Below are 69,472 nucleotides of genomic sequence, written 5' to 3'. Positions count from 1 at the left end.
GCCTCGCGTGGCCCCCCCCGCCGTGCAGGCCCCCGGCTGCCGGCTTCCCTTTCTGACCTGTGCCCGGGCCGTGGCGGCGGACTGGCCGTGAACAGAGGAGGAGGGGCAGCGGGAGCCCACGCGGCCAGGCGGAGGTCCCGGGGAGGAGACGGCCGCCCCCCCCCCCCTCCCCCGTCTCCCTGGCACTCAGGTGCGGCTCCCAGGGACAGCAGGGGCCGGCGGAGGCCCAGGCACGGCCCAGGGAAGCGCAGGACGCGGGGCCCCGCACACCACCGGGCCTCCTGCCTCTCAGCAAACCCCGTCGGTGAGTCCCCAGCTCCGGGCAGGCCGGGCTGGACTCAGATGGTCACACCGTGTGCCCCCGGACTCAGATGGTCACACCGTGTGCCCGGGGCCTCCGTCCCCAGTGGGCTGGACTCCGATGCGCACACCGTGTGCCCGGGGCCCTCCATCCCCAGTGGGCTGGACTCCGATGGTCACACCGTGTGCCCGGGGCCTCCGTCCCCCAGTGGGCTGGACTCCGATGGTCACACCGTGTGCCCGGGGCCTCCGTCCCCAGTGGGGCTGGACTCAGGTGCTCACACCGTGTGCCCGGGGCCTCCGTCCCCAGTGGGCTGGACTCCGATGGTCACACCGTGTGCCCGGGGCCCTCCGTCCCCAGTGGGCTGGACTCCCGATGCGCACACCGTGTGCCCGGGGCCTCCGTCCCCGGTGGGCTGGACTCCGATGGTCACACCGTGTGCCCGGAGTGGGGTCTCCTCCGTCCCCAGTGGGCTGGGACTCAGGTGCTCACACCGTGTGCCCGGGGGCCTCCGTCCCCAGTGGGCTGGGACTTCCGATGGTCACACCGTGTGCCCGGGGCCTCCGTCCCCAGTGGGCTGGACTCAGGTGCTCACCACCGTGTGCCCGGGGCCTCCGTCCCCAGTGGGCTGGACTCCGATGGTCCACACCGTGTGCCCGGGGCCTCCGTCCCCAGTGGGCTGGACTCCGATGCGCACACCGTGTGCCCGGGGCCTCCGTCCCCGGTGGGCTGGACTCCGATGGTCACACCGTGTGCCCGGGGCCTCCGTCCCCAGTGGGCTGGACTCCGAGGTGCTCACACCGTGTGCCCGGGGCCTCCGTCCCCAGTGGGCTGGACTCCGATGGTCACACCGTGTGCCCGGGGCCTCCGTCCCCAGTGGGCTGGACTCCGATGGTCACACCGTGTGCCCGGGGCCTCCGTCCCCAGTGGGCTGGACTCCGATGGTCCACACCGTGTGCCCGGGGCCTCCGTCCCCAGTGGGCTGGACTCCGATGGTCACACCGTGTGCCCGGGGCCTCCGTCCCCAGTGGGCTGGACTCCGATGGTCACACCGTGTGCCCGGGGCCTCCGTCCCCAGTGGGCTGGACTCCGATGCGCACACCGTGTGCCCGGGGCCTCCGTCCCCGTGGGCTGGACTCCGATGGCTCCAACACACCGTGTGCCCGGGGCCTCCGTCCCCTGGGGAGCCCGCTTGTCGCCCTGTGTGCCCAGGGCGCGGCCCAGACTCCAGGGTGTGGCCAGCTGCGCGGCTGGGCCTGTGGGTGGCCGGGCCAGGCCCCGCCCCCATCTGTCTGACCCCAGGCCCTGCCTCCTGGCCACCGTGCTGCGCGGTCCCCGCCCTGCCGCCCCCCACCTTGCCTCACACCCCCTCCTGGCCTGCCCCCCCCCCATCCGCCGTGCCGCGGAGGTGAGCCCTGGGGTGCTCGCACAAGGCACCATTCATCCAGGCGGCTGCTGATGAAAACCATGTGTGGTGGGGCCGGCCAAGGGGTGGGGGCTCCGGAAGCCAGGCCGAGCCGGGCGAGGACGCGGGGGGGGGGGCTGCGGAGGGGGGGCTGACCCGAAGGCCTTCCAGGCTGGGGAGCTCTGGAGCTAGACTGAGGCCAGGGAGACGAGGCCCTTCCCGGTTCCTGGCAGGCTCTCTGGGAAGGGCAGGCGCTGCCCCCAGGGCTGCGTGTGAGGAGGAGGCGCGTCTGTCTGTCTGTCTGTGTGGGAGCTGAAATCTGCTCAGCCCTAAGCCCTTCACTCCCAATCCCTTCAGGCCTCCGAGGGAGGCTCACAGGGTGCGGGGCTCACGCCAGCCACAGCAAGGGGAGGCCGGGGCCACGCGGTACGGTGCCAGCCTAGCAAGCGTGAGGCTCTGAATTCAAACTCCCCGTGCCACCCGCAACGTGGCCACCGTCCTCACAGTTCCTGAGCTTTGCAGGTGTCCGATAAAGAGACTGACTTCCTTCTTTCTCGTTGTTTTCCCTCCTGTTGCCACTTGTCCTTGCTCCTCCTCTCTTCCCCCCCTCTCACGGGCGGGAGGAAGAAGGAAGGGAAGCAGAAGAACGTGAGAGGAGAGGGGACCCGGGTGGCTCATGCCCGTAACCCTAACTACTCAGAGGGATTGAGGTTCAACAAGTCCACAAGACTCTCGGCTCCAATTCACCGAGAAAACGCCGGAAATGGAGGGGTGACCCGGGGGGTGGGGTGCCGGCCTTGAGAGAAGAAGCCGAAGGGAAGTTCAGAGACCTGAGTTCAAGCCTCATTATTGGCACAGGCCACACACGCGCGCGCGTGCACACACGCACACAGCCACACCCATGCCACCCACACTCACGGGAGGGATGAGGGGCCTGCAGACAAGGCTGCCTGCTCTTTGTGTTGTTGTTGATATTCATGGGACTTGAACCCAGGGCCCAGGGCGCTGTCCCTGAGCTTTTCTGCTCAAGGCTAGTGCCCTACCACTTGGGCCACACAGCTCCACTTCCAGTCTTTCTGGTGGTTCACTGGAGATAGGAGTCTCAGGCTGGCTTTGAGCGTCTATCCTCAGATCTCAGCCTCCTGAGTAGCTGGGATTACAGGCGTGAGCCACCAGTGCGAGAGGGTGTTCACTCGAGTTTCTTCTACTCAGCATTGTGCCGGGGATCTACTCAGGGCCATTAGGCAAGAAGAAGGAAAACCATTCAAGTTGAAAAGGAAGTAGCTAAACTCTACTCACAGATGACACGATCTTACATATAAAAAGCCCTGAGTAACCCCTACATAACTATTAAAAAATTCAGCAAGATTGCAGGGTCCAGGATCAATGTATTTTTTTTATACTTACATAGTGAACAATCCATGATTAAATTAAGAAAAACATTATTCACAATAGCAAAAAGAATAAAATACACAGAAATTTAACAAAAGATTTAGAACTCAGAAAATTACAGCTGTAGAAAGAAGTGAAAAGATTTAAATAAGTGGAAAAACATCATATATTCATGAACTGGAAGAGATACGTTAGCGTAGTTAACATTCAAGTACTCCTGACACTGGTCTAGAGTTGACACAATCCCTATCAAAATTCCAGATGATTTCTTTGTTCAAACCGGCCAGCTGATTTTAAAATTCAGGTGGAATTCCAAGAGATCCAGAATCGCAAAAACAATCCTGAAAAGGAAGATTCAAGTAGAAGGACTCACTCCCAGATTTCAAAACTTACTACCAAGTAATAGTATTCAAAACAGTGTGGTAGTAGAACAAGGCTAGATCTATAGGTCAATTGCGAGTCCAGAAACAAATCCTGGGCAACAGATTGTCAATCACGGGGCCAAGACCATTCCATAAGAACAACCTTTTAAATAAATAAGACAGAGGAGCAAGGAAAGAACTTGGGTCTGGGATCAGGAAAACTTTGATTCTGCCTCGGTGTGACTGAGCCGATGGCTTCACATAGAGATCAAGTTTTCTCATTTGTTAACACAAAGAGAGAGCTCTGCTCGTGAGCCTAGACGCAGAAATCGCCTTCTATGACGCCCTCACGGGGCCAGGGCCTGGGGCATGGCCAGTGGGGCAGGGCCTGGGGCATGTCTACAGGCCAGAGCCCTCACGGGGCCAGGGGCCTTGAGGGTCCTGGAGCTTTAGGGTCTGGGGGTCTCGTATGCCCCTCCCCAGCCCTGGAGGGTGACGCCTTCTTCCGGAAGAGGTCGGGTTGGGGCTCGAGTCTGCAGACGGGGCTTGGCGGAGCCCTGTGGGCTGGTAATAAACGAACAGGAAAGGAGGCTCCATTACGCAGGAATGTCTGCGGCGGGGGGGGGGGGGGGGGGGCGGGGGGTGTGCGGGGAGGCGTGGCAGCCCTGCAGCCTCGGGCCTGGCAGGAGGGGGGCCCCTCGCTCACCCCTCCTGGAGTGGGGCCAGTAGCCAGATGTTCCTGGCCCCTGGGGAGGAGCGTGGGGGTGGGGAGGAGCAGCCTCCCAGATGCTGGGCCTCCCCAGCGCCTCCTCCCAGCTGGGCTCAGGTGGCTCCCATTCCTCCGCGCCCCCCGGGGACCGTGGGTTCCGCTCACCCTGTCCCGCCGGATGCCGCCATTGGCGTTCTGTGTGAACCCAGTGCGAGCCCCTCCGCGGCGGCCAGGTGAGGGCCGCGTCCTCCGCCTTGGATGGGGGACACTGGGGGGCAGTCTCGATGTCCCCCTCCTCTGCCCCCCCCGCCTGGCGGGAGGGAGCGTGGCGCACCGTGACAGCGCCCCGTCATGTGCGTTTGCCCAGGCTCAGACGTGGGGAGACCCGGGGAGAGTGACAGCCGGCAGCTAAAGGAGACCCCCACTCTCCTCCTTGGAGAAAGGCCATGTGACAAGGCCGCGCAAGGGGTGGCCCTCGTGGGAGGCTGGGGGAGGGGCCCCACCATGAGGGGGAAGCCAAGCCCGCAGCCAGCTGCATGGAGCCAGCGACCCCACTGACATCCAATCGTACACACGCTCCCTGTATACAAGCCCAGCTGCTCTGCGGCTCCTGCAGTGTGCGCTACACACACACACACACACGCATGCACACACACACACAAACCCAGCTGCTCTGCGGCTCCTGCAGTGTCTGCTACACACACACGCATGCACACACATGCACACACATACAAACCCAGCTGCTCTGCGGCTCCTGCAGTGTCTGCTACACACACACACACACACGCATGCACACACACACAAACCCAGCTGCTCTGCGACTCCTGCAGTGTCTGCTACACACACACACACACACGCATGCACACACACACACAAACCCAGCTGCTCTGCGACTCCTGCAGTGTCTGCTACACACACACACACACACGCATGCACACACATACAAACCCAGCTGCTCTGCGGCTCCTGCAGTGTCTGCTACACACCACACACACACACGCATGCACACACATACAAACCCAGCTGCTCTGCGGCTCCTGCAGTGTCTGCTACACACACACACACGCATGCACACACATACAAACCCAGCTGCTCTGCGGCTCCTGCAGTGTCTGCTACACACACACACACACACACACACACACATGCACACACACACAAACCCAGCTGCTCTGCGACTCCTGCAGTGTCTATTATGCACACATACACATACATACATGCACAATACATGTACACACATACACGTGCACACATATCCACATACACATATCCCCCCCACACATACATATACACATATGCGTCTACACACACTAATAATAGAACAGTGCCACTAATGACACGCTCGCTGATTCACTGAGTATTCACGAAGTGCCAGGCCCTTCTGAGGCGTTGTTTGGTCATTCCACTGTTTCCATCAGGAGGTGACGTTACTTGCCTGGGGTCACAGATACACTGAGTCGAGGAGCCCTGCCCGGACCCGGCCTGCCCTCTGCCCCTTGCAGACACCCCGTGCCCTGCCCCCCTCCCTGCCTGCGGGCTGAGTCGGAGGCTCACCACAGAAACCCTCTGCCTCGCCTCGCCCTTGGTCCACAGTCCCACAGACCTGGCTTGTCCAGGTTCCGGCTATAAACCATCCTCTTAGCTCCTTGGGTAGACACAGTTGTTCCCAAAACAGGGCTTTTTAACTGGAAGGGGCAGCGGCCAAACCCATTCTGAGTCACTGAGTTCTCGACCCTCCAGGCCTCTGCCTTCTCTCTCCCCCCTGGCCCCTCAAGCCAGCCCCGAGGACCTGCCTGACAGTGCGCCTGGCCCTGGGTTGGCACTGGGGCCGGGGTGGGGGGAGCAGAGCTGGGCTTCCATCCTCTGAGATCTGGTAGCTTATCCCGAGGCTCAGAAAGGAGAGGCTTCCTTGCAGACACAGGAGGGCCGAAGGGCAGGGCAGAGTTAAGTCTCCTTGTGCCTGGGCAGGGTTTTGTCTGGGAAGCCAGAGGTCTGAGCATTGCGTGCTGCCTTTCAGATCCTAGCTGATGGGAGATGCCGAGTCCAGAGCTGTTCCAACATGGCGCGAGGAGCGTGTAAGTGCGGCACACTTTCCCTGTGCATTCTCTCCCTTACTCTCCTGATGGTCTGACAAGTAGGTGCCATTTTCCACATTTCCCCTAAAATCAGGAACAAGACAAGGAGGCCCACTCTCTTCACTCCTATGCAATATAGTTCTGGAATTCTTAGCCAGGGAAATAGGACAAGAAAAGGACATTAAAGGGATCCACACAGAGAAAGAAGAAATTAAACTATCCCTGTTTCCAGATGACATGATCCTATACCTAAAGGACTGAAAAACTCCACCCCAAAACTCCTAGAGCTAACCAACCATGTTGGCAAATAGCAGGATACAAAATTAACCCACAAAAACCAGTACCCTTTCTTTATGCCAACAGTGTACAAGCAGAAAGGGAAATCATGGAAAGAACCCCATTTGCAAGAGCCTCAAAAAGAATAAAGTACCTAGGAATTGACCTAATCAAAGATGTAAAAGGATCTATTTAGTGAAAACTACAAAAATCTAAAGAGAGAAATCAAAGTGGAAACCAGGAAATGGAAAGACTTTCCATGCTCATAGATAGGTAGAATCAATATTTTAAAATGGCTATATTGTCAAAAAATAATATATAAATTTAATGCAATCCCCAAGAAAATCCCAATAACATTCTTTACTGAAATAGAAAAAGCAATACAAAATTTCATATGGAACAACAAAAGACCTAGAATAGCCAAAGCAACTCTAGGCAAAATAAGCAGTGCAGGAGGTATCACAATACCAAATTTCAAGCTTTATTACAGAGCCATAATAACAAAAACAGCCTGATACTGGCACAGAAAGAGACATGAAGATCAATGGAATAGGTTAGAAGACCCAGAAATAAAAACACATACTTACAGTCAGCTGATATTTGACAAAGGAGCCAAAGACATACAATGGAATAAACAGAGCCTCTTCAACTATTGGTGCCAGGAAAACTGGGCAGCCACATACAGAAATCTCAAAGTGGATCCCAGCCTGTTACTATGCACTAACATCAACTCAAAATGGACTAAAGACCTCAACATCAGACCTAACACTCTGACTCTATTGCAAGATAGAGTGGGAGAGACACTAGAACTTATAGGCACAGGCAGGAACTTCCTGAACAAAGTCCCAGGGGCACAACAGATAGGAGAGACTGGAAAAATGAGACTCCATCAAAATAAAACATTTCTGCACAGCTAAAGACATAGCTACTAAACTAGAAAAACAGCCAACCATTTGGGAAAAGATCTTCACCAGCAATGCAACAGACAAAGGCCTAATATATCCATCATATACCGGGAGCCCAAGAAACTAATGTCTCCGAAATCTAATAAACCAATCACAAAATGAGCAAGGGAGCTAACGAGAGAGTTCTCAGAACTAGAAATAAAAATGGTACAGAAACACACGAGCAAATGCTCACCATCCCTGGCCGTAAAGGAAATGCAAATGAAAACAACCTTGAGATACTACCATACCTCAGTCAGAATGGCCTATATTCTGAATTCAGACAACAACAAATGCTGGCAGGGGTGCAGAGGAAGAGGAACCCCACTGCACTGAGCTGCTGGTGGGAACGTAAACTCGTACAACCACTCTGGGAAGTCCAGAGGTTCCTCAAAACACTAACCACAGAGCTTCCCTACCACCCAGCCATACCGCTCCTGGGCATCCACCCTGAACATCATGACCCCAGACATGACAAGGACACCTGCACGTCCATGTTCAATGTCACAGTGTTCTCAATAGCCAAGGTATGGAAACAACCCAGATGCCCCACAATAGATGAGTGGATCCAAACAATGTGGTACCTGTATACAATGGAATTTTACACTGGCATTCGAAGGATAAAAGAATAGCATGCACAGGGAAGTGGATGGAAGTAGAATGAGTCATGTTGAGCAAGATAAGCCAAGAGCAGAGAGACAAATGGTGCGTGGCTCTTTACCTCATACATGGAATATACGGGCGCATCTGAGGGAAGCTGGGAGGAGGGTGCAGAACGAGTGGAACGCGGGTGACAAAATACAGCAGGGAGCCCATCATCGCAACGGACAGTGATGAGCGTGAACTAAGCCACTCAAGGACGGAGATGCAAGGGAGGCAATGAGAGAGAAAGAGGGAGCCGACGATGCTAAACAAAAGGAAAGAAATGCACATGCCGCCCGATCCGGAATAAATGGTTTTATTGTTAACGTTCATAGACTTCATAAGCTTTGTACAGTACAACGGTGATTTTCATCATTGTGAAGGTTAAAATGTGTACTGTGAAATGTATGTAGTTACTTAATCTCAATTAAAAAAAAAAAGAAAAATTCTGGGAGAGTGCCCAAGCCCTGAGTTCAAGTCCCTTTACGGACACTAAACCAATAAAAAAAAATTTTTAAAACCTCATACTGTTCATTTTTTTTAATTTACAAAAGCTGAGCATCCGCTCAGGGCAGGCCTGTCATTGTAATCCTCGCTACTCAGAAGTCTGAGATCTGAGGACTGAAGTCTGAAGTACCCTGGGCAGAAAGGTCCAAGAGACTGGCCTGCGCACGGATGGCGTCGGCGTGGCCGTCGGCATGACCGCCGGGCCTGCTTCCGCGGGCGCCCCTGCAGTGACCCCATCCCGGTGGGCCCGTTGAGGAGCGCATGGTCTGCGCCCCTGCAGTGTCCCCATCCCGGTGGGCCCGTTGAGGAGCGCGTGGTCTGCGCCCCTGCAGTAACCCCACCCCGGTGGGCCCGTTGAGGAGCGCGTGGTCTGCGCCCCTGCAGTAACCCCACCCCGGTGGGCCCGTTGAGGAGCGCGTGGTCTGCGCCCTGCAGTGACCCCACCCCGGTGGGCCCGTTGAGGAGCGCGTGGTCTGCGCCGTGTGCTGGGTAACTTCTTAGAGCTGGGGATTCAGAGGGAGTGTGCCCCCCATTCAGTAGACAGCACCCAGTTGTCACCTGCGGGCTCTGGATAATGGCTTCTGATTCACTTGGCAGGGGGTGGGGAAGCAGCTACTGGGTGATGAGCCGCACAGCCTCACTCCCCCCCCCCCGCGATGGGCGGTGTGGGGAGGCTGCCGTCTGCCCGTCAGGCATAGTTTCCAGGGCGAGCATCTTCAAAGGAGCTCATTCTGAGTTCCTTCTTGAGTCCGGGCCAGGGCGTCCCGGTGGCTAGGTTTCTTTGCGCGTAGAAGAGGCCCCTGTTTTCTTGGTCACGAGAGGACCCCGCTCTCCCCGAAGCGGCTGCGAACCACCTAGCGGGGAGAGGATGGGCAGCGGTGCGCGCGGCTGGGTTCAGCCAAAGCCCGCACGGAAGGCTGCCGGGAGGGTCTCCTCCTCCTCCTTCCAGGCCTCGGTGTCGTCCTCCTGTTTCCCATTACTCCACGCGGCTCCCTTCAAAGCGCCAGCCGCACGGGCCCTTTGATGTCTGGCCGGGGTCTGCCTCTGCCCCTGCCCTGTGGAGACATATCTCTGCTGAGGACCGGGGATGGAGGCCTGGGGGGTCCCCAGGCCTCTACCTGATAGGTGACCCCCGCCCCCCCCTCACTGCAGCCAGGACTGCAGGCTCGGGTGTGTGTGTGTGTGTGTGTGTGTGTGTGTGTGTGTGTGTGTGTGGAGGGATCATCAGAGCCTGGCCAAGGGGAAAGACCCAGTGATGGAGCCCTGCAAAGCGCCTAGGATAGGCCCAGAGAGAGCAGGGCCGCCCCTGGCCACAGGGGAGGCTGGTGGGGCGCCATCCTCCCGGACCACACTGAGCCTGCAGTCTTTGTTCTGCTTGAGTTTCTGGAACTGAGCGGCGCAGCCGAGGGTGGGGGCCGGGTGGGGGTGTCTGGAGTCACCCTGCCTAATCCTGGGCTCTGGCCCTTGTGCGACTCTAGGCAACTTGACGTAAGTCCCGGACACAGCTCGCTTCTCAACCTGTGTCTCCCGAAGAAAGCATGGCGGTGTCCGCATCTGAAGAGGTCCGGGAGTGAAATCAGGGCTCGTAAGCGTGGCGCGCCGGTGAGTGGCTTGTTCGTGGTTAACTGGGGAGAAGAATCTCGCTGGACTTTCCTGCCCCAGCTGGCTTCAACCCCCAGCCCTCGGGTCTCAGGCTTCGGAGGAGCTGGGATTTCAGATGTGGCCACCTCGCCTGCCTAACGCATCGGTACTGTTGATGATGATTAAAAAAAAAAAAAAGAGCGAAGGGGCGCGGCTGTGCGCCTCGCGAATGCACCTCCCAGGAGGGACCAGGGCTTCCACGCAATCCGAGAATGAGCCCCTCAGCCCCCCCCCCCGCCCCGCCCCGATCTCCTGCCTGTAATCCCAAGGCCCCTCCTGGGCACAGGGTGGGTCAGGCCCTGGGCGGGAGGAGGGCCCGGCAAGGGGACGGGAACCTGAGGGGTGAGGCCTTGCAGCCCCATCTCTGGGAGGCAGCCAGACTGGAGGGGAGGGGGGATGGTTTCCTGGCAAAGCAGAAAGGGCTTCGATTTTACTTGAAAACACATGGAGAAGTCCCTGGCGGCGGCCTCCTCAGAAACAGCCTCTCTGAAGTCGAGCCCGGGCCGGGGAGGCTGTTTTGCAGAAAGGGTCTCCAGGGAGCTGGGGGACGGGGAACGGGCTGAGACCATGCTCCTGCCGTTGCTGCGCCTGCAACCCGGCGTCCGGCATTTCCTGCCGTCCTGCCAGGCCCGGAGACTGCGTGCCCGCTACGTGGGGTCAGGGGACTAGGACCGAAGAAGGGACCCCCGCCCAGACGGCCGCCCGAGGGACAGCCCAGGCCTTGGCCTTTGGGCTCTACCTGCCCAGCTTTCCTTGGGCTTTTTTTTTGGTGTGTCATGTCTCTGGAGATAACACCCAGGACAAGAACGTTTTCTCTCCAAATGGAATCATTTGAAACATCTTGAACACACTTATTTCCAAAGGAACTTGTATTGCTACTGTAAATGGAAGCCTGGTAGTACTTCTTCAGCCTAGTAACCATACAAGTAAAATGCAACAAAAATGGAACAATGTTAAATTTTACTTAGCTGCTTGGGATTCCTGCTCTCCAGGACTGAGGAGAACATTAACAAATGGGTGCACCTGGCTAAAGACCATCCAGCCCCCGCCCCCACCAAGACTTTCCCATTGGATTCGCTAGATACATGAAAAGATGCCCAGGGAAACGTGATGATCAGTAACAAGAAACAATTTTTAGTGTAACTGCACCCCAAACATTGCATACTTAGGCTATACTTAGAAGAACAAAAATATTTACCTAAAATTCTAATTTCACAGGGCATCTATATTTTTGTTTGCTAACTCTGACCACTTTACTCTTGATGGATGAAAGCAAGCTTTTAAAGGAATGCTTCTCTTGGTGCTAAGAGACGGGAAGTGTCCACGGGCTATCCCTACACTACCGAAAATAAGGTTGAGAAGGCCTTTTCTGATTCAGTGGCATGGTTTGGAGGCAGGAAGGTCCTTCCGAAAAGCTCCATGGAGAAGCCGGCCGCCCCAGGCTGACCTTGCTCCGGGAAGACAGGCGGCTTGTGTTGAAGAGATTGCCCCAACCCGCCCCTCTCAGGCCGGAAAAGGATTGGGGGCGACCTTTCTACTGCTTTGGCCTCCCCCAGCATAAGGAGAAGAGGAGGAGGAATCTCAAGTCCCAAGTCTCCTCCCTCCCCCCTGAGTCTCTGGGGGTGGGAAGTTCTTCCCTGGGCTGCGTCTCACTGGGAGGCCCCCTCCCCGTCCCCCGGGCCAGGGCCGTCCTTGACAGTTGCCAGCTCTGCTGGTGGCTCCAATGGCGAGAAGAGACCCAGTCCTTGGAGCCGTGTCTCGGGATGAGGGCTGAGTGACCCTGACTTGACCGGGACATTCTGGGAGCCAGGCTGGGACAGAACCCACACAGGGCGGGCAGGCCCTTCCTGGGCGCCCAGTCTGCTGGTGTTGTAGGGGGAGCCCTGGAAGCATGGGTCGGGTGTGCTGTTCAGTTCCTGATTTGCTCTGTGGCAGCCATTTCTGAGCCTTCGCTCTGTGTTACGTGCTGTGAGAGGCTTAGCCTTCTTGCTGTGGATAAAACGTGAGTTCCGACTGGCTAGCGCTGGCGGGTGTCTATGGCGGGCAGGGTTCGGAGGCGGCATCTTCCACCAGAGGGAAACAGGCAGCGTGCACGGCAGGGAAGGCAGCTCGCAGCTGACCAAGCACCCGTGGTGGTGGGATGGTGCTGCTGGCTTTGGCAGCGTCTGGCTCTGCAATGAGACAACGGGACAAATGGGACACGTGGGCTGGTCGGCAAGCCGGGCACCAGTGACGCACACGAGATTCTCATCCTAGATTCTAGATTCTCAGGAGGCTGAAATCTGAGGATTGCACTTTGAAGACACTCTGCAAGAAAGTCTGTGAGACTCTTATCTCCAATTACCCAGCAAAAAGCTGGAAATGGAGGTGTGGCTCAAGTGGTAGAGGGCTAGCCTTGAGTGAAAAAGTGAAGGAACACTTTGTGTTTTGGCCCTGAGTTCAAGCCCCAATACTGGCACATCAAGAAGAAAAAGGAGAGAGAAAGAGGGAGGGGGAGGGGAGAGGAGAGGAGAGGAGAGGAGAGGAGAGGAGGAGGACCAACTCATGTATAGTCAAATGGTCCCCAGAGACCCTTACAGACCCCAAGTTCTCCATCCGCTGTATAAACACCCAGGTTTACAGAGCACCTGCTTTCCTTTGACTTGACAGAGTAATTATATATATTCATGAGGGACAGTGCCTGTGTACAAAGTGTGATGATCAGATCAGGGTAATTGGCATATCCATTGCCTCAAGCGCTATTATTCCTTTGTGTAGGAAGTATTCAAAATCTCCTCTGCCAGCTACGTGGAAGTATGCAATTAGTTGTTGTCAACCACAGTTCCCTATTCACCCTTTCCTGTTTACTTTCCTACTGTTCGCTCAACAACCTAGGTGGGCAGGTGGGCGTGGGGGGCACTATTCTTACAACTTTTTTCAGGTGCTAAAATCTTGGTGGGGCACACCTGTAATCTCAGCACTGGTGAAGAGGAGGCAGGAAGAGGAATGTTTCAGGTCAATCTGGGGTTGCATGGTGAGTTCGCGGCAGCCTGAGCCACATAGGAAACTGTTTCAAATAAACAAAATTAAAAACAACAACAACCAATAAGCAAGTCAAGCATCAGTGGCTCAAGCCTGTAATCCTCGCTACTCAGGAGGCTGAGATGGAGGTTCGAAGCTAGCTTGGGCAGGAAAGTCCATGAGTTATCTCCAATTAGCTCTTATCACCAAAAGGCTGGAAGTGGAGATGTGGCTCAAATGGTAGAATGCCAGCCTAGATCAAAAAAGCTAAGGGAGCACACTAGGCCCTCAGTTTAAGCCCCAGGACTGATACAAATAAAATAAAATAAGCAAATAGAAGATAGTGAAATTTAAGTTTTCCAGACCTCAATCCTCTGCCTAGAAGTTTGCAAAAAGATTCAGAGAGAGTCAAGATACTGTAGAGGTGGGTTGGGGCAGATATAATTGCTTTGCTCACCTACTTTCTGTATGATTTCCATGTAGGATGTATGTTGAGGAAAAAGCATTTGTGTGCTGACCAGGTGTTGGTAGCTCACACCTGTAATTCCTGCTAATTAGAAAGCTGAGGTCTGAGGATTGGGATTTCAAGCCAGCCTAAGCAGGAAAGCCTGTGAGATGCTTACCTCCAATTAACCACCCAAATGTCAGAACAGAGCTGTGGCTCAAGTGGCAGAGCAGTAGCCTTGAGCTAGAAACTAAATGTCCAGTCCATGACTTCTAGCTGTAGTACTAACACACACACACACACACACACACACACACACGTATATAAAAATCTTTTTTTTTTCTTTTTCTGCCAGTCCTGGGCCTTGGACTCAGGGCCTGAGCACTGTGTTCCTGGCTTCTTTTTGCTCCAGGCTAGCACTCTGCCACTTGAGCCACAGCGCCACTTCTGGCTTTTTCTACATATGTGGTGCTGAGGAATCGAACCCAGGGCTTCATGTATATGAGGCAAGCACTCTACCACTAGGCCATATTCCCAGCCCCTGTGTGTAAAAACTTGGGCTGGAAATGTGGCTTATGGTAGAGCGCTTGCCTAGCATGCATGAAGCCCTGCCTGGGTTCGATTCCCCAGCACCCCATACACAGAAAAAGCCAGAGGTGGCGTTGTGGCTCAAGTGGCGGAGTGTAGGCCTGGAGCAAAAAGAAGCCAGGGACAGTGCTCAGGCCCTGAGTTCAAGCCTCAGAACTGGAATGCTGGAGAGATCTCTAGGTACCATCCCATCCCTCCTTCCCTCCCTTCCTGCCCTCTCATGAAGAGAAACTGAGGCCTGAAGGAGAGGGGGAGGCGTCGGGCTTAGGTCCCATGACATCAGTGGCAGAGTCGAGAGGCGGTTAGCCCCCGGCCTTCCCTGCTGGCCTTGGGGCAGGCCGCCTCAGGGGGAGGCCGTGGGGGGGGGGTGGAGGGCAGGGGGGAGGCTGTGCTGGGGCAGAGGTATGCGGGCCCCGCTGCCGGCTGATAAGGGACCCCCAGTGCCATTCCGGAGGGATATTTTATCAAGATGTAATTCTTCTCGGGGCAGACACTATTTTCTTTCTGGTGGAGCCGGGGCTGGCCGTTATGATAAGGCCTCCAGACATGTTCACACCGCGGCAGCCAAAACATGAGGCAGGAGGCAAAAATTCCCTCCTCGGTCTCCCCCACTCCAGCCCACTCCCCCCTCGTTTCCTCTCATTCTCTCCAAGTTCTCATGCCCCTCCCCCCCCGCCCCACAAGCTGGCTGGCCTCTTCCTGCCTTCCAGTAAGTCGGCCCAAAGGAGCCGGGAAGGTATGTGGTCCATTAGAGGTCAAAGGAGAGAGACGCAGAGGGGCCTCCCCAGGGAGAAGAGGTGCGGGGGGGGGGGGGGGGCAGGCCGTCTGTGACATTGTGACTGGGAGAGCAGAGGTTGCAGCCCTGCCCCTGGAGCCGCCTTGACTGTGCGTGTGCAGGCGCGGACACACACACACACGCACACACACACACACAGAATCCAGAGCAGGCGTTCCTTTGGGGCGTCAGCTGGAGGTGATTAGCCCTCCCCAGCCGCAGAGGCTCTGCTTCCTGAGCCCCTCCCCACCCCCGTCCCCGGCTCCATCGGCACTCGGTGGCAGGGGAGGGGGCTGGCCCTACCCCCACCCAGCCCAAGCCCCCGGCTGGGGACAGCGGGACAGACACAGATCTGGGGTCCTGACCCAACCCGTCACCGTGGAGCTGTCTTTTCTGTTCTCTAGGCCTCCATTTCCCCCTCTGCCCACGCAGGGGGTGGAACTCAGAGCTCTCAGCCTGGAGTCTCCTCTGGCTGCTCCAGAAGATAATGTTCTTTCCCAGGTTTCCTGGACACTTGGCACGCTGGCCACGCGGTCCCCCGGCTCAGTGCCCGGCCCCGCTCGGCTCAGGCAGTCTACCCCCTGCACATCTGGATGGAATTTACCCCCAAAGCAGCTGCACCGCTGCAAGCTGATCAGGACGGCTCGTGTGTCAGAGGGGCCCTGGTAAAGGCTCTGCCGGAGAGGACTTCCTGCCTGGGACCTAACGTCTCCGGCCCCCGTGGGTGCCCGTGGTGGCTGGGGAGACAAGGTGGCAGGGCCCTCCACCTCTGCGTGCACTCGGGCAGAGCCCCGTGTTGAGGGAGGGGGGGAGGTGTGCAAGCGTCGCACACCCCGGCTCTGCCAGGTGCCCGGCCCGCAGGGGCTCTCGAGCAACGCCCTTCCTGCCTTCATTCACCCAGGCACTGCCAGCGAGCCTTCACGGTCTGCTTTATGCTTGCGAGGGGGTGACCGTGAGGAGTTAGGGACTTGGTGCTGTTCCCCACTATGCTTTGGGGGGAAGCAGGATAATTTCGACTGTCTTCCTGTGGCTTCTGCTAAGTTGGCTTGTGGGGGGACAGAGGACTTTGGGGATTTCTGCTGTTTAGCATCTCCATTTATTTTTTGATTGTTACTATGAAGGTGATGTACAGGGAAGTTACAATTACACAAGTCAGGTGAAGAATGTATTTCTTTTTTAAACATATATTTGCTGTACAGGTGGTGAGCAGGGAGGTTACAGCTCCATAAGTCAGGCAACGAGTACGTTCATTTTGAACACTGTTACCCCCTCCCTCCTTTTCTCCCGCGTTCCCCTCCCCACGCCCTTTCCCCCTAAGCTGTATAGTTCATTTCCGACATAGTGTCTAGTGAGTATCATCGCTGCATGAATTCATCCTTTCGTCCTGGCTTGTATACAAGACAGAGGGTACAGGAAACGAAAGCAAAAAACAACTAGAAATAACTGCAAACAACATAATAAGAACCTCTCGTTTCCAATTCCTGGAGTTCTTTCTGATGCGTTTCCTCTCCAGTCCCATAGCATCTTCCTCTAACGACTGAATTCTTAGCCCATTGCCAGAGGGCTGCTTTCCACTGAACCCCTGGTGCTCAGCCCCGCCCCTCCCCCTCAACTCACGGGCAGCACTCAAGGCCGCGAGTTCAAGACCCGTGCACCGTACCGGCCAGGCATTCCACCAAATGTGGCACCTCTTGCCTAAGTAGTCCTGAACTGGCTTGGGTCAGACACAAGGCAGAACCTCTCGTTTCAGCCGTAGTGGATGCCCGCTGTCCAGGTGACAGCGCGCCGTCTGGGCTCCCTCGGGCCGGAAGGGGCTCAGCAGGCCCCACCTCCCCCCTCTACCTCAGAACCCCGCAGCCGGGCCCACTGCAGTGGGGAGCTGGGCGCGTATTCACCAAGGCCGGCGCAGGGCAAAGCACTGTGCTCAGCCACACTCCCCGGGGCAAAGACAACAATCCCAGGCCCAGCCTCGCTCGACAGATAACCACGCCGTCCCTGGGACCCGAGCCCGGCTACGCAGCCGTTCAGAACCCACGCCGCGGTCCGCGGCCACGCGTGGGTGCCGGCTCCGCCGGGGCGGGCTGCGGAACCTCGGGGGAGCCTTCAGCCCGCTCCCTGCTTCAGGCGGTTGTCAGGAGAGAGAACAACACGGGCAGAAAGCCCTTCACAGGGCGCTGGCAGCCAGCGCCCCACTCACGGCCGGGCCACGACCCTTCTCACAAAACGGTAACGAGGGAGGCGACTCCGCTCGCCCGAGCACTTCCCGACGCTTCCAGCGGGGACTTAGAGGGAGCCCTTTCCAGAAGGGCGCCTGGGCTTCGCGAGCAGAAGTCCAGCGTTCTCTCGGCAAGAGAGCTGAGGACTGAAAGGGGTGGACAAAGGGGGAGGGTGATGGGGGTGGAGGGAGAGGCTGAGATGGGGTCTGTGTCCACAGGGTCCTGCGAGTTCCATCACTCGGCCCGGCGGGTGGGTGTTGTAGGTTTGCTGTGGGGTGTCTAGACGGAAGGGCTTCTTCAGTGGGGTCAGGACACCTGGAGGGCCAGCCATGGGCACGGAGGCCCGTCAGGGCCGAACGCCAGCACCTAGCACATCCCAGCCTTCCCGACGGGGAAATCGCCGCGCAGGGGGAGAGGCCCCTCTCCCCGGCTTGGGAAGAGGGCGCTCGCTCCTTGTCGGGGAGGAGAATCACATCCTCGGAGAAGGGAGCTTTTGTAGCTCTGGAGGAGGCTAAGCAGCCAGGTGTCCGGCTTCCTTTCTCGGGGAAGCTCTGGGGATCGGGCCGGGAGGAGGAGAGTCAGTGCTGCTGAAAGATGTTCTGGGTGGTAACAAGGCTCTGCCCCACCCCCCCCCCCGCCTGGAGCCAGGGCCCGGCGTGAGGGCTGAGAGAGGATCATAGTGCGAAACCAGCCCAAGCAGGAAAGTCCGCCAGACTGTCTATCCCTGGCTAGCAAGAGGCTGGGAGTGAATACGGCTTGGTGGTAGCGTGTCAGCCTTGAGAGCAAAAGGCAAGCGAGAGAGCAAGGCCCTGGGTTCAAGCCCCAGTGCACGCACACACACACACACACACTTGCTGTGAGCACAAGAGGGCAAGCACTGAGCTATCGATCAGCTGAGTAGGTGCTCAGACAAGCTGATGAGAAGACTGGGTTCCAGCACGAGCGGGAGTCCAGGCCATCAGCGGAGCAGAGCTAGCCACCGGGGGCGCGGCGCAGACCAGGAGGGACGGGGCTGAGCGCAGGAGGCTGGAGCTGGAGGCGGGCTGGCCATGCCGCACAGGCTCTGGTTCCGTCCTGGGCCCTGCGATCCTCTCCCTGCCTGACTTGGCCGAGGCCTGGCCGGCTCTGGGCCTCTGTTTTTCTTCCCGGAGGGCAGACAGTGCCCGGGAGGCGGGGAGCTGGGCTGTCGGGGAGAGGCACGCTCACACCTGAGGCCCCCAGGCCTGTCGGGATCTGCCGGCCTGCAGGGGATTTCCTGGGGCCGGCCGGTTCCCAGCCCCGCTGACGTCACCCTTGGATGGGTGCCCGGGGTTGCTGAGGGGGTGGGTGCCCGGCCCCGCGCGCCAGTGGGAAGGGCAGGCGGGCACGCTCTCGGCCCACACGCTAGCCCTCCCTCCCTCCCTCCCTCGGAGCCCCTGAGGTGAGGAAGGAGGGGATCCCTTTGGTTGAAAGCAGCAGCGGCGATACCCCCTCGGCCCAGGATCCTGGTTGGTTTGCTGTGTGACTTCAGGCAAGTTCCTGTCTCTTTCTGGGCTTTGGCCTCTGTTTCTGCAATGTGTGGAGGGCAGAGATCTCCGAGCTCCTGGGGACGGCTGGGGGGGTGGGGGGTGCCCTGGAGGGAGAATTAGGATGGGGATGGGATTCTAGGGGCGCGCTGCTAGGGAGCAGCAGGCAGGGTGAACGTAGGAGGGGTGAGTTGTAGGCACGGGGTGGGGGGGCAATGGAGCCCCCAAGCCTCCAGGCGGCTTCAAGAGGGGGTTGGCCAGCCCGAGTGGGCTTGGAAATATGTATGAAGTGTCTTGTGTCACTGAGACTTTTTCTTGGGGGTTTGAAGTGCTCCAGCAATCCGCCCTCTGCGTGTGTGTTTGTGTGTGCACGCGCACGTGTGTGTGTGTGTGTGTGTGTTTGCTGAGCAGAATATGGGCTGTATTTATTCATCCTTTAGCCCGAGCTCTTAAAAATATAGACGGCTAATGTCTTCAGTATGTATGAAATATCCCATATGCCGGGGAACAAAAGGGGCTCTGTTATTAAAGTTTCGTTTCCACACGCCCCCTCCCCTCCCTCCCGCCCGCCCCTGACACCCTGCCCTCCTCCCATCCTGTTCAGCCTGCGGGAGACAGCCAGAGCCAGGAGGCTGGCGGGCAGGCGGCGGGCAGGCGGCGGGCCGTGGACGGAGGCCGGGCATAGCGGGTCCCGCCGCGGCGCGTGCCGAGTCCCGCTCCAGGTGAGAGGGCGATGGTGGGGAAGGACGGCAGGGCCCTCGGGGTGGGGGGGGGGGTGGATGAGCATCGGCGCCTCCGGGATGGCCACGGGGGAGCGCGGGCCAGGAGAGCCCTTCTTGTGGGCTCCGGTGGGTCTGGGCCCGCGGCGGGCTCCGCTGTCTGGGACGGAAATGCCCTCTCTGCTGCTAACTGAAACCACATGTGTTTCCCAGGCAGCGAGCGGGGCAAGGACGCCGCCAAGCCTGGGGCTCGGGACCGGGAGGACAGAGCCGTGGGCCCCGGGGTGGGCGAGGGGCTGCGCGGGAAGGCTGAGGGGGGTCCGCCCGCGCGTGCGTGTGCGTGTGCGTGTGCGTGTGCGCGCGTCTGCAGGTCTGAGTGAGTCGCCATTCCCAGGGCTGAGGGGCTCCCTCTCGGCCTCCCGCGGCCCAAGGCTGGCGCAGACACCTTTCCCGTCGTCCTCTGCTGGCTGACCCTTGGCAGAGCCGTCTCTGCCGCGGGGACCGGGGTCTCACTGCGCGGACTCTTCCGCTCCCTGTCCTCCCCTGTGCCTCTCACTGCAGCCTTCTCATACCTGCACGCCCACCACCCGTGTCCCAGAGGGCAAAGCCGAGAAGTAGAACGAGGGGTGATCGCAGGTCCCCCTTCACATCTGCTTTCCTGTGCTTCAGAGCCATCCCTTCCCCATCCCGCAGTCCTGGAAGGTGAGGAGACCCGGCACCGGCCAGGGGACAGCTTGTCATCGGGGAGGCCACGGGGAGGGGGCTGTCCCGGCCCAGCCCCGAGGTCTGGGGATTCCTGGGGAGCCCCTGGGGGAACTTGGGCTGTGCTCTCTCCAGTTCTGCGGCCAGTGGGAAGGTCAGAGTCCCCCTGAAGCTGCGCCTTGCTTGCTGGCTCTCGCGGTGGCCTTGCCCCTGCCTCACCGAGGCGGCGAAGACGCCTTCCTCGTCGTGCCTCAGTTTCCCTGTCCCGAGGATGGAATTCCAAAGCCTGGTTCATATACCTGCCTAGCGTGTGCCACCGTGCCCCGCGATCTACCTGTGTCGCTCTAACCGGGAATGTGCTTATTTGACCAACACTGGGGAAAATGTTTGAATAGTATAGCAAATTAATGAAGAGATTAAACAATCACAGTGTAAGCAAGTGAATTAGAATGGGGGGTCAGTAGAACCCCCCCCTCGGGGACTTGCATTTAAGCAGTGGAGTGGGCTCGACACTGCTACCGTTGCACATGCGCTCAAGTGTGCTGGTTCGGTCTAGAGCCAGACAATGTGATCTGCTGTGTAGCCCATCTTTTGGTCCCCACCAGTTAGCAGCCCTATAATTCTGTGATTACGGAGTAGAAAGCCCAGTTGCTACCGTGTGTGTGTGTGTGTGTGTGTGCGTGTGTGTGTGCGTGTATGTGCGTGCGTGTGCATGCGTGTGTGTGTGTGCGTGCGTGTGCACACACTCTGTGAGGAGGGGCAGGTGGTGTTGTGAGTAGCGCCGAGGGGAAGATCAGCTTATCCTGGATGGAAGTTGGAGTCCCAAGCGGAAGGGTTCAGGTGAGAACGTGAAGAACGTCAAGTTCTTCAGCGCGCCTCCGCTGGCTGGGAGCTGCCGGACTGGAAGGCCAGCTACGAGGCTACTGTGGCTTCCGCCTTTACTCCCTTAGGTTCCAGCCTCCTGGCTACCCCACTGCCATTTTCCTGACCACACAGGACTGGTCCCCAGGGGAGGCCTCCAGGAGGGTGCCGGCGTTGTGAGGGACCCTGAGGCGTACCCCCGTCACTCCGTCTACTTGACCTTGCTTTCTCCTTGCTGCTCTCTCGTGATCCCAAGCCCCCCAATACCCTGCTGCAGGAAGGACAACTTTTGGGCACCTTCTTTTTTTCTGTGTGTCAGTCCTGGGGCTTGAACTGAGCTTCTTTTGCTCAAGGCTAGTGATCTACCCCTTGAGCCACAGTGCCACTTCCAGCCTTTTCTGAGTAGTTGATTGGAGATAAGAGGCTCATGGACTTTACTGCCCTGGCTGGCTGAGAATGTTGATCCTCAGATCTCAGCCTCCTGCGTAGCTAGGATGACAGGTGTGAGCCATTGCTACCCAGCCCGGGCACATTCTTTCTCTGTCCTATCCTGTAGCAGGCAGAGGGGACCAAACTATGGCTCAAATACAGGCCTTGGCAGGGGTGGGGGGTGGGGGGAGGGCCAAGGGAAATAACAGTTAGAAGGAAGGAGCCCAGGGCTAGATCCGCCCCAACCTTGTCACTAATAGGTGGTAGGGTCCTGGAGAAGCTCTTGGCCCACTGTGGCCCTTCTCTCCTCATTGTCCTCGGAGCTGAGGTAATTCTCTCGCTCTGCCCTGGGTGGAGGAATGGCTGACTTGTAGGGGACTCTGGTAGGGAAGGGTGCTTTGCCTCCAGGACAGCCCTGTGAGCTTTCGGGTTGGGCTCCCTGAAGCGAGGACGAGCGATCGCATTCTTTAGGTCCAGCTTTCTTGGTGCGGGGTGGCCCTGCTAGCTCAGGGGCTTCAGAGAGTCCCATTCTCCTCATCTACACACTGGCAGGCTCGGCCTCCCCCAGGGGTGGCCGGGGTGACTGAACTCCCGCGGCTCCTGGCTTACAGTGCGAGTGAGGCTCAGAGGGCTCCTCCTTCCCACTGCCCCCCTTCCACGGTCCCGTGTGAGGCTCCTGGTGGAGTCCCATTTGCTGTAGGCAACCCTGTGAGCCATCCAGCAAGGTTCTGCCTTGAGCCTCCGGGGGGCAGGAGAGTTGAGTGGAGCCTTCTTTACCTGGAAGGCAGGGCGGGAATGTGGGCTGGGTTCACACCTGGAGGATGCTAAGAGTGAGCAGAAGACTCAGAGCTGGGGCTCCGGAAGGGAGGAGCTTGGGGGGGAGGGTCCCTCCCTCCCAGGACCTCCCTCCCAGCCCCAGTGGAAGCCGGGGGGGAAGAGAGCCAGCAAGGAGAGGAAGAATGCAAGCAGTCAGGACGGAGCCCGGGTCCAGACTCGCTGCAGTTGTTTGGTCTGGCTAAGCCACCTCCTGGGCCGCTCCCAGGCTCCGCAGGCCGACTGCACCCCGCCACGCGTGCTTGCACATGTGCACACACACCCACTCCCACAAACGTGTACACTCAACACCAGCATGTCACATGCAGAGACCTCCCAAGGCTCGCTCGCACACACAGACACCTGAGGAAAACAGTTACGCAGATACACACATGCACACAGAGACATAGATACAGTGTGCACATACATTGTGTGTATACTCAGGTAGACGGATGCAAAGACAGACAGACAGACACACCAGCACAGACACAGCACAGAAGAGCCACCTGGGAGGATGGGTCTGGCCTAGAAGGTTTGTGTGGCATGCATGGGCACCAGGACTGGGGCTTGAACTCAGAGCCTGGGTGTTATCCCTTAGGTCTTTGGCTCAAGGCAGGTGCTCTTACCACTGAAGCCACAGTTGTACTTCTGGCCTTTTGAAGATAAGAGTCTCGTGGCTGTCTCTGCCCAGCTTGGCTTCAGTGATCCTCAGATTTCAGCCCCCTGAGTCGCTAGGATGACGGGGTGAGCCCCAGTGCCCAGCTGTCCTGGAGGGCTTTTGTACTCCTCTCTTGGGCCCTGACAACTGACGCCAGATGAGCCCCTCACAGTGCCGGTGGCAGCGCACGCCGCGTTGGGGAGCACGCCCCAGACGCTCTGCTGTGAGCGCCTTCCTTCGGTGAGTCCGCTAGCCCGTTGCGAGGCGGGCGCTCGGGGCTCTGCCCTGCTTTGCAGGTGGGGAGGCAGGTTTGGACGGTTCGGGAACTTGCCTCAGTTGCAGGTGGTTTAGCGGCTACTTCCAAGCAGGCCACGGCAGTCAGCGCTGTTGGCTGACTTTGCCCCAACTCCCCCGCCCCCCCCCCCACCCCCAGTGCCGGGCTCTTGCTCTGGGCCAGGCTGGGTGGGGATGGGCTCTTCACCTCTGCGCTAGCCCGGCCTGGTCCAGCAGAGACAGGAGTCCGCCTTTCTCAGGCCCAGGGAGGGGAGTTCTGTGACCTAGCCATGGAATCCTCACAGAGAGGAGCAGTTCTGGGACTCTGGCGACAACAGAGCAGGGGCCAGCTGGCTCAGCCGCCAGGCTGAATCTACGCCTCTCTCCTCCAGACCCCACGCGCCCACCCAGTAGCTCGTACTCCAGACTCTGCCTTGACAAGTATGTCCTGGGCTCATGGAACCACAGTCTGGGGTAGCAAGCTGTTGACAAAACGTGTTTCCCTCCCATTATCTTTCTTTCAGCCTTCATGTGCGGTAGAGAGGGGCTTGTTATCATACTTTTGTGTGCCGGTACTAGGGCTTGAACTCAGGGCCTGGGCACTGTCCCTCAGCTTTTTTGCCCAAATCTGGTGTTCTACCACTTGAGCCACAGCTCCACTTCCAGCATTTTGCTGGTTAGTTGACAATAAAAGTCTCACAGACTTTCCTGCCAGGACTGATTTCAAACTAAAATCCCCAGATCTTTAGGCTAGGGATATGGCTTAGTGGTAGCGTGTTTGCCTAGCATGCATGAAGGCCTGAGTTTGATTCCTCAGTACTGCATAAACAGAAAAATCTAGAAGTTTTGCTGTGGCTCAAATGGTAGAGCACTAGCCTTGAGCACAAAGAGGCTCAGGGACAAAGCCCAGGCCCTGAGTTCCAGCCCCAGGACTGGCAAAAAACAAATCCTCAGATCTCAGCCTCCAAGAAGCTAGGATTACAGGGGTGAGCCACAGGTGCCCAGGTCTGCTTTTGAAGGACTGACTCTGCCCTTTGCTGCCAGCAGGCTAAGTTGCTAAAATATTTTCTAGACCCTCCATTGGCAAAAGAATGCCAACTGCACAGGTATGGAAAAGAGGGAGATGGCATAAAAGTTGCAGATGTATAGTGAGGTCTTTTTGAAAGTTAAACATGATAAGATCTAGCAGAACTGTTGAAAGAAAGGAAAAAAACTGGCTCAATATAGTGGCTCCCACTTGTAATCCCAATACAGAAGGCAGAGGAAACCAGGGAGTCTGAGAGGTGAGACTCCAGGCAAACAGTTTCTATCTCAACTAATAAGGCTGCACATGCTGGCACAAGGCCCCTGAGTTCAAATCCCAGTATCACCCTCCCCCCCCCAGAAAAAGCAAAACCACCAACACAAACAGCAGAACTCGCCTTTCAAGGGTTTCCCGTGAGTATCTTGGTGCATAGGAAGAATCTGATGAATGTTAGCTGTTGGTCCAGGGAGGAGCGGGACTGGGGCCTCAAGTCTTTGGCTGTTCCTAATCCTGTAAGCCCTGAGCTCAGTGTATCCCGTGCTCACCGCCGCTGTGAACCTCCGGCCTGGAGGTTAAGGAGAGCTAGTTTGCTCTCCTGGGAGAGGGGGAGAGAATGGCGGAGGCCCCTCCGTTCCCCTGGGTGGCCAGATGGGCACCACATGACGTGAGGCCTCCTGGGGCTTTCTGAGGCCCATCTGTCCCGGGATGTGTGTGTGTGTGGGGGGGGGGTCCACAGAGGCGGAGGAGAGGAAAAAGCCCTCCCCTACCAGGTCCCCGCGGGCGCTGGGCCGGCCGGGCTCCTGACTGGAGCCCACAGGCAGAGCCCGCCATCCTCAACACCTCTTCCCCCGTGGAGGTCCAGGAATGAACAGAGCCGAGACGGAGGTCCCCCCCGCTCTCCTCCTCCGTGGTCCGTGGGCAGCCGGGGAGGGCTGGCCAAGAGGCAGCCGCTCTCCAGCCCATCGGTGCACAGGCACCGCTGTGAGACCCGGGGCCTGCTCTCAGAGGCCGTGATTTAATTCGGCGTGGGGGTGGGTGGGTCTGGGGAAGATTCTAGTATGTGGACATGTTTGGGAATCGTGTGTCACCCCGCCAGGGGCTCAGTCACCCTTCACGAGCACGGTGAAGACACCCACTACTCAGGACAGAAGTGGAGCTTCATGATATAAAGGAGCCAACCCGGGTTCGGCCGCTGGGACACGGTGCGGCAGGGATTGGCTAGGCCTGGGCTTGAGCTAGTGGTGTGCTGACCAGAGCGGGCCAACTGGCGCTCTGTGTGTCTGTGGCCCACGTCGCGCTGCCAGCTGAAGTCCCTGGGTGCCGAGGTGGGAAGAGATGAATACCTTGGCTGTGCAAATGGTTTGGCCAACTCTTGCTCGTGGCCGCAGCTCTGGGTGGTGGGGGGGGGGGGTGGACTTCTGAGTGTTTCCTTTCTTCTATAAACTTAAATCACACTGGAATGTCCCAGCGTGCCCTGGGTTCCTCCTGCTTGTGCCCTTGGGGCAGGGCAAGGGCCTGGCCTTGGGTAAACCTCTCCCCACCTGGGCCTCTGTGTTTTCATGTGGCCAGGAGGAAGCTGCTGTAGGTGAAGGACCCCAGGGTGCGGCCTCGAAGGCTGGCCTTGGATCTGCCGCCCTGGGTCCCGTGCCAACCAGCCTTGACCTTTGTATTTATAGCCGTGACTCCAGTCTCGCTCCAGTTCTGCAGGAGCCAGCTCCCGGCCCACATATTTGTCCACCCAGCAGGGCAGAAATAGATGTGACGTACAGGGGACTTAGCTGATTTTGTGAGTAGGCTCGATTAGGTGAGTCCGTTTGGAACCGGCTTCGGTCCCCCAGAGTCCTGGGCTCCATAGGCAAGCCAGAGCTGGAGGGGGGCTGAGACCTTAAGCCAGCCCTCTGATCAGGCAGTGGGGAGGGGTGACGGTTGTCACTGAGGGAGGGAGGTGATCAAGGTCATGGAAAGCACAGCAGAGTCAGGACCAAAGGGAAGGGCTCGTTGTACTCTCTCCAGACCTGTCAGGTCACAGCTTGGTCATTTCCCTTCTCTGGGACTCACCCCCCTGGAGCCTCCATTTCTTTATTTGTTTGTTGGGAACAGTACAGGGTGCTGGTCTCCTAGTGTCGTTTGAGGAATAAACACAGTCGCAGTGAACACAGTGGACCAATGCCTGTCATGCACGCTGTCAATGTTCAATACGGGGTAGCTTTTTTTCTTTGTTTTTATTTGTCGTGATGATCCAGGGGCTTGAACTGGGGGTTTGGGCATTGTCCTCGAGCTTTTTTTCAGGGATAGTACTCTACCACTCGAGGCATAGCTCCACTTCTGGCTTTTTGGTGGTTAATTGGCAACAAGAGTCTCACAGACTTTCCTGCCCAAGCTGCCCTAGGCACTGTCCCACTGTCCCTTAGCTTTTCCACGCAGGGCTAGTGCTCTACCACTTGAACCACACCTTCACTTTCAGCTTTTTGCTGGTTAATTGGAGATAAGATTCTCATGGACTTTCCTGCCCAGGCTGGCTTTGAACTAGGATTCTTAGATCTCAGTGTCCTGAGTAACGAGGATTACAGGCGTGAACCACCAGCACTGGGCCCTTATTATGTCTTCATACAACCCTCCCAAAAAAGATCTGTAATAAAATAATACTGTGCAGGTTACCTTATGCAATCCTTCCAACCATATGATGTCATTACTATTATTGTCACCACAGCACATAGCATGTGCTTTACACGGAAGAGCTGCCTTATTAATTCAGTGAGCCTGGGACACAATGTTCACAAAGCGTGAACTGCAGGACTCACCCACTTCTGGCTTTCTTGCTTACAGCCAGCTCTCTACCACTTGGCCCACACCTCCAGCCCAGCCTTTTACTGGTTAATTAGAAGTAGAGTCTCAGGGCTGGGAATGTGGCTTAGCGGTAGAGTGCTTGCCTAGCATGCATGAGGCTCTGGGTTCAATTCCTCAGCACCACATAAACAGGAAAAGCCGGAAGTGGCGCTGTGGCTCCAGAGGTACAATGCTAGCCTCGAGCAAAAAGACACCAGGGACAGTGCTCAGGCCCTGAGTCCAAGCCTTGGGACTGGCAAAAACAACAACAACAAAAAGAAATAGTCTCATGAACTTTTCTGCCCAGCTAGTTTCAAACTTCAATATCCTCCAGATCTCAGCCATCTGAGAAGGCAGGACTAAACGATCGTGGGTGCACAGCTGATACCGGCATTTATTTACAGATTGCAAAAAATATTCTGTCCTAAATGATAGGCATACTCATAATGGAATAAGAAAGTTCTAAAATGCTTCGCTATTGACTCATCAGTGACTCAGCATAAGAAATATATCTCCCAGGGATTTTCCAGGCCTTTGTTTCCGAGTTTGCCAACTAATGCTGATTTTATGTTTTTTATAATTGCGTATGAGGATTTGATACAATGGCGAACTTGAAATACACATGCCCTATAAAGCACTGCCTAGAATCCGCTAAGGTTTCTCCCCGTTTTCTCTTTCTCAACAACCCAGCCTCGACAGTCCTCTTTTCATTCCATTTAGCACCATCTGATATGGTTATTTATTTATTTATTTATTACCCACCCACCCCCACTCACATGTGAGCTTCATGTGGGCAGGGTTTCTCTTTTGTTCCCTGTGTCCCAGCCAGCGCTTAAAATAGCCACGGCCCACAGCAGACGCTCAGCGAGTGCGTCCAGTGAACCGCTGAACCGGTGCGTGACCGCGTCTCCCGCCTGCCGGGAGGGCCCCCGTAACTCAGTGAGCCGATGGGACTCATCCGAAGCCACTCAGGGCAGGCCGGCCTTCAGTGCTTCGCCACCACCCGTCTCCCCACGGCTCTGTCCACTCCTAGGGGTCCCTCCAGATTCCCACCCCCCACCCCGTCCATGGGCTCAGCAGCAGGGATGAGAAAGAAGGGCAGGGGAGTGGCGTGGGAGAAAGAGCAGGGGTCCCCCGCAGGCCAGGCTGCTCCCCAGGGCTGGCGGCTGCTGGCGGGGAGGGGCTTCAGTGGGTCCTACAGAGCTTGGGCTCAGGAACGTGGGGTCACGCTGCACTTCCCCCCGGGGCTGACGGCACCCACTGGACAGAAAGGGGCGGAGAGGCTGAGGAGGGTCCACGTGGCATTAGTCCAGGCTGCTGGGGCTGCCCGCTCCTGCCCGCTGGCCAGACAGCCCAAGGCCGGGAGAGCGGGGAGAGACGGGACTCCCACCGGGCCCCCTTCCCGCCAGCACTTCCAGGACCTCGGGAGGCCCTGCTCTGGAGCCCCCTCCTCCGCGCCCATCCTCACTTGGGAAGCTCCACGCGGGGCAGGCTGAGGCTGAGGGCGGCCACCCGGGACTGAGCGCACGTGCTGCGTCTGAGTCCTGGCTTTCCCCTTCCCCAGGGCAAACCGTCCGCCTGGGCCGCGCCATCATTCGCTTAATAAATAGGCACGGGATGCCTTCAGGGCCAGGCAATAGGCTGGAAGGAATTCTTCATGCTTCATTCATCTGTTCAGTCTACTTATACTACGGAGACAGCGTGGCTTCGTGGACGGGTGTGGGTTTTGGTGCTAGACTGTCTCGACATGAACCCTGCCTCCTTGCTAGTGGGTCACACCTGTAATCCTAGCTGCTCAGAAGGCTGGGCTCTGAGGACTGTGGTTCAAACACGGCGTGGACAGTCAAATCAGAGAGATGCCTCCCATTAACTACCAAAAAGCCACAAGCAGATCTGTGGTTCAAGTGGTAAAGCACAAGCCCTGGGTGAAAACAACTAAGAGACAGCACGGCACTCAGACTCTGAGTTCAAGCCCCAGTACACTCTCTGTCTGTCTGTCTGTCTGTCTCTCTCTCTCACACGCACGCACACACACACACACACACACGAACTCTGACTCAGCCACTTGCTGGTGGTGTGAGCTGGGCGGAGCGAGCGCCACTTCCGCGTCTGCACAATAGGGATGGGAACCGTGCCCTCCTCCCAGGCTGGCGCGGAAGACCCGTGAGGTGCTGCGTGTGAAGTGTCTGGAACCGCACCTGGCATGATCAACACTCCATGACCCTCAGCTAGCATCATGGTCACTGTTTCGTGTGCCTGGCCCTGTGCTGGGAGCTGAGGAACTCGCTCCGGAACGTTCTTGCCCCGGGGCTCTCCACACCCCAGTCCTTTGGGTCTCCTGTCTCCGGCCCGGCCAGGCTGCCCTCCGCCCCGGCGGGGGTCCCCCTCCCCCACAGGGCTGAATCCCAGAATTTGGGAGGTAGAAGCAGGGCCCCGGGTCCCGGAGAGCAGGGTGCCCGCAGAGCCCCGGGGGAGACCCCCCTCCTGGGCGCCCCTCAGGCCCTGCAGGCTGAAGCGGGGAACCCCTGGGCTTTCTGTGCAGTCCCCCCAACCACCCTGAGAAGCAGGTTCTGTTTCAAGCCCGGTTTGGCATTGACACGGAAGCTCAGCAAAACAGAGACTTGCCTTGCCTAAGCCATCCAGAGGGGCGAGGGCGGGAAGCAAAGTTGGAGTTCGAATCTGGACCTGACTCCGAGACGGCGCCTTTCCTTGATTACGTACGGAGCTGCAGAGGGAGGTGGAGGCCGGCGACCTGGGCCTCTCGCTCGCTGGAGGCAGTGACAGCACGAGTCCAGCTGGGATGGGCTTTCGTGTCACGGGACAGCTGGTTGTTTCCTATGTTAGCTCTGGGGCTTGAACTCAGGGCCTGGGCACTGTCCCTTAGCTGGTGAACCACACCTTCACTCCTAGCTTTTTGCTGGTTCCTTGGAGGTAAGCTTCCCATGGACCTTCCTGCCCAGGCTGGCTTTGAACTAACATCCTCAGCGCTCAGCCTCCTGAGGAGCTGGGGTTACAGGCGTGAGCCCCCAGCACCTGCCCTTATCTGGCCTCTTCCATGGGAGCTGGTGAGTCTGGGAACCTGGCCTCCCCGGGTGGGCTGTCCCACAATGCAGGCCCAGAGCTGGCCCCTGGGACGGGGAGGCCCTGCCGGCCGCGGCTCAGTGCCTTCGGCCAGATTGGGGTGAGGGGCTGTGTGAATGTGGGTGGAAATGGAAGCAGAGCTCTAGGGCTGCCTTCCCCACAGATGGCTCTGCCAGCTGAACTCCGCACCCCCAGAGGCCGCGGAGTCCCTGGAGGTGAGGCCGCAGCTGCCACCAGCCAGGAAGAGGAGCGCAGACCCCGTGCCTCAGTCCCCCTCCCCCCCCCCCCGCGTCCCCATGGTGACAGTGGGGGGTGCTCAGTCTCCGAGCCTGGTCTCCCGTCCCCAGGCTGGCCCCCTAACCCACCTCACTGCAGTGCTTCCTGGGCCGTGGCCCCGCCCGGCATGGCGAGTAACCCAGCCCGCCCTGGGGCAGCTACTGCTGCCCTCCCAGGCCCCAGGCCTGCCCAGGCCCCTGGCTGGGGGGGGGGGTCCTCTCTGCCCGGGAGGGAGCCTTCACGGGGAGTGCTCCCGACAGCCCTTCCTTCCTCACTTGGCAACCTAAAGGCCAGCCGCCAGCCAAGAATATTTGTGTGGGTGGCGGAAAGTTAACTTTTCCGCCTCTCTCCTCTTTCCTGGAAACCGTGGCCACTGTCAAATACAGAAAAACAGAAGCAGGACGAAAGCGAGGCGAGCTCCCCCTCTCCCCCCCCCACCGGGAGTCAGAGCCCGCTCCCTCCCCACGCCCACTCCCGAGGCCTCCTGCCATCTGCCTGTGGGGGGGTGGGGTGGGGTGGGGGGGTGGGGTGGGGTGGGGGGGTCCAGGGGTCCCTTCCCTACCGTCTGCCTCACCTTGACAGCAGAGGGCAGGGCACGCCTGCCCAAGGCCACTTGCACAGCCGGATGGCCAGATCGATTAAAAATCCCACCGGCCCTCGGGGAGACCCCAAGATCTTTGAAATCCAGGGACAGAATTCTGGCTGGAGAACACGGGGGGAGGGGGGAGGCCTGGCACAGACCCCCAAGTGTCCCTGGGTCCAGCCTCATGACCGAGACGTCTGGACTGGGTTCAGATCCCAGTTCTGTCACTTAGTAGCTGCATTGTGACGTGTCCCAGTGGGGCCTCATTTCGGAGAGGGGATCATCCAAAGGACCTAGGGTCTCCTAGGGTGGCTGTGAGAGTCGACAGCAGTACCTAAGGGCACCCCAGGATGGAGTGGGGGGCTCAATATCGGCGCTTAGTACTGAGGCGCACACTAGCTTCTTCCTCCTAATGCCCCTCCTCTGCAGGGGACTCTAACAGGTGCTCGGCTATCTTTCTGCCTGCCCTGTGTGTTTTCCTTTCCCCTGATCGGCTCTGGGGGGCCCCGGGTCCTGCGGACGTGCTTATCTCTCTGCCTGCCTACCACCCTCTTCCTGGCACGGCCTCAGCCACAAGCCAGCGCCGCGTTCAGCCCACAGGCCCCCTGCCCGCGGTGAAGATGTGACCGCGGCCGCCACAGTCCGTCCGGGCCCCGAGCGCACGCCTGTCCACGGACCCCACGCTCCCAGGACCCTTCCTGGCTGTGAGCACCGTGCGACAGCGTACCTCTCTCTCATTCGCACCGGAATTTGTGAGGCTGAGGAAGTTCACCCAGCTCAGCGGTGGTGGAATCGAGTCTTTAAACCAGATCCGTCCAGTCCAAGCTTTTCTCCCAAGGGTACTTGGCCCTAGGTCCTCAATGCTACCACGCAACCCTGGAGAGCCTGCCTCGCTCACTCTGTCTCTGCATTTTCCAAGCCTTTGTCCCCAGCCTGGAACGTTCCCCTGCTCCACAGGCCCCCCACCTGGCACGGGCCTGTCCCTCGCTCGTCTCCCGCCCTTGGAAATCCAAAAATCCAACACCCTCCCCTCCCTCCCAATGACTCCCGATCAGTCACCGACAGGATCCTTCTGTCACCAGAGCCGGGAGCCTGCGCGGGGCTCCAGACTCCTCCCCCCTCCACACCCACGCACCATCTGCCTCCCAGCCCCGCAGTCCTTCCGCCCGCCCGAGGCGCTCTCCCCCCAGCCCCTGCCGTCTCCTAGAGGAAGCCTCCGCCCTCCCCTGACCATGTACGACATGTATAAATAGTCGTACTATTATTACGGCTCTCATTATCATTCACAGCTCTTCTCATCAGATTTTAAGGTTTCATGAGCCACGGTATCTTTATCCTCACTACATCCCCTCTAATTTTTTTTTATGGTATCCAAAATAGAATCAGCTCTTTTTGTGTATGGAATGAGAGAGTAGCCAGCGCGTACTAAGTTGGGGCTCAGGCGTCGTTGGCAGGCCTCGCGTCCTCTTCTCCTGTCATCTTCAGTGCGGTGCTTTGTCGGCGTTGATTGTCCCTTATCTGGTATGCCTGGGATCAGAAGTGTTCCAGACTTGAGGGTTTTTCAGACGTTGGAATATTCACATGTGCGTAATGAAATATCTCTGGGATGGGGCCCAAGTCTAAATCATACACACACACACACACACACACACACACACACACACACACACACACACCCTCAGTGTAACTTTACCCCGTGTTTTTTGTGTGTCTCCCTATTAGCTGTGGCCTCTGGGAGAGAGGTGGACTTGGGGCTCATCATGTTGGTGCCAAGAAGTTCTGGGGTTTGGAGTGCTTTGGGTTCCCGTTAGGGAGGCTCGTTTTATAGATGAGGAGCTGGGGGTTCAGAGTCCGCCATGCAAGAGGCAGGGCTGGGCTTCTCGGGCAGAGCCTGCGCAGGGACCCGCGCCGGGGCCCCGGCTCACGGCGTCCGCAGGGGAGGCCGAGCCCGGCTGTCCTCCATCTCACCCGCCTGTGGTCCCTGTGGTGTTTGTGCCTTTGGTGGAATGTGAGAGGATTCGCTCAAACAGATACTTTCTTAATGTGCGTTGGGAGGAAAGCGACTTAACACAATACGCTTGTGGGCTTCTTGCCGTTACTGTTTCAAGTAATTAGTCTCAAGTAATAAAAGTAAGTTATTTGAAGTGGCTTGAAGGACAATGCTAAGTAAGCGCCGGGTAGCTTAAGGACAAGCACCAGCCATTTAGGAGGTTGTGTGGCTGAGCCCGGAGAAGTACTTCCCCGCGGAAGTGTGGGATTTCCTTCCCAGTCTCAGCTGGTTCTCAGAGCCACAGGCTGGCAGGTCACGGCCCTGAGCCCTCGGTGAGTTCCCTGGGCTTTCTCTTCTGTCTGTACAGAGGGAGCACCGCGACGGGACCGCACACAGTAGAGGCTGAGAAGAGGCCCGGGCTCCACTACTCCACCCAGCCCCCAAAGGACTCATTTTGCCCTGCAGTGGCCCTCGCGTCCCCTCCACCCTGAATCAGCGGAGGAGGGTGGATCTTCAGAGCGCCGGAGGAGGTCCCCGCGGGGGGCGGAGCGCGTGCCCAGAGCGTGCCCCAGTCCCCCCTCCGCCATGCTGGGCCCTCACTTCCCTCCCCCACCCCTCCGGCCCAGCGGGGGGAAGCCTGCCCTCTGCACCTTCCAGATCCCCGACGGCAGCTACAGGTGTCTGGCTCTGGAGGCCGAGGAGAGCAGCGGTGAGGAAGGCCTGCAGGGCGAGGCCGGAGGGGGCCTCGTGGATCTGGAGGACGACGAAGTGGCCCGAAGAAGCCAGGACAACGCTGCCTGCGGAACCGTCCAAGGGGAGCCACCGCTGCCCAGGGCTCTGATCACCCAGCCCCCCGGCTGCTCCTGGTTCCAACACGATGGCAGGACCGGCCAGGACTGGGATGGGGTGAAGGCCCAGCAGGGGATGACCACCAGCCTCAGCCCTGGCCCTGGCCCCGGGGAGGCCCGGAAACCAGGTAAGCTCCAGCAGCTCCTCCCTAGACTCGCAGGAAACCCCTCCGGTCTCCAGTATGGCTCTTGACTGCGTTTTTCCCAGAATGCATCACAGTGCCTAAGCATGGCGGTGAGAGAGGACCCATGGGCTGGCACTGGCGGCCCCCGGGCGTAACCCGAGCTGCTTAGAGGCCGAGAGTCGAGGGTCAAGGTCCAAAGCCCACCCAGGCAATCTCCAATTTACTAACAAGGAGGTGGAAGTGGAAATGTGGCTCAAGTGGTGGCGCATTAGCCTTGAGCAAAAAGCCAGTGAAAGCACGCAGCCCAGAGTTCAAGCCCTGGTCCCAGCCCAAAGCACACCCCAAGAACGCCAGGCGCTGGTTTCTCACACCTGCAACGCTAGCTATTCAGGAGGCTGAGACCTGAGGGTTAAGGTTTGAAGCCAGCACGGGCAGAAGATCCATGAGACTCTTATCCCCAGTTAACCACTTATAAACCAGAAGTGGCGTTGTGGTCCCAAGTGGCAGAGCACCAGCCTTGAGCGAAAAAGCTCAGGGGTAGCGCCCGGAGTTCAAGTCCCATGACTGACAAAACAAACAAACAAAACACACTCCTGCATCAAGAAACTGAAGGCAGGGCTGGGGATATAGCCTAGTGGCAAGAGTGCCTGCCTCAGATACACGAGGCCCTAGGTTCGATTCCCCAGCACCACATATACAGAAAACAGCCAGAAGCTGCGCTGTGGCTCAAGTGGCAGAGTGCTAGCCTTGAGCGGGAAGAAGCCAGGGACAGTGCTCAGGCCCTGAGTCCAAGGCCCAGGACTGGCCAAAAAAAAAAAAAAAAAAAGAAACTGAAGGCAGGGGGAGAAAGCCAGTACTACATGTGGTTGATTTTGTTATTATTATTATTTGCCAGTCCTGGGGCTTGAACTCAGGGCTTAAGCACTGTCCCTGAGCTTCTTTTTGCTCAAGGCTAGCACTCTGTGACTTGAGCCACAGAGCCACGTCTGGCTTTTTCTGTGTATGTGGTGCTGAGGAATCGAACCCAGGGCTTCATGCATGCTAGGCAAGCACTCTACCACTAAGCCATACTCCCAGCCCCAAGGTTGATTTTTTAAAAGCCTATTTCTCACTCTCACCTGCTTTTAATCATTAGGGGTAACCAGTGACTAAAGTCTCCCGATTGCACTAACCGTATGAACTTGGCTGCCTGGGCATTTTGTGGTATTAGCACTTGAACTCAGTGCCTTGAGCTTGCTCTGCTTGCTCACCTGGTGTCCAACCCCTTGAGCTGCACCTCAAGGCCAGCTTTTCACTGGTTGTTTTAGACTTTCCTGCCTGGACTAGCTTCGAGCCTCCCGACCTCAGCTCTGGAGTAGCTAGGTTTACAGATGTGGCCCTCGGCTCTCGGCTCGTCCACTTCGGGGTGTGGGGGATGCAGCCCCCAGGTGGTCACTGCGTTCTGGGGACTTACAAGGCCGGCACTGAAGCCTTGGCTCTAAGATGGCGTGGGTGAAGACGCTGAGACCCAGCGTGAGGGTGTTGTTAGCAATGGCTGAGCCGGGCCCACGCCCCTCAGGGAGGCTTGGGTCTCCCATCTGTCAGGGATGACAAAGGCAGAGGCCATATCACCTGGGCTGCACAGGATACAGTGTCAGCCTGGGGTGTGGGGCGCAGAAGGAAGGGAGGATGGAGCATCCCTTTCCCCTGCAGGGCGGGGGGGGGGGGGGCGGGGAAGCGCACACGGAATCGCCTCCACCGCGGCCCGCCGGCCGGGAAACGCTGAAGTGGGTCCAGATGGGGAGGACGTGAGCGGGGCCATGCCCCGCGCAGGCAGGAGCTGCTGCCAAACAGCCCCGGGAGGCCGGGGGCCCGCGGGGGACCGTCCTGGGAGGGCTCGTGCGTCAGGAGGCCGAAGGAACACTTCTCTAGAGGCGTCACTAACGCCCCTGCTGGCACCGCACCAGCCTCCCCCACCCGCCCCACTCTCCAAGGAATCCTCTTCCGGCCCTGGTCACCCGCCACGGACGGACGCAGTTCCTGCCCAGACGGGGGTCACACAGGGAGCTGGGAAAGCAGCAAGGCGGGGTCCTCACCTCCGCGGCAGCACAGATAAAGGGGCCACGACGCCTAACCCCACCCCAAATTCCTCCCCTCTTATGGACCTCTGCTGGAGTTCAAAAGGCAGACACACAGAGTTGGGATCCAGTGCCTATTAGCCAAGCCCTGGCAAGTCCCTTTCTCCTGGTAAGCTTCCCCGTCTCAATCTGAGAAAGCAGAATACCAACAGGAGCCCTAGCTACCCCCACAGAGCTGCTGTGAGCTTCCAGGGATCTGAGACGTGACAGTAACTAAGACAGCAGCTCTGTGAAGGATGTTGATGGTGATGGAAATTACCAGCATCAGCTCCACACAACAATTGTACTCTACGCTGGTCATTATTTCATTTAATTTTAGGAACCCCCCCCCCACTTGCTCAGGGATAAACTGTTGTTATTAAGGGCATTACTCAGACAAGATCAGGGCCCTGAGAATAAGATGCATGGCCAGCAAGCTGCTAAGCCATGATTCGATTAGCATCATTATTATTTTTTGTAACATTAGGCTTGTGCTCCAAGCTAACGTTCTCTTTCTAAGTTGTGTGGTCTGTGGATGCCCTGGAGTGAGCAAGATTGTAGGTAGAGAGGACAGATACAAGACCGAGCTCTAAGGAGCTGATGACATCTCACTCGGAGCCAGGGCGTGTGGTGGTTTGGGATCTTTCTCACTTCACTGTGTCTTTTCAAAGCAGGCATTATTCACCCCGTTTTACAGACGGACACCCAGGGCTCGGAGATTTATGTCACCCTATCAAGACCTCACAGTCGTTGCCAGCACCGAGTGTAGTCTGGGACAGCCCGAATCCTGTCTCATTAATGACTACACCGTTGGTCTTTCTGCTCTGTCTGGAACATGTCTAGGGACAAAGCAGGATGGGAGCGGGGGGGGGGAGCATTTCTCAGAGACGGCAGCTAGAAGGAGTCAAAAGCCAGGTCTTGGTCAAAGCTGCTATGGCCTTTCTGGGGACAGGGGGTGCTACAGAGCTGGTGCTCAGCTCACCAAGAGAATCCCATACCGAAGATGTCTTCCCTGGGTGCACTGTGCACACGCGGGCGGAGCCCAGAGACAGCACACAGCGAGTGGGTCTCACAGTAAATCGCTGGCAACGCTTCTGCCTCGTGAAGCTGCCAGGCATCTTGCTAAATGTTTTGTATGGATTAGTTCATTTGTTTAAATCTTCTAAATAGTCTTAGGAAATGCAAACTTCATCTTGTTTTCTCCCTCCTTCCCTTCCTCCCTCCCTTCTTTCTTTCTGAAATGAGAATTGGATTTAGGGTCTCATTTTTGTTAGGCAAGCACTCTAACACTTGAGCCATGCCCCTGGTCTTTTGCTTTTTAGCTAGGGGTTCATGTTAATTTTATCTACAGTGACCTCAGACTGTTGTAACAGAACTTGGTCATGGGAAACAGAGAAGCTACGTTTTTTTTGAGAGATCCATTTGGGAGTCTTTATTGGGTAGCCAGTGGCTACTGGTGGAAGCCACATTTTGAGAGGTCAAATTGGCTGCAGCCACCGGCTGGCTCTCCAATAAAGACTCCCAGGTTGCCCTCTCAAAATGTAGCTTCTCTATTTCTACTTCTGGCTTTATTTTATTTTTTTTGCCAGTCCTAGGCCTTGGACTCAGGGCCTGAGCACTGTCCCTGGCTTCTCTTTGCTCAAGGCTAGCACTCTGCCACTTGAGCCACAGCGCCACTTCTGGCCGTTTTCTATATATGTGGTGCTGGGGAATCGAACCCAGGGCTTCATGAATATGAGTCAAGCACTCTTGTCACTAGTCCATATTCCCAGCCCCAGGCTTCTGGCTTTTTCTGTGGTTAATTGGAGATAAGAGTCTCACAGACTTCCCTGCCCAGGCTGGCTTCAAACTGGGATCCTCAGATCTCAGCCTACTGAATAGCTAGGATGACAGGTGTGAGCTGCCAGCACCTGGCACCAATTTGTTTTATTGAGATAATATCTCCCTAGCTTTTGCCTGGATTGCCCTCCAATCATCTTTCTTTCTCCTCCTCCTATGTAGCTGGAATTACAGGTCAGCAGTACCGCGTCTGGTTTCTAATTTCCTTATCTCTGTTTCACAGATGAGGAAACTAAGGCATTGAACTTTAAGTGAGTTGTCACAGCTTCACAACCTGTGGGTGGAGGATCTGAGATTTGAACCCTGAGAGGTCTAGGCCCATGCTTTTAAACACTCTCTATTGCTTTGTCTCCATGGAGACAAGGAAGCAGGCTGTGTTCTTACACCCACTGGGGCTGGAAAAAGGTTGTTCAGCTCTGGGAATAGATAGATTTGGCCAAGCCATAATTCCTCCTGTTCAAATGGAACAGGGGGGAGACCTAGGATCACTTCTGGTCCAACCTAGGTTCTTTGCCAGTAACCCTTCTTTACTGGATGGGGGACATCTATAGAATTTGGGGGTTTCCAACTCTAGTAGATACTGTTGTGAGACTTGGGAATGGGCATGGGGATAAAGATATGGGTTTAGATTGTCTGGTGAGCCTGTCCTTGGCCATCCTTTTTTCTTTTTCTTTTCTTTTTTTTTTGGTGCCAATACTGGGGCTTGAACTCAGGGCTTGGGTACTGTCCCTCTTAACCTTTTTGCTCAAGATTGGCACTCTACCACTTGAGGCCCATCTCCACTTCCGGCTTTGTTTCCCCTCTGTTTAATTGGAGATGAGAGTCTACCTGACTGCTGGGACTGGCTTTGAATGGTGATATTCAGATCTCAGCCTCCTGAGTCATTAGGAAAACAGTTGAGCCACGGATGCCTGGCTTGGCTATCTTGATTAGGCAGAGGAAGCCACATCAGGTTAAGACCTGATTGTGGCCACCGGGTACTGCCACGGCCCCTGACTCTCAAGATTGTGACCGCAGACAGAACGAGAGACCAAGCGGGAAGCTGCCCGCTGCCCTTCCCCCTCACAAGTGGCTGCATAGAGTGATGGTGAGAAGCGTGACGCACACACAGGTGCGTGGGTACCGCCCTGTGCTCCCTGTTTGCACATGCCTCTGGCCCTGACACATTCACGGACACCTATAAGCACACTTCTCCACCTATGATGATACAACCATGTTCTCCGGCCAACACCCCCGCGTGTATGAACATAGCATAATGCCTGCAGACCCTGGCGCATGCAGGGGTAGACACCAGCACACAGCCCGCCAAAGGCCCCAGCCTCTGTGGGCATGTGTTAGATTTGCATCGAGAGCTCCAGCCCGATCTGAGAGCACAGCAGCAGTTCCTGCGGGTCGCAGACAAGCCCACCGCCCTCCCAGGCACGCCGAGTAAAAGCGCCTTCTCTCCACTCTTTTTCTGCACACCTACCTTCGGAAAGCTCTCGTGCATGCTCACATTTTCCTCTCCAGGCACATCCTCTCTTGAACGCCCACCGCCACACGCCTACGTGCAGCCCCAGTCGTGTTCTCTCCTTTCTCTTCCCCATCTCTGTCTCTTTCATACCCACCCACGCAGTAATCCTAGCCTCTCCCTCACACCCACACTGTTTCCTGGTTTGCCCGGCCGGCTACTTCCCCAGCACTTGCACTTGGAGAAGCCGTCTCGGGCCTCCCTCCAGAGTCCCTGCCAGCGCAGCCCACAGGACAGGAGTGGGGCCCCTGTCCGTGGGGGAAGGCTCTGGAGCCCAGAATCCAGACAGAGAGATGGGAGTGGCCAGAGGGGTCTGTCTCCTCAGCCCCTCTGAGCCCACCGGCTGGGGACAGGGAGGCAGCCGCAGGTGACACCTGTCGGTAGGTCTTCACTCCAGAGGGCCACGGTGGGCCGGAGGGGCCCAGCCGACCTCGGGTAGCAGAAGGCTCCACAGCGCGCGCTTGGCCTCTAGGGCGGATGAACGTGGAACCGCCTGGCCTGAAGGGGTGCACATCCCCCCTGCCCGCAGCGTGCTGGGGTTTCCCAGCCGCCGCGCGCCCCCCTCCTCCGGCGGGAGGGACGGGTGCGGGACGGTGGGAACAGGGCGAGTCACAGCCCCGCGCGCCCACCGGGCACCGCAAAGACTGCGGAGGGGCGGGGCTGGAGGGGCGGGGGGGCCCCCTCGAGGGAAGGCGGGCGGAGGGTGCGCTGCGCGGGCTGGGGGTCGGGAACGCTGGCCCTGAGTCCTAGGGGGCCCGAGGCCGGTTCCGGGCTCCGGTGAGGGGCGTCGGGCGGGCGGGGAGGTGCTGCGGCCGGGGCCGGAGGGGTGACCCCCGAGACGGGATCACAGACGTGGAGCGAAGCGGGGTGGCACCGGGCACAGAGCAGAGCGGAGAAGCGGGGTGAGAAAGACAACCCAGGAACGTAGAGCCCGGGGACGGGCGCCGAGGCGCGCGGGGCGCGGTGAGCCGCCAGGGCGCCCGCGAGGCCGGGGGACGGCGGGGCGCGCCCGGGGGCGGCGCGGGGCGGGGATCGCGGGGCGGCGCTAGGGCCCCGGGGAGCGGGAGGCCGGCCGGAGAGCGGCGCCGCCCCGCGCTCCCCGCCCCGCGCCCCGCGCCCGGCGCCGCCCCGCGCCCCGCGCCCCGCGCTCCCCTCGCCGGCGGCGGGTGCCCGGCAGCCCTCCGGGAGGCGGCGGCGGCGAGGCCGGGGCTCCGGGCCGGCCGCGGGGCCCGGATCGCGGGGCGCGGCGGGGCGCACCTCCAGACGCGGCCAGGTGCGCGGAGGCGGCGGCCCGGAGCGACTCGAGGTGAGTGGAGGGCGCTGGCTCGACGGGGAGCGGGCGCCCGGCCTCGCCCTCCCCGCCCGCACACCGGCCGACCCCCGCTGGGCCGGGAGTTCACACGTGGGCTCCAGGCCCCGCACGCGGGGCACCGTGGCCAAGTTGTTCCTGCACTCGGGGCCTCAGTTTCCCCACCTGTACTCAGAGGCTAGAGGGATCTGGGGGCTCCGGCAGCTCAGAAGCCAGAGGCCGTCCTGGCCGGGCCGCGGGGAGAGCAGCCCGGGCTCTCGGGGAGCAACAGGTCGGGGCCTGCGGGAGCCCCCCCCCTCCCCCCGCCTTCTCCCGGGCTGTCCGCACGCTGGGCTGGGGCGCCCGGCCGGACAGCGGATTGGGCTCCTGCGCCGCCCCGGCCTCCCGCGGGCGCCGGAGTCCGGCTTCCAGGGCCCGGCACTGGACGGAGTCCTCCAGGCCCCGGCACCTCCTAGGGAATCAGGCCGGTCCCCAGTGCCTTCGGGAGGGGGGGACACCTACACCGTCCGCGCCCGAGGCTCGCAGCACCCCCCTAACCCGGCCATTTGCTTGGAGATGGGACGGAGGGCGGGGCCCCTTCCCAGCCGCCGCCCCGGGCACAGGGTGAGGGGCCTGGGAGCACCTCACCGCGGGGTCTGGGAAAGGGTTCCCGCTATAGGCTTATTCTGAATGGGGACCGAGATTCCCTTCCTCGGGCGAGGGGACTGCAGCTCAATGGGAAGCTGCAGGTGGCTGGAAAGGAGGAGTCGCTGGGTGATCTGGAAAGGAGGAGTCGCTGGGTGATCTGGAAAGGAGGAGTCGCTGGGTGATCTGGAAAGGAGGAGTCGCTGGGTGATCTGGAATGGAGGAGTCCCTTTGCTGGGTGATCGGGCAGCCCCCCTCCCCGGCGGGATGGACAGGGTGGCCCTATCCAGCAGGCCACGCCCTGGAGGAGCGGGGCTGCGGGCACCCCCACCCCTTGGGTTTGAAGGATGAGACCCCAGAGGACACTAATCGGTGTGGGAGGGTGATGTGGGGCACCTCCCTCCGGTGTCCTCACCACTCAGGCCTGGCCTCCCTCCTGTGTTGTTGGCTGCTGGGAAACTAACAGTTTGCTCCCCCTCCACTTAGCATGTTGTCCCCCAGTGGTAGGATGAGAGAGAACCTGTTTGCTTGGTAGGGGTATCTATCCCCCGTCTCTGTCTCCATACTAGCGCTTAGGTTGGTTCCTAGCCTTCTCCGGTTCTTCCTTCCTCTGTCTGCACAAGAGGAGGGAAATCTGAAGAACTTCCAGGCAAAGTCACTTGCTGCTGTGCTGTCCTGGTTTGCAACTCCCAGTGTTTGGAACTGTCCCACTTCCCAAACCATAGGCCAAAACACCCCTCCCCAGCACCCCAGCTGTGACTGGAAACAGCACCCCTGTGGTTACAGGAACGCCTCTACCGCTTTCCGGGCTGTTCCCCTTTCACACTGCACCCTTGCTGTGGAAACAGAAAAGAGCCCACCTGTGGTGTGCAGCTGCCTGGTCCCTGACCAACATCAGCCCGCATTTTATCCAACCTCACGTTTTGAGTTGGAGAAACTGAAAAGTTTGCCCAGGATGGCAAACATTCTTTGGGCAGAAGTCAGCAGAGTTGTCCCCAGGGAAAGAGCGAGCAGCATCTTGATAAGGGAGAGGGGCTCCTCTCCCCAGAGCATGGGGCCGGGGGATGGAGGGCAGGAGAGACTTCTATCAGCATCTCCAGGGGTGGCAGGGGTCCCTCAGCCCCCACACAGCTCCCCACAATCAGGACAACTCGCCCACCAGGATGAACACCCCGAGGCCCCGGGGCCTGGCCTGGGAGGCACCCTTTCCTTCAGGGCAGCTCCAGGGCCTCCAGACATGAGCTCATTGGAACCACGGATGCCAGGAAGGGAGGGGCTGATAGGAAATGGGCAGGGCAGCTAGGATCGGGCACCGCGGGTCCCTGGGGAAGCGGAGCGACACCGGTGGTCAGGGCCTGCAGGCTCTGGCCCGCTGTAGTGAGGAGGCCCAGGGGAGGGTCAGGACCAGGGCCAGGCTGACCTCCGCCACTGCCGGTTGGTCACTTGCCTTCTTGGGACTCGAGTGTCCCCGACTAGCAGCAGGATGGGCTGGGGCTCAGGGACTGGGTTCGCACAGTGGCAGTGCGACAGTTCACAGCAGAGACCGACAGGTCCCTGCCCCCGAGCAGATTGCATTTTAATCGAAGCGATAAAGTGAGAAGCAAGGAAGCAGGGAAATCAGTGAGATAACAGGTAAAAACGGCACTCAAAAGCCGCCCTGCCAGGATGGAGAGCTACAGGAGGGGTTACTCTAGGTTAGTGGTAGAGAAAGGAGGTCTGCGCGCATCTGAAGCACGGTCAGGGCTTCTTGGAGGAGGCGTGCGTGGTTGGAGCAGTGCCCGGAGGAATGAATAAGAGGGCTTTGTGGGAGGTGGAGCGTTGAAGGGGACGGCAAATGGTCCATGCTAGCGTGGGTACTGGCTGTGGGTCGCACGCTCACTTCTCCCGCCCCCGGTTGGAGACCCGGAGGGGAGACGTGGTCAGAGAGCGCACGGAGCTGGCCTCTGGGGAGGTTCTGCCCACGAGGCCCGTGTGTGCGGACAGCGCCCTGGACTCTGGGCTCCATCACTCCTCAGTGAGGCTGCTCAGCCCCCGGGCCCTGGCATGCCAGAGGCTTCCACAAAGCCCTGTCTCTGGAATGAGGCCTTTACTGACCAGCTACTACCAGACATTCCGCCATCCCGGCTTTCGCCCTCCGCGTGGTGAGGCCGGCTGCAGGAAGCCGTGCTGACCCCACCCGCCTCCCCCAGGGTGGGGGTGGGTGGCGGGCAGGGTAGGTGACCGCCGTGTCCCTTACTTCCAGAGCGGCTCCCATGCAGATGCTAGGGCTGGACCCCCTGAGCTCTCCTCCTGGTTGGCTGTAAGATGTCAACTCACTGTGTAATGGCGCTGGGCTTTTCTCCTCCATCCATGAAATAGAGGTCATCATAGACCCTTACACTGCTGTTGTGAGAATGGAACGGCAGATGCTCCCAGGTGAGCTAGAGCTCTTCCCTGGCGTTGTGGATCTCGGATAAGGAAGCTCTTCGGGGACGGCCTCTGCTCAAGGCTCCTCCGAGCACCGGTGAATCGCTTTCTGGTGTGTGGCTGGGCGTGGGTCTTGGTGGCGAGAAGTGGGGGCCAGCACGGGGTGGGGGGGGAGGCTTGGATGGCTGACCGGATGGGGGTCTTGGCGAATGGTTGGCTTCCGTGGGCGTCAGGCTTCAGCTCTGAGCTGTAGTGACGTGGGCAGGAAGGACCCAGGGCTCAGCAGACCCCAAAGCATGTGCGCCTGTGGTGTCACAGGTCGAGGAAGGGGCGCGGAATGGGCTGTGGATGCTTGGAGGCTCGACCCTGATCTCCTAGCCAAGTCTCTTAGGCCTGCACGCTTGGTGGCTAAAAGCAGTTTTAGAAAGACCGGTTCTGTTGCCGGGTTCTGTGATTGTCCTCGGCTTTTCCTCGCCTACAGCTCTGTGAGATAGTATGATTGCCGTTTTACCGACGGGAACCCAAGGCCCAAAGAAGCGGGTTTCAGTGAGCTTCCGAGGCCACACACACACACACACACACACACACACACGAGCTGACGCCCCGATGTCAGCCTGGGTGGCCCACAGGACTGCAGGCTTCCCCCTGCACGGCAGAGTCTTTCGGGGAGGTGCCAGGGGCTCAGGCGCCGCCCTCTGCCCAGAAGCCCACGCTGCCCCTCAGGTCCCGACAGCAGGGACTACACAAGATCCCGGCCGGGGCTCTGAGCCTGGCATGAAAGTAGCTCAGCCTCTTTTCTCACTTTCTCTGCTTCCCCGGCCAGGGAGGATTAAGTGTGCCCTGTGGGTACCATGGGCAGGAGAGGCCCTGGCACGCCTCTCTGAGCCTGAGTGGGTGCCAAGCACCTGACTTGCACTGTGCCCTGCAGGCTGCTGTGGCCTATCGTCGTCCAGTTAGGGCGACGGGGGCCACAGGGTTCCCAGAGACCTGCCCCGGTGGCATGGACGGGAGGAGCCTTCGTCGCCGGGTTGCCTGCCCTGCCTTCTGGGCTGCTTGGCACTGCGGGCGCTGTGGAGAGAAGGGGCTTAAAGAACCCTGCCGTCCATCTCCACGGGGGCCTTGACCTCCACCAGGACGAGGATCCAGATAAGAGGCTCCTGTCGGGACACGTGGACGTGGGGAAGGGAGGAACCTGATTAAAAAATAGACCGTCACGCGCATAGGGAGCAGGCAAGCCGCCGCCCAGCCTGAGCCAGTTGGCTTCTTGGTGCCCACATGCCAGGCCCCCCTCGGGCCCCCTGCTGGGGACCCCGCCCACCCGCCCTGGCTCCTGGCCACCCCGCCTCTGCCTGCTCCTCCCCAGCCCGGCCTCCTGGCAGATGGTGCTTCATTGAGCTTGGGTGGGCCTGACGCTCAGCTGTGCCAGAAAGGCCTGGCGTCACCCCACGCTGGCTGGCCGTGGGGTTGTGAAGCGGGCCTGGTCCCTCTCTGGGCCTGCAGGTGGAGGAGGGAGGGATGGTACTGATGAAAGCACTGCGCGTCGAAGCTTTCGCTCCATCCCAGACCCCACGGAGAGAGGCGAGGGCCGCCTCGGAGTGGCCTAGCTTGAAAATGCCAGGCCCACAGCTCCCTGGGGTTGCATGAGGTTGCGGGCGGTGGAGGTGACCGCTCTGCGGTAGGAATGTGAGCCATGCCATTCCTCTGCTCTTCCTCTCTGTCAGCTAAAGGCATGGTAGGCACGGGAGTGGGGACACAGCCGAGGTCCCTGCCCTGTGGGGGCAGACGGGATTGACAGTAAAGCAAATAACAGTGTAATTAAAAACCTAATGAGTTTGAGGGTGAGGAGGAATGTAACCTCTGAGGGCAGAGAAGCCTCCCTGAGATTTGTGCATTGGGATTTGAACTCCGGGCCTTGGGCTTTTGCCTGGCTTTTTCACTCAATGTTGGCACTCTATCACTTGAGCCATTCCCCTACCTCCTCGACCTATCAGCCTTTTCAAAGGGCAAGAAGTGTGATCACGAGTCCGTTGCTGGGTGCTGGTGGCTCACGCCTATAATCCTAGCTATTCAAGAGGCTAAGACCTGAGGATCTCGGTTGGAGGCCAGCAGCCTGTGGGAGTCTTATCTCCAACTAACCACCAGAGAACTGCAAGTGGGGCTTTCGCACTAGCTTCGAGCAGAAAAGCTCAGGGACGGCACCATCCGGGTCCTGAGTTCACACCCCATGAATGACAGAGAGTGGAGGAAGAAGGGAGAAAAGGGCTCGAGGCAAAAGAAGCAGCGGGTGCAAAGGCCCCTCGGGAAGACCGAGCAGATGCGGAGGGCCAGTGTGGTGGGTGTCAGGAGGGCGTGGCGGCTTTCGGGGTGCAGCGGCACGAGGCGGTGGCCCAGTCATCCGGGGCCCGGAACCCCAAAGGGCTTTGCAGCACACACTGGGGTGGAGGAACAGCCGGGTCCCGGGGCTGCCGCGGACCGTGCCTCAGTGGGCCTCTTCCTGGCTCCCTACACCGAGTCGGGTCCCTCTCTTCCTCCGCCCGTCGTGTTTGCACGTCGGCGTGCTGCTTCGGAGGTGGCTGCAGCCCTCCGGAGGCCAAAGCTGCGGGTGACGGCGCCGACAGCTCTCTCCCGGGCTCCCGGGCTCAGGCCTTTCCTTCGGGGCTCGCTTCCCGAAGCACCTGTGCGATAGAACTCAAAGCGTTGCCCGCCGCCCAGGAAATGCGCGGGAAAGGCGGACTCTCGGGCCCCCGCCCGCCCCTGACTCCGCATGCCTGTTCCTCCCTTCCCCAGGCCGCGCCTGCGCGCTTGGCCTGTGAGAAGAAGCCCTGTCCTGCGTCAGCCCTTCGCGTCTCAGCCTCGGTGTTGGAATGGAAAGTCTTGTCGTTGATAGTCAGGTACTGTCCCACTTGAAGCACGCTTCCAGCCCTTTCCGTTTTCGTTTGGTTTTGACGGGGTCCCGAGCCTCCGCCTGGGCGGCCTCTGACTCCCGTTCTCCGTCTGCATTCTCTGGAGAGCGGGGGTTACAGCCATCTCACCAACTGGGTCGGCTGTGTTTGAACTTAAGAAAATAATTTAAAACCTCTCCAAAGCTTCACATACAAGACATCGAGGAGGAGCCCTTCCTTTTCTCATTTATTCACCCCCTATGTGAGAAAGCGGGCCCAGGCATCCGTGTGGACGTGGGTGTAGACAGAGGCTGTCAGAGGGAGCCCCCACGTCCCTCCTCACCCTCACCTGGCAGAACTCGCCTCCGGCACCCTCTGTCGTGGGAGTTTGGGAAGGTGGGTGTGCAGGGAGGGCACCCGGCAGGCGACCTGCAGCCAGTGACAGCGTCTCTGCTTGCCCCACCGACTGCCCTGCCCTCTCCCCTCTGGCATCCCTGGAAGGGTAGCCGGGGCTATTCTTAGCAGGCCAGGATGGTGAGGAGAGAACGTACTAGAACATGCATTATTTATGCCTCTGAGTCAACAGGATTACATGCAGGGCTCCGGGGACACGGCCCTTCTGGCGTGGCCTCTGTGGCCGCGGTGGTGGGAACATCTACTTTGTACAAAGTAGGGGGGCAGCCTCCCAGAGCGCACAGCCCACGGCCCCACCCTGCCTGCCCTGGGCAGGGCGCTGGGCCTCAGCCCGGGAAAGGCGTCCAGAGAGAGGGCGACACGCGCCGGAGTCGGGGAACATCACCTCATTCCCAAGTTCACTCAACGTGGAGTTAGGGAGCACGTGTGTGTGCAATGCACACTGTTCTTCCCAAGCTCACACATTAGCCAAGGTGAGAATGAGGCCTGCGGCACCCAAATGTGTGCACCCAGCACCCTGTGCGTGGACTCATCCGCTCCACACACGAGTGTGCACACGCAGCACCGCGCACCGTGGACTCATCCGCTCCACACACTCGAGTGTGCACACCCAGCACCACACGCCGTAGACTCATCCGCTCCACACACTCGAGTGTGCACCCAGCACCATGCGCGTGGACTCATCCACTCCACACACTCAAGTGTGCACACCCAGCACCCTGCACCGTGGACTCATCCGCTCCACACATGAGTGTGCACACCCAGCACTGTGCACCGTGGACTCATCCGCTCCACACACTCGAGTGTGCACCCAGCACCATGCACGTGGACTCATCCACTCCACACACTCGAGTGTGCACCCAGCACCCTGCACATGGACTCATCCACTCCACACACTCGAGTGTGCACCCAGCACCATGCGCGTGGACTCATCCACTCCACACACTCGAGTGTGCACACCCAGCACCCTGCGCCGTGGACTCATCCACTCCACACACTCGAGTGTGCACACCCAGCACCCTGCGCCGTGGACTCATCCGCTCCACACACAAGTGTGCACACCCAGCACCGTGCACCGTGGACTCATCCGCTCCACACTCAAGTGTGCACACCCAGCACCACGCACCATGGACTCATCCGCTCCACACACTCGAGTGTGCACATGCAGCACCGCACACCGTGGACTCATCCGCTCCACACACTCGAGTGTGCACATGCAGCACCGCACACCGTGGACTCATCCGCTCCACACACTCGAGTGTGCACCCAGCACCCTGTGCGTGGACTCATTCACTCCACACACTCAAGTGTGCACCCAGCACCATGCGCGTGGACTCATCCACTCCACACACTCGAGTGTGCACACCCAGCACTGTGCACCGTGGACTCATCCGCTCCACACACTCGAGTGTGCACACGCAGCACTGTGCACCGTGGACTCATCCGCTCCACACACTCGAGTGTGCACACGCAGCACCGCGCACCGTGGACTCATCCGCTCCACACACTCGAGTGTGCACACGCAGCACTGTGCACCGTGGACTCATCCGCTCCACACACTCGAGTGTGCACACGCAGCACTGTGCACCGTGGACTCATCCGCTCCACACACTCGAGTGTGCACCCAGCACCATGCACGTGGACTCATCCGCTCCACACACTCGTGTGCACACGCAGCACCGCGCACCGTGGACTCATCCGCTCCACACACTCGAGTGTGCACACCCAGCACTGTGCACCGTGGACTCATCCACTCCACACACTCGAGTGTGCACCCAGCACCCTGCGCCGTGGACTCATCCGCTCCACACATGAGTGTGCACACCCAGCACCCTGCGCCGTGGACTCATCCACTCCACACACTCGAGTGTGCACACCCAGCACCCTGCGCCGTGGACTCATCCGCTCCACACATGAGTGTGCACACCCAGCACCCTGCGCCGTGGACTCATCCGCTCCACACACTCGAGTGTGCACACGCAGCACCGCGCACCATGGACTCATCCGCTCCACACACTCGAGTGTGCACCCAGCACCCTGCGCCGTGGACTCATCCGCTCCACACACTCGAGTGTGCACACCCAGCACCCTGCGCCGTGGACTCATCCGCTCCACACACTCGAGTGTGCACACCCAGCACTGTGCACCGTGGACTCATCCACTCCACACACTCGAGTGTGCACCCAGCACCCTGCGCCGTGGACTCATCCGCTCCACACACTTGAGTGTGCACACCCAGCACCCTGCGCCGTGGACTCATCCGCTCCACACACTCGAGTGTGCACACCCAGCACCCTGCGCCGTGGACTCATTCGCTCCACACACTTGAGTGTGCACACCCAGCACCCTGCGCCGTGGACTCATCCGCTCCACACACTCGAGTGTGCACACCCAGCACCCTGCGCCGTGGACTCATCCGCTCCACACACGAGTGTGCACACCCTGCACTGTGCACCGTGGACTCATCCGCTCCACACACTCGAGTGTGCACACCCAGCACCCTGCGCCGTGGACTCATCCGCTCCACACACGAGTGTGCACACCCTGCACTGTGCACCGTGGACTCATCTGCTCCACTCGAGTGTGCACACCCAGCACCATGCGCCGTGGACTCATCCGCTCCACACACGAGTGTGCACACCCTGCACTGTGCACCGTGGACTCATCCGCTCCACACACTCGAGTGTGCACACCCAGCACTGTGCACCGTGGACTCATCCGCTCCACACACGAGTGTGCACACCCTGCACTGTGCACCGTGGACTCATCCGCTCCACTCGAGTGTGCACACCCAGCACCATGCGCCGTGGACTCATCCGCTCCACACACTCGTGTGCACCTGGTACCATGCACCATGGACTCATCCACTCCACACACTCGAGTGTGCACATGCACCGTGGACTCATTTACTCCGCCATCTGGCAGGGCAGGAAGTGGAGGCCCTTTTACAGGGAAAGTCAGCCCAGTGACGGTGTGTCTTGATTGTGACCTGGCCGTGGTAGCCATAGCGTGTGACCAGGTGGAACTCGTATTAGCTAGAACAATCATTTTAGATGGCAGGGGTAGCATGCGGTCCTGGGGTCTGGGGGCCCTGTACTCCCAGCCCAGGAAGGAGAGGGACCTTGTGCTGGCAGGAAAACCAGCTGAACTCGGGGCTGTGTGCTTGCTAGGCAGGTGCTCCACCTCTTGAGCAACGCCGCCTCTGAGGTTGTCCCGTTTGAGCGCGAAGCCCGGGTTACTGCAGAAGTCAGGTGTGCCGAGTGTTTGTGACTTGCCCTGTGGGTTGGAAGTACAGTCTGGTGAAGTGTGTGGATCTGGCACAAGGATGGGAGCCCAGGGCCTGTGCACTGGAGGCCCTGGGACGGTCCCTGGGCTTGGGTGTAAAATGGCATCACAGCCTCCCTCTGCTCTTATTTCTGATGGATTAAAAAAAATGCTTGGAAAACTGCCAGGTGCTGGTGACTTGGCCCATCGTCTTAGCTCAGGAGGCTGAGATCTGAGGATCACGGTGTGAACTCAGCCCATGAGACTCTTAGCTCCAACTAACCATCAAAAAGCCAGAGTGACTCACGTGGTAGAGTGCCAGCCTTGAGCAAAGATGCTAAGGGACAGCGCCAGGCCTGAGTTTAAGCCCTAGGGTCAGCATGTGTGTGAGCGCGCGCGTGTGCGCACACACACAATGTTAGGAAGATGATGACAGTGCTGTGTGAACCCAAAGGGTATGTAATTAGCAGAAGTCACTGTGTATAGAAGTAAATCTTATGGCAGGAGTTGTTCACGTCACGTAGCCTTACCACCAGGCAGAGCAATTCCAGGAACTTGCCTGTGTGTTCTCTACCTGTGAACTTATTTATAAAATTACAACTTGTGCTGGGCAGCCGTAGGCCACGCCTGTCACCCTTGCGGCTCCGAAGGCCGAGCTCTGGAGAGGGCTGCTCAATGCCATGTAGAGCAGAAAAGCCCTCCAGGCTCCGACTCCAACGCAACCAGCGAAACGGGCCCGGCCAAAGGCGAGGCTCGAGCGGTAGCGCGCGGTGAAACGGGCCCGGCCAAAGGCGAGGCTCGAGCGGTAGCGCCCGGTGAAACGGGCCCGCCAAAGGCGAGGCTCGAGCGGTAGCGCCCGGTGAAACGGGCCCGGCCAAAGGCGAGGCTCGAGTGGTAGCACTCGGTGAAACGGGCCCGGCCAACGGCGAGGCTCGAGCGGTAGCACTCGGTGAAACGGGCCAGAGAAGGGAGAGGCCCCGACCGAGACTCCCCGGGGAAGCCGAGCCCTGGCTGCCGCTTAGTCGGCAGAGTCCACCCTGATGGGCGGTCCGCGCTGGTCCTGCGCGTGCGCTGGGTGCCGTGCGGGCTCTTGACCTGGCCGAGGCCGCGTCCTTGCTGTAGGAGAGGGTGCACAGAGTTCTCCACAGTGCCTGCTGCGCCGGGGCGTCGGTGAGCCCCGGGGGAGGGAGGCCGCCGTGGAGGCGCAGACGCACACGAGGGAGCCAGGACGGGGCGCCACATCCGGCACGTCCGCCCCGTCCTGCTGTAGCGCGGGCGGGCCCCGCCTCGGCTCCCTGAGGACAGAGCATGCGGGCCGGGGACGGACGGGCGGCCTCCTGCAGGCGTGCCAGAGCCTCCGTGGGCTCACACTCCCGCGTGTGTCCTGGGTCCTGCTCCGCCCTGTGCCATGCAGCGTAGAAGCAGGCAAGGCCGCAGCGCGTGGCCGTCTGTGCAGAGGCGCTGTGCTGTGTTACCACGGGCCGAGGCCTCTCCAGCGCACGCGCGTGTGTGTGAGTGTGTGTGAGAGAGACAGACAGATGCAGAGGCAGAATGACAGAAACCAGAGAGCTAAAGCTCTGCACACACACCCCCCACACACGGAGAGGGCGGTTGCAATGCAGGGTGAGCGCAGTAGAAGGAAAAGGGCAATTAGAGAACCTGCTTTCCTTATCCATGAGCCACCTCCAAAGCATGGGCCCAACCCTCACTCCTGCCCCAGGGCCTTAGCGCTAACCGCTACGACTAAGGCCTCCCTCCCTGAGTTTCTCTTCGTTTCTTTCCTTCCACGATGCACCTTCCTGGAAGGACAACTTCAAGGATTAGATTTACCTTTGTGAGCCCCTCCCCACACCATGAACTCCTTTCATGCCTCCTGGCCCCGCTTCGTGTTTCTGAAAGCATTTATTCTCCGACTTTCGTGTGTGTGTGTTCTCTTGCTCCTGAGAGAGTCCCGTGGTCTCCGTGGCTGCGACGGCCCCTTCGGTGGCGTGCGGTACATACTGGGCGAGTGGCTGGGCCCGTGCACCACCTAGAGCTGTTTTCTCTAATTGTGTGGTTCTGTCACTGACATCTCCATGGTCGCTTCTCCCTCCCCCGTCACCTAAGAGCCCACCAGCCCCTCCCTGGGCTCACACAGCCACCAAGACGTCAGACACCCGGCACTGCCAATGCTGGAGAATGGAGCTGGCGTGTGCTTGATGGTGGACGGAAGTGTGAGGCACAGAAAATGCTGGTGAAGAGAGGAAGAGAAGGAAAGAGACACGGGGACCCCCCGCTTTCTAAATTAGGGTCAAAGCTGAAGTATCCCCAGCCCTTGTAATCCTAGCTACTCAGGAGGCTGAGAGCTGAGGATCACGCACGGTTCAAAGCCAGCCCGGGCAGGGAAGTCCGTGAGATTCTTATCTCTAATAAACCACCAGAAAACCAGAAGTGGAGCTGTGGCTCAAGTGGTAGAGCTCTAGCCTTGAGCTAAGGAGCTCAGGGACGGGGCCCAGGCCAGAGTTCAAGCTCCACAACTGACGGAAAAAAAAAAAAGTCAAGTGGGAGCATGAGGCCCTGCATTCAAGCCCCAGTTACACACACACACACACAGAGGCTGAAGTGTGCACAGTGCTTCATGCTTTATACTCATTCTGTAGCCTGCTTGCTCAGCCGTCACCCATTTTACTGACAAGGAAGCTGAAACTCAAAGAGAGGAAGTGATTCACAAAAGGGGGTGAATGGACGCCCTTCTGGGGGGGGAGAGACAGGCGGGAGCAGAGTGGGTGGGCTTGGGGAGGGCAGAGCCGGCTGAGTGGATATAGGAGTAGGAGGCAGAGGCTGGAAACAAACCCCTTCCTTTGGGGCTTCAGTTTCCTCACCTGTAAAATGGAGGGGAGGGCACTCCCTGTCTCCCACCTTGGAGGATAAAAATATCAAACAGTGACAACACTGGGCTGTATTGGTGGCTCACGTCTGTGGTCCCAGATACTCCGGAGGTAGAGATCAAGAAGATAGAGTTCCTAGGCCGGCTGGCCCCGGCAGGAAGTTAGTAAGATCCAAGTAAGCCAGGCAGAGTGAATTGCATAGGTAGAAGGATGGCAATCAGAGCGGCTGTCTCAGGCAAAAGCAAGAGACCCTATCTGAACAATAAAGCAAAAACAGGCCTAGAGGGGTGGCTCAAGCGATAGCGCATCTGTTTGACAATTGTGGGGCCCTGAGTTTAAACCCTAGGACTTAAAACACGTAAGAGGATGATGTTGTTGATGATGATGACGATGATAGAACCTTGTACCTCATATCTGAGCTAGCCCAAGGTGAACATGAAAACCTCTGACAAGTCTGCCATTGTGACTGCTTGCTGCGGTCACCACGGGGAGATTCCAGCACCTTCTCTGGCAGCCCTGCAGGGCCCTCTGTGCCCCAGACCTGCTGGTGATGGCGGTGCTTGCAGGAAGGGCTGCAGCTTGCTGGGCTGTCATTATCATTCCTCTCGCATTTTTTCCTCCCGGGTTATTTATTTTTCTGTGGGGAAGGAATGCAGGGAATTTACCACGGGGCTGGCTACACAGCAGCGTCTTCTTTCTGAAGGAAGCACAGACAGATGGCGGGAGGGGCGGAGGGGCGGAGGGGCGGCCCGGCTGGCGGCAGGGTCGGAGCCACGGCCTTTATGTAACCACCCAGAGCCCCACGGCAGAGCCTGTGGCGCAGGGCACAGCCCGGGTCCTGACCGTGGACCTCGGGGGACTGAGCCTGGCTGCGCACGGCCCCATGCTGTGCTCCTCCCTTCGCCGGCTGGATGGCCTGGCGCCCTGCAGCGTCTGTGCTTCCTCGAAGTGCCTCCTCCGGTCTACCTTTCAAGACCTCCGGCAAAGAAAGGCATCCGTCCAGGAAGCCTTCTCAGTGGCTTCATCATTTATTTCTCTCTGCACTTCTAAGTGCCGGGAGCGACACTTCGCCGAACACCCTACCTCCCCACCCACCGACTTGCCTTCCCTCCTCAGTCTCCTCGCTTCCTCTGGGAGCCGCCCTCAACATGGCCGCCATCAATCTACCATCTACTGATGGGAGACCTGTGAGAGCGCCCGGTGGGAGGAGGCTCTGGCCCGCTGGGCTCTGGCTGGGACCCTGGCCCAGTCCCAGCCAGTGAGCCCTGGGAACTGTGGGGTAGCCTGCACCAACAGCTGCCATCAGAGCCCTGCGTTGGGCCCCTCGGTCCCCCAGCTCTGCCTTCCCCGCCAGCCTTCCGCCAGCCGGGGGCTTCGGGGTCTGGCCGGAGCTGGCCTCCGGGCGTCGGGGTCTGGCCGGAGCTGGCCTCCCGGGCGTCGGGGTCTGGCCGGAGCTGGCCTCCGGGCTTCGGGGTCTGGCCGGAGCTGGCCTCCCGGGCTTCGGGGTCTGGCCGGAGCTGGCCTCCCGGGCGTCGGGGTCTGGCCGGAGCTGGCCTCCGGGCTTCGGGGTCTGGCCGGAGCTGGCCTCCCGGGCTTCGGGGTCTGGCCGGAGCTGGCCTCCGGGCGTCGGGGTCTGGCCGGAGCTGGCCTCCCGGGCTTCGGGGTCTGGCCGGAGCTGGCCTCCCGGGCTTCGGGGTCTGGCCGGAGCTGGCCTCCCGGGCTTCGGGGTCTGGCCGGAGCTGGCCTCCCGGGCGTCGGGGTCTGGCCGGAGCTGGCCTCCCGGGGGCTTCGGGGTCTGGCCGGAGCTGGCCTCCCGGGCTCTCTTTTTTTTTTTGCCCCACTCCACTCGAGGCCTCGGGGCAGATGGAGTCAGAGAGTAGCGCTGACAGGAGTCTGGATCCGTTTACAAGGGCTTCCTGGAAGAGGTGACCGTTGGGTGGAGAGTGAGTGGAGCCTTCTAGAAGGAAAAGCACTCCAGGTTTGGGATCCGTGAGCCTGCCTGGCTCCAGCTCTCTCCTGCCCTTTGCCCCCTTTGGGGCCCGGGAGGAGGAGGCTGTCGCCAGTGGCTCCGTGTGTCGTGGGAGAGCTTCCGTGGTGAGTTTCTGGGAGATTCGAAGAAAGATACGTGAGCTCTTTTCCCGCAACATCCGGAGCGCCCGAGGCGCCGGCTCTGATCAGATCCCTGGAGCGGCGGCGAAGGCGGCGGGCGCTCTCCACGCTCTCGCTACGGGACAGTGGCCTACGGAAGAGCTAGGCTCTGATTCCCACGGAGGGGAGCTTTGGGGGGCGGGCCTGGGTCCGGCGGGGCCGCCCGAGGTGTGGAGCCCAGCTCTGCCCGGCCGGGTCGCCTCGTCCCGCTCCCCTCCGGTGGAGGTGGGGCGGGCAGCCCTCCTCCTGGTGTGCGGTGTGGTCCCGAGCTGGCACGTGCTGAGCCCTCCCCGGAGGGGGGGCTCCTGCCCACACGAAGGGCGCACTGAGCGGACCAGGGAAGGCTTCCTTTTATTTGCGGGGTGGGCAGGAGGGGATCCTGGGGTTTGAACTCACGGCCCCACACTTGTCACGCTAGCCCTTGAGCCACACCGAGGTGCTTCTCACTTTATCTGTCAGATAGAATCTTGCAACGCGGCCCAGGCCAGCACTGGACTTTGCGCGTCCTGCTCCTGTCGTCCCCGGTAGCCGGATGACAGGCGGGCACTACCGTGTCCCGCTGCTTCTTGGAGGAGAGTATCATTCAAGCTAGGGGGGAGCTTGGGGGGCGAGGAATGCAGAAAGAGTAGAGACCCAGAGTGTCCCCGGTGAGGTCCCCGCCCGGGCACCCCGGCCGCGGTAGCAGCCGTGGACCCCCGAACCCCTCCAGCACCGCCGGAGCACACAGGCCCGTGAGGCTCTGAACGCGGGCGGGGACCAGGCGGCCCCGACTCCATCCCTCGGCCCAGCACTTTGAGCAGGAGAGAGGCAGGCGCGGAGCCGGGAGGGAGGCTGGTGCTCTGGCTGCGTGGGGTGGGTTGATTGGCGGGGGAGAGTCCGGGGGTGGAGAGGCCATTTAAAAGGCTGTTGCAAAATCGGTTTTCCTGATAAAGAGCTGGGCTGAGTCATCTGTGGAGGAGAGAAGTCACATCCAGCTCCCGGCGCGCTGTCGAGGTGGGATTTTCCTCCTCGTCAGCCCCGCAGTTGGCTGCCTTTCCCCCGGGGCTCCGAGAGCCACCGAGGCCCGCAGCCTCCGGCGGGAGCCTCGGGGAAGGCGGGCGGCGGCGAGGACTCTGGGTGCACAGTGAGTAGAGGCCGGGGGGCCTGGGGGCAGCGGGCGAGCCGGCACGTGGCACACCCCCCACCCCCGTCTGCAGTTTGCCTTCTGGGCGTTCGAGGAAAGGCACAGGGTGACTTCTGTCGGTGGCGGGCTGGAGCTCTGCCTGGGGCTCCCCACTCCTGGGTGGCCCGGTCCACGGCTTCCCACCTCGGCGTGGATGCTTCTGCATGGAGGAGATGCTGTGGTCTGTGGGCCAGGGGCAGGGTTCACCCACAGGAGTGTGTGCGTGTGTGTGTGTGTGTGTGTGTGTGCGTGATGCAAGAAGGGCTGGCAAGGGAGCCAGACCATTACTCAGGCTTCCCATCTTCCTGCCCCATCAAGGCCAGAGGTTGTGCAGAGGCCAGGCGTTGGTTCCTTCCTGCCCCCCCCGGGGGGGGCAGTTTATCAGCCTGTTTACCCATGCCGTTGCCAGGACCCTGGGCAGCCACCATGGGCCGCCCCTGGCTCCCCTCGCTCCACAGGGGCAGGACTCGCCCATGGACGCAGCCCTGGGAAGAAGCATTTCCTTGCTTCCACCCCGTCCGGACCTTGTGCTGCCCCGCGCCCCAGGCCTGCCCCCTCCCTGGGGCTCTGATCCAGACTGGGCAGGCGCCCACAGAGGGCCGCGGGGGTGGAGGCCGGGGCTGTCCTTGCCCGAGAGAAAATGACAACGGGGCATCATCGCCTCACCCCCAATTTCGTGGTCTTTTTATGCCACTGGTCTTCACACCTGTTAGTCATTTCTGCTTGAGTAAGAATGAGTGCACCAGCTCTTGTTCTGAGAGGAGGGAAGGAGAGAAGGCAGGAGCTGCTGGGAGCAGCTGAGGGGAATCGGTGCTGGGACGGGGAAGGAGAACTATCTGGGGGGGACCCTGGGGTCTCTTGCCCTCCTTCCCTCGGGAGCCCTGGTGTAGAAGATGGACTTTGTGAAGTTTGAATCCCAGCCCTGCCGGGGTTTCATCTACAGAACAAGAGAATTCACGGTGTTGTTGGGGGAGGCCGGAGGATGAACGGGGCTCTGAGCAGAGTGCGCGGCTGGGCACCTGGGCTGCGTGTGTGGCGTCTGGCGCCCGGGCAGAGTTCACACTCCCCCCCACCTCTCCCTCTGCCCCGCGGGGCTCTGGGGCGTCCTCCCCCCAGGCCGGGAGCCCTCCCGCTGTCTGCGGGGCTCCGGGTCACGTATCCGGGTGAGTCTCGAGGGCTGGCGTCTCACGCTGGCTCCAGGCGTGGGGGTGGGGTGGGGGGGCGGTGCCACGGTCTGCACAGGTGCAGGGGGGCTCCGGCCTCCTGGCCCTGCGGGTCTCAGGCACCGGGCAGCAGTCTACACCGCAGCCGTCGTCTGGGGAGTTGGAGCTGGCGCTGCCGGGGCCTGTGTCAGGATGCCGGGCGCCTCTCGCTGGCCTTCACCGCCCTTCCCCAGATCTGTGTGTGCCGGGCGGCAAAAATCGCCGGCATTGTTGCCTGGGTCTGGGCCAGACCTCCTGCCAAATTCCTTTCCTGTGGAGTCACCGCCGGCGGGGGTGAGGGACAGGGCTCCCGGGAAGGAGCACTCAACCCCACGGAGCCCTTCGGTCCCAACACTCCCTGGGCAGGAGCCGGGAGGGGGCCGCCCCAAGTGCGGCGCTGTGGGGTCGTCGTCGCTGGTCCCTGCCATCTGGCTGGAACGGAGCCAGGCGAGGGGCAGCGGAGCCAGCCCTGGCCGCTCCCCGTGACCTTCCTGACCTTCCCTCCCCAGCCCCAGGCCAGCTTATCTCTAAGGACCCTTCACAGTGGCATGTGAGGATTTAATAAGCCATGGCCTTGTAGCCAGCTTGGGGCTGCGATTGGGGCAAGAAAGGAAAGAGAAAAGCAGCAAAACACAGAGAATTCTGGAAGAGTCAAGCACGGGAGGATTTTCCATGAGCCTCAGGCTGTGGGAAGCTGCCCGCCGCGAGCCTGGCACCCCGGAGCTGAGCTGGGAGCTCAGTGGGCCTCCAGCCCTTCTCCCAGCTCCGAGCTCTGTGATGTTGGGGAGCGTCCCTGCCCTCTCGGGGCCTTGATTTGCTCATCACCAACAGTTCTGTGCCTTATAGGGTGTTGTGAGAATTAAATTAGGGGTGTAAAGCATAAGTATAGGTGTGTACCAAGTACTCATTCAACTTTAGCTACAATTGGTGCAATTGTGCCGTCAGATTCCAAACATTGGTTATTCTCCTGGCTGTGATTTCTATCTGGGAATCTTGGCAGAGTTGGAAGACTAGGGGAGAGCTGTTCTGTGTGACACGCAGAATCACAGCAAAAGTGCAAGCTGAGGGTGGGGGTGCGGCTCACGTGATAGAGCAAGACCCTGAGTTCAAGTCCCAACTCTGGCACAGGTGTGTGTGACACACACACAGAAAAAGTGGGAGCTAATGATGTACAGAGGACACTGTAGCAGAGGAATGAGTGCTAGTGAAAGTAGTGAGAGTATGATGCTGAGTGTATAAACAGAGGCTCGCGCAGGGGCTGTGTGTGTATGCCAGGGGGTACCAGCGATGCCTACTTCCAAGATTCTGGGCTTCTGTGATTTGGCCATGCTTCCCTGTAACTTTGGAACCCCTACTGGGTGGCTTTCTGGACCAGGACCTATGTGGTCTTTGCTAACTTGGATCCCTGCCAGGGAGCAGAGGGGTCACCGACCACCAGCTCTTCCGAGGGTCGGCTGAGCCCTCTGCTTTGTCCTCTGGGCCTGATGACAATGAGCCCCTGGCAGTTGGTGCTCAGTGCTCCCCACTTCTCATCTTGAGGCGTGATGGCTCTGGGAGGTGTGGTAGAGTGCCAAGGTCACACAGCTGGTGTGACAGCTTGGATTCAAGCCAGGAGACCTAGTTTGAAGCAGAGCAGAAAAGGGCACTGTGGGGGCTGGGAGCCCCTCAGGACCTTCTGTGTGCCTGGCAACCTCGACTTAGTCCCGCTCAAAGGAGCAGCCTGGCCAAGGTCCCCTCCCCCACTTACATGGGGTTACCTGGTCAGGAGAGGCCTGCTACCAGGTGGGTCCAGGTGTATGTTGTCACTGTTTCCGGCCTGGGAGGGAGGGGGGAGAAAGAAAGGGGGGGGGGACTCTGAACACAGGGCCTGAGCACTGTCTCTGAGCTGCTTTTGCTCAAGGCTAGCGCTCTACCACTTGAGCCACAGCACCACTTCTGGCTTTTTCTATATATGTGGTGCTGAGGAATCGAACCCAGGGCTTCATGCATGCTAGGCAAGCACTCTACCACTAGGCCACATTCCCAGCCCCAGGAGGGAGAGAGGGAGGATGTTGGAGCCAGAAAGCCTGTTGTTGCTTGGCCTGGACCCAGCGTGGTGGACCTCCCTGCAGAGTCCAGTAGTGGGGGTCAGTGGGCTCCGCCCTGAGCTATCTCTGGGCCTGGGTTCCCCATCTGTAGAGTGGGTGGCAGTGAAAGGTTCTCCCGCCAGACCCTTCCAGCTGTGAGCGTCTGTCTGTCTGTCCAGAACGCTGAGCCTGGCTGGCAGAGTGCCTGGGAAGACTGTCCCAGCAAGCCCCAGCCCTTGCTAATGAAGGCAAGGTAGGAGGAAGGCAGGGGGCAGGGTCAGATTCCTCAAGAACTAATTAGCTTCCCACAGGGGGTGATGGGGAGTGTGGAGGGAGGGATTTTTCTCAGCCACTGACTAAGCAGGCTTGTGACTCCCGCCACAGGCTGATTCCGCCAACGGACAGTCAGATCGTTCCTTCATGCAACCCTGTGCTCACTCGCTCAACTGCACAACTTGAGCACTATGTACCCGCTGGGCGCACCCCGTGGAAAGATAAATGGCTGTCCTCAGGGAACGTAAGAGGGCCCGGACCCCTGACTTCAACGTCCAGATTGGACTCAGAGCACCCTGAGCCGTTTCCTACTCGTGCTCCCCTGGGGGGCCTTGCACTGGGCGGAGGACTGACCCCCGTCTTTCTCTGTGTGACCTTGGATAATGACTTAGGAGTCTCTGGGCTCGTCAGCAGACGTGTTCCCTTCTGCCAAACGGGGACTTGAGACGCTCGCAGCTGCTTGTGTGAGCATTCAGGGAGAGGACACGGTGTTCGGTGCCGTCAGCGCTGAAATTAGCCCAACCTGGGACTCTCGAGCGTGGAAACGTGTGAATCTTAACAAGAGCGTCTCGCTGAAAATGGCAAGAACTTCAGGGCTTCAACTTCAAACGTCAGAGCGGGAGGGGCATTTTCAGTTAACACCTTTTCTTACGTTTATATTTACGTTTATAAATAAAAGTGGATGCATTTGCTAGTTTAAGAAAGGTGTTGATAGCTCTCTATAAAAATCAAAGCAAATTACTATCCTATGAGTTTAAAAGTACAAGGACCCTAAGAAAGGCTCAGAGAAAGTGGGTGGGGCTGTATTTACACACTCAGCAATCTTCACCGTGTCCACTCTAGCCCGCCACTACTCTAAGAGCCGGGCTTAGTGCTACACCAGTCAAGCCAGGTGAACAGATCGATGATCAGTGATGCATAGGAAGAGGCTCATTTTAGAGAGGTGCCATTTCAGCTGAGACCTGAGGGGCAAGGGGGACCCAACGAGGACCTGGACTGCCATCTGGGAAAAGCTGTTTTTGCGGTGCAGCGATGGTGAAGGCCAAGGTCCTGGTGCAGCCGCGCCGGGCAGGAGAGGAGCAGGCTGCAGGGGGCCGGGTGGGAGCCCCGCGGGTCTTGGGTTTTCAGAGGAGGGGCTCAGTTTGGTGATGTGCCCGGTCCACATCCCCGGGGTCTTCTCCTCGGGAAAGCTAAGAGGAAGGCTTCTCAGGGGTGGCGGCCGGGCCCTGCGGTGGGGGGGGGGGGGCTGCGACTGTGCGCGCACACGCCCGTGGCAGCCCGTCCGCAGCCCGTCCACACCCCGTCCACACCGCGTCCACACGCGCTAACCGGCCTCTGTCCCTCCCCGCAGCGCTGAGCCGCAGCAGCAGCGTCGCCGAGCAGGATCTGAAGGAGGCCAAGGCCCGCAGCCAGCAGATCGCCGCCCAGCTGACCACCCCGCCCGGCCCCCACTCCCGCGGGGTGCGGCTCTTCCACAGGCGCAGGCAGAGGGTGAACGAGTTCACCTTGGAGAGCCGAGGCCAGCGGGGCCCGCCGCCCGGCCGCCCGGGTGATGCTCCAGCGCCGGGCCTGAGTCCCGCCCGCCCCTCGACGACGCAGGGCCCCGCGCGGCGCCCCGGCATGGAGGGCTACGCGGGGGAGGACGGCCCGCTGCGGCACCTGGAGAAGGTGGCCAGCGAGGAGGAGGAGGTGCCGCTGGTGGTCTACCTCAAGGAGAACGCCGCCCTGCTGACGGCCAACGGGCTGCACCTGTCCCAGAGCCGCGAGGCCCCGCCGGCCGGGGCGCACGAGCCGGAACCGGCCCTGGACATCAACCAGAACCTGACCGACGGCGCCCCGGCCGCCGACGCCAACCAGAACCCCGCGGCCCGCGGCCTCCCGCAGAGCCCGAGCCGGCCGCACACCCCCGAGGCGCAGCGCCCGCGGCCCGGCTCCGCGGCGCCCGACGCCGGCAACGCCGGCGACGCCAGCTCCCGCCCGCCCGACGCCGACGGGCCGGCCCCCGCCCCCGGGGACGAGGTGCGGGCCGGCGTCCTCCTCGTCGACCAGGCGTCCGCGCCCCCCGCGCCCGCCGGCGCCCTCTCCAGGGAGGCCTCGGCCGTGCCCGGCGGCGCGCCCGCCCCGGACTTCGCGCCCAGCTCGCCGCTCGCCGATGCGCACCCGTCGGCGGAACCGGAGCCGTCGGGGCGGCCCGCCGCCGCCCCCAGGATGTCCAGCGAGGTCCACCTCACGCTGGCCAGGCCCCAGGCTGTGGTCAACAGGACGGCCAGGCCCTTCGGCGTCCAGGCGCCGGCGGGCGGCGGCCTCGGGGAGCGGAGCCCCCGGGTGGAGAGGCGGCACCTGGGAGAGAAGGCCCCCGCCGCCCCCCGCCCTGGCCGAGCGCAGCCCCGGGCCGCAGCGCCGCGCGCCGCCGCCCAGCCCCGCGGTGGAGCGGCGCCCGCTGGGGAGCTTCACCCCGCCGCCCACCTACGCCGAGACCCTCTCCGCGGCCCCCCCGGCCTCCCGGGGCCGCTCGCCGCCCGCGTACTCGGCGCTGTACCCCGGCTCCGACCCCAGGCCCGGCGCCCCGAGGGGCCCCGCGGCGCCCGCCAGCAAGACGGGCATCCTGGAGGAGTCCCTGGCCCGCAGGGGCAGCCGCAAGTCCATGTTCACCTTCGTGGAGAAGCCCAAGGTGACCCCGAACCCGGACCTGCTGGACCTGGTGCAGACGGCCGACGAGAAGCGCCGGCAGCGGGAGCAGGGCGAGGCGGGCGCCGACGAGGAGCCCTTCGCCCTGGGCGCCGAGGCCTCCAACTTCCAGCCGGAGCCCGCGCGGGGCCGGGCCGCGCCCGCCGAGGAGCCCGTGCCCGAGTGGGCCTCGTGCCTCAAGTCGCCCCGCATCCAGGCCAAGCCCAAGCCCCGGCCCAACCAGAACCTGGCCGAGGCGTCGGGCAAGGGGGCCGAGCTGTACGCGCGCCGCCAGTCGCGCATGGAGAAGTATGTCATCGAGTCCTCCCCGGGGCACCACGAGCTGGCCCGCTGCCCGTCCCCCACCATGTCGCTGCCCTCCTCCTGGAAGTACTCCACCAGCGCCCCCGGGGGCTTCCGCGTGGCCTCCCTGAGCCCCGCGCGCACCCCGCCGGCCTCGCTCTACCACGGCTACCTGCCCGAGAACGGCGTCCTGCGCCCGGAGCCCACCAGGCAGCCCCCCTACTCCCTGCGGCCCTCGCTCTTCGCCCTCTCGCCCGTCAAGGAGCCCGCCCAGGCCGCCGCCTCGCCGCGCTCCGCCTCCGCCCGAGCCGCCCCGGCGCGCGCGGCCTCCCCGCGCGCCGCCTCCCCGGCCAAGCCCGGCTCCCTGGACCTGGTGCCCAGCCTGCCCCGGGCGGGCCTCCCGCCGTCGCCGGCCCTGCCCCGGCCCTCCCGCGCCTCCCCGGGCCTCTACGCCTCCCCCGGTCAGGACGGCCTCCAGCCCGCCGCCAGCCCCACCTACAGCAGCGACGTCTCCCCGGTGTCCCCCTCCAGGGCCTGGTCCCCCCGCGCCAAGCAGGCCCCCAGGCCCTCCTTCTCCACCCGGAACGCGGGGATCGAGGCGCAGGTGTGGAAGCCTTCCTTCTGCTTCAAGTAACGGGTCCTTCGGGGCCCCCTCTACCTGTCCAGGCCCTTCTCCGAGGGCCCCCTGGAGAGCAGATGTGGCAGGAACCGGGCGCGGGGCTGAGCCGTCCAGGGCGCGACGCCTGCTCTGCCCGCGGCTAGCTCCGCGACCTCGCGGCCGCCCCTCTCCCATCGGCCGCAGCCTCTTCTCCCAGCAGGGGCTGGGACTTCATGTGTAGGCGGGAAGGAGGGTCGCCCGGGAGGACTCGCGCCCCCGGCCCCGACGCACTGCAGGGACGCCCGGCACACGCCAGCGGCCGGCTGGGGAAGGCCTCCGGAGCTCCTGGCGGGGACTCTGCCCGCCGAGGGTCTTTCTCCCTCACTCCTAGCCGCACTCCTAGCAGCTCCCTTCCTGTGGCTGGATTCTCACCTCCCGGCTCCTGTCTCTTCCTCCGGCGGCCTTCGCAGGCCCTTTCCTCTTCACTGCTTCCGACAGCTTGCCTCCTCCATGGCTTCTCCTCTCCGGGCCCTTCTTCCGGATGCTGACTTGGCCCACCGCCATGGTTTGATGCTTCCCTCCTGCTCCTCTACCCAGCTGTCTCACCGCTCTCCAGGACCTGGCTCCCCTTAGGAGACGCCTGGGCCCAGGCCGCAGTGCTCAATCCACTTGGCTTGACCTCGCTGTTCTGGGGGGAGGGGAACCCAGAGGGCCCCCGGAGAGCGGAAGGGCCTATAGAAGGCTGTGCAGATGTGGGGTGCTGCTAGGAGAGGGGCCCCTTAGTAGCATATTAATGGGTGGCTTGGGCTTCCACTGCGGCCCAAATCTCCTAGACTAAAAGGAGACTCCCGAGTGCCTCGGAACAGGCCCGGGGAGGGGGGGCGGTAGGAGGTTCTGGTCCCGCGTGTACCTTCTACTGTGTGGCTCTGGACTTCCATTTTCTCATTGATACAAGGGTTCTTCTCACTGGAGATTGAGAGGACAGGGTGGTACCGGGGCAGAGGCCTTGCAAGCGACGAGCCAGGCCCCTGGGAAGGAAGGGGAAGGGACGTGCTGTTGGTGAAGGCAGACGGGGCTGTGTCTGTGAGGATGGCGCGGTAAGGCGAGCACTGTGAGCCGCTGCAGGAGGCCCAGGGCCAGCACCCCGGGCCGGCTGGCTCAGGGGGGATTGCCCAGAGACCGCGCAAGGGGGAGAGGGCTGGGGCAGGACCCAGCAGCTCAGGGGACCCTCGAATGTTGAGGAAAATCTGAGCCTTCCACCTGGATTCCCACAGACCTGTGGTGTTTCTTTGGGCCTCAGTTTCCCCATTCACACAGTGAGGTTGCTGAGTCAGGTAGCGTGGGATCCGCCCCCAGCCGCCCTCCCTCCGTCAGGCGGGGGTGGGGGTGTGTGAGAGGACAGCACCAGAGCGGGGGATTCGGATGGAAGCGTCCCAGGGCCCGGGTGAGGACCACCCACTTCTCTCTCCCAGCCCTATTTCTGGGCTCCCAGAGGGGCGAAGGGTGGTGGAGGCGGTGCCCGTGCCGGGCTGAGCCTGCAGTTTTCGTGAGCTCGCGGGCCGGTCTCCATGGGAACAGGGGTGCCTTGTCAGTGAGCTCATTCCACACGGAAGAGGGGGCTGCGGAGGGAGCCGAGTGGCTCCGCTCGTTCACACCCCCCCCCCCCGCAGGAGCAGCGTGAGGCACTGCCCTGGGACCCACCCCCTTCGATCCTGGGGGGCCTGCCGCGGAAGAGCCCCTCCCTCTGTCCTGCAGCTCGCTCAGCCCGGGCCCCGCTTTCCCTAAGTTGGTTTCTGTCCTGTTCTCAATACAACTCTGCCTCAAACCTGTCTTGCTTCTTTCTTCCTCGCTGTCGCTGCCCTGGCTCTGGGTGCCTTCCCTCCTCCCTGACCGCAGCCTGGAGGGGAGGGGGCTGCTCAGCGGTGTGTGAGGGAGGGGGACCCTTGGGGCTGGGTGTGTGTGTGTGCGCGCGTGCATACCTGTGGTGCGTCTGACTCCCCCCTCCCCAAGGCAGTCCTCGGCCCAGGACTTCCCCTGGGGTAGGAGCCAAATGGACACACACTGGCCCTGTGGCCCGGGTTAAACTGGGTCCTTCAGCTGTGACGCTGAAACCGTCTTCACTCTTTTTTTTTGGGGGCGGGGCAGTCCTGGGGCTTGAGCTCTGTCCCTGGCTTCTTTTTTTGCTCAAGGCTAGCACTCTGCCACAGCGCCACTTCTGGCCATTTTCTGTATATGTGGTGCTGGGGAATTGAACCCAGGGCCTCATGTACACGAGGCAAGCACTCTTGCCACTAGGCCAGATCCCCAGCCCCGCCCGTCTTCACTCTTGTTGCCTCCGGCCTCCTCCGTGCTGCTCCACGTGTGACAGTTCCCCGCATCATGGCTGTGACTGCCCGGCTCCTCACACCACTGAGCTTGGAGAGGAGAGGGCAGCCACCTCCGCACCTGGTTCCCATGTGACCTCGTGCAACCCCTCCCCACCCCTGGCCTCGGTTTCCCTGCTGTGCAATGACAGGATTGTAGGAGGGACTGAGAACTCCAGTTGGTTTCTGGCAGCCCATGGATGCTACTTTCTGAATGTTCGCCCACTGCATCCCCAGGGAGTTCAGTGAGCCCTACAGCAGCAGGTGAACAGCTCTGGGTTTTGTATTGTGCGCCCCTCTGCCTCGCTCCCTCACATGCAGTCCCCAGACATCATTAGGATGAGGTCAGGCCTGGCCCGCCTCCAAAGGCGGCTAGCGGTGAGCTAGCCAGCTGCTCACCCCTGCCCCCAACACTCTAACCCATTCCCCAGCCAGTTCATTTCATAGTTGGCTCAATTCCATTACTCCTTCTACTTCCTGGATCCAGTAGTCCCCTGTGAACAAAAGGCACAGAGAACTCTCTGGAGAGTTTTAGTTGGTAGCAGTTTCCCAGCCTCCTTTCCTGACTCAGGTGTTCCCATTTCTCAATGGTTGTGGACTATCTTGTGGGCTCTTGTCCACACCTCCCGACTCTAGATGGGCATTGGGACATGCCTAAGTCCTCCTGACATGGCATTCAGCCCCAAGACTCTGGCCTCTAGTCCCTCCTGTCTGGCCCCGGATCCAAGACCTCCAGTGAAGCACTTCTCCCATGGTGATGTCTGCCTCCCACTGGTGGCCCACCTCAAGCTTCCTGGGATGTCACAATCTTACAGCCGCGTGCGTTCGGGGTCTGAGGCTCACATATACACATCCCTGACCTGGGAATAAAAGAAGGGAGCATCTCACACTGAGATTTAACCTCCCTATCTGATTACTGGGAGCTTGGGTGTCCCCAGGAGGCCCCTAAATGTCACGGTGGTATCACCATTCCACAAAACGCCCCCTCCTTGGGCTGCTGCATAACATTCTCCTGAATCTGGGTTCACTGGAAAACACATCCAACCTGCCTCTGCTCCCTTTTGATTGGGAGGAACTAGACTGATGGTAGAAAGGTTGACTGGGTTAATTGTGGCAGACTGCTGAGTGGATGAAGGAATGGATCTTGGGGATGGTTCTAGATGTTGACTGAGTGGGAGACAGTGAAGGACTAGCTGTTGCTCAGAACTTGAATGGGTGAATGGATGATTGCTAGTGAGCTTGAATTCCACTGGGAACCCACATCCGCTGCCGGGTGCTGGCATCTGACAGGCTGCACGGTTGGGTGGCATGGATTTCCCAGCCCTCCACTTCCAACCAATCTGCTTAAATCCAACCTGGTGTAGACTCTGGGCAGTGTACCGTCACGGTGCACGCACACACATACCTTCTGGTGGTGCAGATCACACCAGGTTGTCATCACACCCGTGAGCTTGTTTTTCACATTAATGAAGCCTCGGTGAGAGGTAAGGGATGAGAGGGAACCTCGTCGACGGAAAACTCCTTGATCCGGTGAGACACAGGCTGGGCACCCTGCACCGCGGGGCGCGGTGCACCCGACGAGCTGGGCGCCCGGTCTCCGCGGCCTGGCGTGGCTGGGCCGGGGCTGCACATCCCCGCCACGCAGGAGGCTGAAGTCCGAGGACCCGGATCTCAGGGTGGAGGTTCGAAGCCAGCCTGGGCAGGAGCGCCCATGAGACCCTCTGCCGCCAGGGAACCAGAAGAGGGGCGTAGCCGCGGCTCCTCCCCTCCCGCGCTGACCGCTCCGGTCTGGGGCTGGCTCGGGATTCGAACCCGGGCCCGCTCACCGGCCCGCACTAACCGCCCGCCCTCTGCTCTCTCCCCAGGACCGCCAGGACGGCCGCCCCGCCTCCCCGCCCTGGACGCCGGCGGCGGCCCGGCCCCCCAGCAGCCTGGACGGCTGGGTGAGCCCGGGCCCGTGGGAGCCGGGCCGCGGGAGCCGCGCGGGCAGCCCGCCGCCGCCGCCGCCGCCGCCGCCCCGGTCCCCCGCGTGGAGCGAGCGCTCCGTGTCCCCGCTGCGCCCCGAGGCCGAGCCGCGGCCCCCCAGCCGCCAGCTGCAGGCGCTGCTGGCGCGGAACATCATCAACGCGGCCCGGCGCAAGAGCGCCTCCCCGCGGCCGGCGGGCGCCGAGCGCCTGCGGCCCTTCTCCCCGCCGCGCATGCGCTCCCCGCCGCCGCCGCCGCCGCCGCCGCGCATGCGCTCCCCGCAGCCCGCGCAGCCCGCGCAGCCCGCGCAGCCCGCGCAGCCCGCGCAGCCCGCGCAGCCCGCGCAGCCCGCGCAGCCCGCGCAGCCCCGCGCGCCCCGCGGCCTTCGCCCCCATCGCGGGCCCGGCCCCCGCGCCCGCGCTCCTCGGGGGTCCCCGCAGCCCGCAGCCCGCGCCGCCCAGGCCCTTCCCCTACCGCCGCTCGCCCACGGACTCGGACGCGTCCCTCGACTCCGAGGACTCCGGGCTCAAGTCGCCCGGCATCCTCGGGTACAACATCTGTCCCCGCGGGTGGAGCGGCAGCCTGCGGCTCAAGCGCGGGAGCCTCCCCGCCGAGGCCTGCACCACCTAGGCCCCGCGCCCAGGCCCCGCACCACCCAGGCCCCGCGCCCAGGCCTGCACCACCGAGGCCCCGCCTCGAGGCCTGCACCACCGAGGCCCCGCGCCCAGGCCCCGCACCACCCAGGCCCCGCACCCAGGCCTGCACCACCTAGGCCCCGCCTCGAGGCCTGCACCACCGAGGCCCCGCGCCCAGGCCTGCACCACCCAGGCCCCGCCTCGAGGCCTGCACCACCGAGGCCCCGCGCCCAGGGGAAGCCCAGCCCCGCACCCAGGCCTGCACCACCGAGGCCCCGCGCCCAGGCCTGCACCACCCAGGCCCCGCCTCGAGGCCTGCACCACCCAGGCCCCGCGCCCAGGCCTGCACCACCTAGGCCCCGCCTCGAGGCCTGCACCACCGAGGCCCCGCGCCCAGGCCTGCACCACCCAGGCCCCGCCTCGAGGCCTGCACCACCGAGGCCCCGCGCCCAGGGGAAGCCCAGCCCCGCACCCAGGCCTGCACCACCCCGGCCCCGCGCCCAGGGGAAGCCCGGCCCCGCATCGAGGCCTGCACCACCCAGGCCCCGCATCGAAGCCTGCACCACCCCGGCCCCGCGCCCAGGGGGAGCCCGCCCCCGGAGGCCCAGCCGGCCCCGTGCCCAGGGGGACCCTGCTCCCAGAGCCCCGAGATAGATGCGGGATCCAGGGTGGACAACGACCCGCGCTCGCGCTCTGGCCCCGGCTCCACCGCGCCCTGGGCGGCCTGGGCAGGACCCCAGGCCGTCCTGTCTGCGTAAGGCCAGGCCCTTCCCGACCCATGTTCCTCGCGCTCGTCCGCATCTCCACGCCCCCCCCCCAAAAGCTGGGCACCAGGCCCTGCGCCCCGCTGCGCCTCCAGCCCGGCAGAGGAAGGGTGCCTTCAGAGAA

General features: G+C 60.5%; 2 protein-coding genes across 2 annotated transcripts in view; both read left to right on the top strand.

Annotated features, from left to right (window-relative positions):
• The window catches only part of Ndst1 (N-deacetylase and N-sulfotransferase 1), a 38,677-nt gene extending 28,324 nt beyond the window's left edge, over nucleotides 1–10,353 (top strand). The window contains 4 exon segments of the mRNA XM_048331616.1: nucleotides 191–304; nucleotides 372–1,533; nucleotides 8,894–8,958; nucleotides 10,092–10,353. Coding sequence (XP_048187573.1) covers nucleotides 191–304; nucleotides 372–1,533; nucleotides 8,894–8,958; nucleotides 10,092–10,353 — 1,603 coding nt within the window.
• Nucleotides 10,354–19,420: 9,067 nt separating this feature from the next.
• On the top strand, nucleotides 19,421–63,781 carry Synpo (synaptopodin). Its single transcript, XM_048331393.1, is given in 4 exon segments — nucleotides 19,421–19,505; nucleotides 33,386–33,994; nucleotides 61,405–62,413; nucleotides 62,415–63,781. Coding segments are annotated over 3 exon segments (2,643 nt in total). The 5' UTR covers nucleotides 19,421–19,505; nucleotides 33,386–33,603; the 3' UTR covers nucleotides 63,658–63,781.
• The last annotated feature ends 5,691 nt before the right edge of the window (nucleotides 63,782–69,472 follow it).

Source organism: Perognathus longimembris, chromosome 22, assembly GCF_023159225.1.
Source record: "Perognathus longimembris pacificus isolate PPM17 chromosome 22, ASM2315922v1, whole genome shotgun sequence".
NCBI lineage: Eukaryota > Metazoa > Chordata > Mammalia > Rodentia > Heteromyidae > Perognathus > Perognathus longimembris.
The sequence above is the reverse complement of the archived record's forward strand: the minus strand, read 5'-3'. Positions and strand labels throughout refer to the sequence as shown.